We start from the raw sequence: 72089 nt of genomic DNA on the forward strand, positions 1-72089 counted from the left end.
AACAGCTTGAATGTAAAGTATGCCACTTCATCTATTAATAAAAGCAAACAAAATTTTATATTTCCAAAGAGTTTTGTTTATCCCAATAAAAATAAACATTCCTTTCAGTTACCAGGGATAACTCAATCAACTAATTGAGTTAGAATGATTTTTCTTTAAAGGTTGTTAGTTGAGTCTAAGAACACTTTTATTGTCACTGTAGCATTCTGTTCTATTTTGATTTATCTGTTCTAGTGATGGATAAACTGGTTTGTACAGTCTTTTGAAATCTTTATTCAAACAGAAATGGCAGGAAAGAGTTAAGAAAAATGGGAAGTCATTTTACATTTTTCAGTCTTGCAGAATTTATATCTTAGACTTTTTAAATAAGCACAACAAATAATGACCATGTCCTTGAAGTAACAAAACAGGGACACTGGCATTTTTCATGATGAACTCTAACATGGACTTAAAACCCAAGTTAGGACAGTGATAGTGTAATTCCCAGGTGTCAGTTGGGAAAGGTTCCTGCAACTAAGAATTAAGCTTATTTTTAAATTTTTTACCCAAATGAACATTCTCAGCCTAATTTACACATCTTCTTTTGCTTCTGATTGGCTCTGGCAACAATGGACTTTAATAAGAAAAAGTTTTTTTTTGTTGTTGTTGTTAAAACTATTTAAATTAAACCACAATGTGGTATAGAAATATAAAAACCTGCATTTTTTTGTTTGAAAAATACCAGAAAAATATCTTTTTATCATTTAAGCAAACTTATAGATCAAGTGAATACATTTCAAGTTAATAACCAATAAATAAAAATGAACGGCAATTTTGAGGTATTTTTTTCCCTGTTAGTTTTTACCTAACATTTTGCAGAATCTTTTCCCTTGAAGTTATTCAGCTTTGACTCACATACAGTTATCAGCCTGGCACAGAAGCTCCCAAAGAATGATTCATTCATTTAGCAGCCTCTGTCTTCTTTCTAAGCAACTGAAGAGGAACAATTGTTTAGACTCCCTTCTATGCTATTCTTTGACTCAGTGGGAAGAAACTGGCCTCTGGTCCTCTCTTCCTGACCTGCCTCTTTCTAACCTTCCCAGTTCAGTGTGAGGAGCACAAAGAGATTGATGAGCCTGGGGTACACCTTCTTCCACTCAGCAGTGCACAGCTGGGAAGGAAGGCAGAAGAGTTCTGCTCACAGACCACACAAAGTACTCCCCACCAGGCCACAGCTGTGACCAGCCAACAATTCTTCCCCTGACACCTAAGACCCATATTTCATCGTCTAAGAATAGATGTGCTTATACTGATCAAGACTGGAGGAGGTTGACAGAGCTACCCTCAGATGGCTGGGGCTCAGATGCATAAAGATGTCAAGTGATCTGGTTTAAATTGAAATGCAAGCATTCGCCATGTGACATTTTATACACAGGGCCATTTTACCTTAAATGGGCAACAGTGTATATTTTGGCAATGTCACAAAACAAAACAAAACAAAACAGTGAGTATGAATTGGAACAAAAGCTTGTCAGGATCTGTAGAAAAGAATAATATCTCATAAATTAGTATGTAGAAACATGATATTTATATTTTTGACTCTTATACAACTTTAATATGTCAGTTTAAAAAATTATTCTACAACTGATTGCTATTTTATTCATTTGTAGTGAGGTGATACTCTTAGAGTTAAATTTTCTTGTGACAGGTTAACAATAAAAATTTTGTTTTGGTAATTTTTGTTACCTTTTGGCACTAGGATTTCTTCTTTGAGAAAGTCTGAATAGTAAAACAGAACTGCTACAATATTTTTATTATCATAATACCACTAGGTAAACATTGAGAACTGACTCACCGTTCAACTGATGTAGGAAGATCAAAGAAGACTCATATATTTTAACTTTAAGTGAAGGCTTGTGTGGAGATAAACATTAGAACATCAGATCAATCCTAAAATACAACTTATTTAGTTTATTTCTCCCTTTCAGGGTTTAAAGTAGAAAGCTTTCATTGCCAAATTAGTCCAGAGGTTGGTTGAGAAAAAAAAATCCAAGTTCCATTAGGAAGTGGTATTGGTTTTTAATTTCTAACAGATCTGTACCTTGTCTTGACAAAATGTGAGACCTTCATATTTGCAAATGTGCTGCTGGTGTATGGAGCAGGACTGAAACTTGATAGTTCTATTTTATGCAGTCTTTGTAGAAATGTTTTTTAGGTGAGCATATTGCAAGATAAAATACAAACACACTCTGGCTTCATTGTCTGTAGAGGAACAGTTGTGCCCTTGGATCTAGCTAATTATGTCTGTGCCTTTGACAAGAGGGGAATCTACTTTGAAGCAGTGTCCTTTTTTGTCCTACATGGATCAAATCTCACTTTACTGTGGCCATCCACTTTGCCTAGACATAAAGTAGGCTACAAAAACAGAGAAGGTAAGAGATATGACCAATAATTGTCTTACTTATCTGCATATTGTTGACTAATTGTTGAGTAATTAAAAGCTGTGTTCCATGATCACTGTGATCCAAGTCTGGATAAACTTGATATTCAGCTTCTGGGTGGTTGTGAGAACATGTTCTAGATCACTGTCACACCAGATACTGGGTGCTTCTCTGAGAGGCTTCACTGTTGACTCAACAGAATTCAGGCATCTTCAGAAACACTGTGTCACTTGTCAGTCTACAGTGGGGTTGAGGAGAAGAGGGATAGAGCTATAATTGCTACCCCCAAAGAATTAACTATATCTGGGCATGTTGACTCACACCTGTAATCCCCGCACTTTGGGAGGCCAAGGCAGGTGGAACATGAGGTCAGGAGGTCGAGAGTAGTCTGGCCAATATGATGAAACTCGGTCTCTATTAAAAAATACAAAAATTAGCCGGTTGAGGTGGTGCTCACCTGTAGTCCCAGCTACTTGGGAGGCTGAGGCAGGAGAATTGCTTGAACCCAGTAGGCGGAGGTTGCAGTGAGCCAAGATGGCGCCACTGCATTCCAGCCTGGGTGACAGAGCAAGACTCCATCTCGAAAACAACAAAAGAATTAGTTATAAAATCTAAGTGTTCCTTAAACTTTCCCACTGATGTGATTTAGTTATAGTCACTTTTGCCTCATTTGTCCAGGGAAGAAGCAACAAATCTTAAGTGTATGAAGCTACCACAGACTAGAGCAAAGAGGGTCACCTGGGGTAAAGAGGCCAGCAAAGTCCAGCTACAGCCAAACCATCTTCCCTCATGGTTAGTGTCATGCTTTGGGATAGTGCTGCTTGCCCCATTTATCCTCTGATTATCTCATAAACTTCAGTACCATCTGCTTCCTCATGCTCACCCTGCTCTTAGATACCTGAATTCTGTTTCTGAAACCTAGTCCTGTTCAATGACTGGATTCTTGTCTGTAGAATTCACTCTCATAGTCATCAGTTCTCTGGCCTCAACTCCCTTCTGACCACCAGACTTCACCCTGGAATTCTATTGGATTCTTTTCTGATTACTTTCTCTAGCAAGATTCATTCCTTGCTGTCTGCCACCTAATCTAGAACTCAAAATATGGAGGTCAGTGTCTCCACAGGGAACTCTCATGTAGGTCCAGATCCCGACCGAGCCCTCAGTTGGGTGTTTACATCAGGTTTGAAACCTTGCATGGATCACATTGTTTCAACAAAAGGAATCTGAGTAGATGGGTTGGGCCTCTAGCTATAGGCCATGCTGGGAAGCTGTGGCTCTGGTGCTCCTGTACTTAGGTAAGTGTGAATGTGTTAGTATGATGGTGAAGGAGTGTGTAAGAGGAAGGATGAGTGTGTATGATGATGGGTGTGTTAGACTGTGTGTGAGTGTGTGCAAGTAGGAAGTAAATACACCAAGAAAGCCTTTGCTGCCAGCAAAGGCTGAGAGATGTAGTAGACCAGAAGGATCATTAGACTAAAGGATAAGTGACTCAGCTTCTATTCTGCTTCTGCTACCACCTCACTGTGGGGCTTAGAGCAAGCCACTTTCTGTTTCTTTGATCAGGATATGAAAAGTCCTATGAACTCAAGTTACTACAAAAAGTAATATAAAATCACTGCCATGATTCCATTTAGTCTGCCTAACTATATTTCAGAAGTTGAATAGAGAGCTGGCTATTTTAGAGCAGAACATAGAGAGGGGGCTAATGTTGAGAAACTCAAAGACAGGCTCAAGGCCCCTTGTCACACACTTTCTGGGTTATTGCTAAAATAGTACAGGAAGGGAGACTGAACAAACACCAGCCCCACCCTGGCTTAAAAGAGGATGTGTGTGGCTATGATGTCAAAAGGAACACAAACGCCCCAGTCTTCTTTTGTTGGTCCCTTGGCCTGGAATGTCCCTCTCTTAAATTTTCCTGAAATGCAGAGGTACCTGGATTCAATCCATCTCCCTCTCTTCTTGATTTAAAAAGTGCTTCAACTCTTTAATAAAAAGAATTGGGTGAACAGGAGACATTGCATGCCATCTTAATTTGAGCGCAAATGGAACATCACCCTGAGCAGCCTCCATCAATTATAACAAAGAAAACAGGCTTAGCACATTTCTCTTCTTCCATTGACTGTATTGATGGCATTCACAGACATCCACATAGAAGGCAGGCCCAAGAAACAACAAACATTAAGCATCTTCTTGTTCTTGGTTGCTGAAAATAAACAGCAGTTTAAGCTCAGTACTGTCTAAAGACGCAAAACCAGAGACAAATGTAAGTGTCCCCTCTTTTAATAAGAAGTCATTAATGAGTTCATATGTCTCCATTCTAACTCAGGCTGGGTAATGATCACTTTAAAGAAACTTAGATGAAAGAGAGAAGCATATTTGTAAAGCCAATATATCGGAGGATCATAACCTCCTGCCTCCATCAGTCGAACCTGAGACTATTAAAGCAAAAAGGGATTGTCGAGATGAACAAGAATAAATATGAGGAAGATCTAGAAGACTGGGGCTTAAGGTGTTAAAATGACAGCCACAGGATCACCAACAGATTTGGGCTATGATCTCCTGTCTTTCAGATTAAAGCCTTTGCCACTGTTGTCTGTTGTTTGCGATGTCATTATGCTTTAGAAAAGTCAAACCTTTTCCAGGGTTGTGTTTAAGTAGAAATTGCTGTGGCAGTTCGACGTTCCTTTTAAAAAGTTTCTTCCTTTGTTTGATATCTATTTTCCTTGTGGGATTTCCCACCTGTCCCTCTCCTCTCAACCTCAGGCTTTGCCAAAACCAAAACTGTCTAGCTCCTGCCTTCCTTTCCCTCAGAGACTCTGTCTCCTGGAGCATCTTCAGTTTCTGCCTTGGTGTCTGGATGCCCCCTTTTTTCTCTCCAGTCACATGGTAGCATCTCTAGTTCCTAAACTCTCCATGCACAGCTCAATTGCCCTGATTTCCAGAGAATCATTTACCTCTGTGGTTCCCAAAATGTGGTCCCCAGACCAGCAACACCACATCACCTGGAAACTTGTTAGAAATGCAAATTCTCAGGCCTCAGGCCAGACCTACTGTACTAAGAACTCTGCCAGGTAGTCTGGTAGTCTGTTTTGGTAAGCCCTCCAGGTGCTCTAATCCCTGCTCATGTCTGAGAACCACTGCTCTACATTATTTTCTGGTAGCATAAGCTCAAGCATGAGAGCTCTGTATAGGTTTCCTTGCGTTCAAATCCTACTTTCTGGCTGTGTGCTTTGGATAAATTACTTAACCTCTCTGTGCCTCATATTCCCCATCTGTGAAAGGAGGCTAATTATAGACTTTGCCTCAGAGATTTGTTGTTGTGAGGATACAATGATAACAGTTATGTACATAATGTACTTAGCACAGAGCAAGACCTAGGAAATGCTAAATATATTAGTGCTTGTTCTTTTATAAGATACTTCTGATTGCAGAATATGAAATGTAAGTCACTTTCCTTTCCATATCATACCTTTATGAAACTTGCAAACAAATATTAATTGTGATACCATGTTACTTAAGGATATAAATTGCATTCTGAATCAGGTCCTGATAAGATCAGTTGCTATGAAATTACATTCATGTTTGCATGTACATAGTTCTATAAATACTTAATCTGAATATTTCAACAGCCAAAAAAAAAATGATGACAAAAATTAGAAAGAATCAGCTTAGACAAAGCCATTTTACTGGCCTATAGGAGTAAACTCAGAAACAGGCTTATAAGTTTGTTCTTGTAGAAGCTGATACCTTTAATGGAAAACAAAAACAAATACACACAGGGTTTTTTTTTTTTTTTTTTGTAATAATAAAGCACCCTGGTCTTTTCTGGACTAGAATAACTGTAAATTTGCCTGTGCAGAATGTCCTTGAGGTATAAAAGCAAACTCAACAATTAGAGTGGGACTCCACAAACAACTCTTCAAATATGAATACCCTTCATTTTTCTTTAAGTGATACAAATTCGTATTAATTGATAATACTAAATATTCAATCACAATTGCTGCTATACTTGCAATTATCATAAAGAATGAGTTCATATTTCACATATAAATGATTTATATATATTTCAAAAAGTATAGTAAAGTTATAGAATTCCTTTATTAGACCATTTATATATAAGATCTCCTCACCCAATGCACTCAATACTACAATGTCGTTCTTTCCCTTCCATGCAAATTTAAAATTCGTTAAAATTTTATTTATTATACTTTCATTAAAAAATCTAAATGCATTATTATTCTCACAATGAAGAGAGCCATTAATTAGCAGAGAGCTTTCTATGTAATACCCAAATTTTAAATTAGATATTATTTTCTAGAATAGTAATTGTAGTTAATAGATATTACAATTTTAAAGCTCATGTTACCTGGAACATATGTACAGTGTATGGTCCCAGTGAAATGGCTCAGACCTGTAGTAAAAATAAAAAGCATGCCCAGAAAGAAACTTTTTAAAAGACAGGGCAAAAATTTTATGTGCATAGCATTATTTTTTTTTTTTTTGGAAGTCAGTGGTAAAGTCCTCAGCTGTGAATATGTTGGACATAAGGTTATGCAATTGTGGTTAAGGAAATATGGTGGTTGTTAATTCAATTCCTAGCTGACCCAATTTCCATTCACATAAAATACGCTTTGCAGCAGTCATCAGGAGACCACTTTGACTTTAGTTTAAATGGAATTTCCTTGCCTTTTATGACGTTTCAAATTTTCACTAAAAGATAGAAGCATTTGTTGAACTGTATAAAACATATGGTTTAAACAGGGAGAGAAGAGTGTAGGTAAAGTTTTACGCTGTATCAACAAAAGGTGATATGCAGCATAGTACAAGGAATTCTAGGACAAGAAAATACACATAATGGAGTGGAATCCATAGAAACACAAGCCTAAAAATCAGACATGTGAATGGGAGTTGTTCCATTTGGAGGACATAATTATAAGCATGGTTCTATGAGCTTTTTCTAAGGCATTGTAATTCTAGCCCTAAACCATTCTGTGTTTATTGCTAAAGAGGAAAACTGGAAATCAGAAATCCTCATTCCGATCACAGGACACTTGAAAAGATCTCAACAATTCTTTTTGGCCTGGTATGCCTCAATGGGGTTAATTGTTGTTAATTTTATTGGTAATCATCTTGGAATAAAGAATCTGTGTTTGAATTCATATTGTGAAATCATTTCTTTTAAAAAATAACAGAAACCGCTGTTAAGATTGAAACACAGAGGATAATGGAATCAAAAGAGCTAAAAGAGCTCTGCTATAAAAGAATAGATTTATAAAGACAAATAGTGCCAGACAGACTTGATAGCTTTTTCAATAGAATTAAAAACTTAGTGAGCACAATGAATGTACCTTAACACACATATATTTATATTTTTGTAGCCCATTTGATACAGTATCTCAATAAATCTTATTTGCCAACCTAATTAGCATTGGCTCTGCTGTGTGCTCTGTCACATGGACTGAGAACTGGCTGGAGGACAAATCCTAATGATGCAGGGCAATGTGTTGACTATAGGGTCAGCGTGAGGTCTGGTTTTGTTTAATGTCTTTATTAACGATTGGGAAGAAAGAGCATATAATTCTTGAATGAAATAATATTTTAAAGACAGGCACACAGGCTGACTGGAGAGCACAATGAAGTAGAAATGTATAAGCACCAGTTCCAGGCTTGCTGCTGATTTGAAGGAGGCCGGTCGCTTGATGTTTTCGGATCTGTTTCTCCATGTGGGAAATGGAGATAATGACATTCTTGTGAGAAAGTGAAGATAAGATTTTATGATTTCAAATAAAGCGTGGAAATAACACTCCCTCTGATAATATTTGGCTCTTATCTACTGCTTACAATACTTGTTACAAATCACTTTAATATGGCAGAACACAGGGTAGGGTTAGTCTCAGAAAGGAACAGAACAACATTGTCCAGGGACAACACATTTGGAGGACAAATGGCCCAACCACCCTGAAAAAGCCTTTGCAAGTAGATGGAGTCTGCTTAGCATAGGAAGCTGAATACCAACAGAATCTTTTGTGGTGTGGAAAATTAGGTGGAAGGGTAAAGGATGATGTGGAAGAGGATGAAGCTCTTTTATCTGCTAAGTTTGGGGGTGGAGAAAGGACTCCATGGAGACCTTCCTCATCTTACTACTTGGTTTTCTTCTGGTCTTCGGAAATTGTGTACATAGAAGATGTGCTCATGCCAAAGTATTCTTTAATTGCTGTTCAGTTTTTATATCAGAAACTTAAGTTGTTTAAATTCAAAGGTAGAAGCCAGTAGACTGTTTCCAGCAAAGCCGTACAAGCAATGGTCATGGTGGAGCCACTTTTAGCCTGATGTCGTTGCAGTGTTAGTGACAGCTTTCTCAGTTTATACAGGGGTAACTAGCTGAGATATGGGTGCTGATTTATAGAAACGAAACTAAAACTAATTTACAGACAGAATTTGTTTTTCCATTGAGAAATATGATTACAAACAGACTAACATACTTGTGACAGCTGGAGAGCCTCTATCCTTTTTAGAAGGAAAGAATCTCAGGAAACAAATTAACCTGAGAAGACAGCTCTTGCACTATAAAGCAGGAAGCTCAAACTGATCTGATCCTGAGTATTTCCAGGGTGCTTCTGACAAATATAATCTATGTCTCAGCTCAGACCTATCAAAAAAGAACCTCCAAAAAAGCCAAAGTAATTGCAATGATCAGGCAAGTGTGAGAAACTCCAAGGATGAATAAAGGGAATCGGATTTTCTTAAGGGGTAGTCTCATCTACCTACTGTGCAGCCATAGCTACTAAAGTGTAATCCTTCTAAGCTGATCCAGAATATTTATATTGACTTATGCAGAAAGGCTCCTCCCCACCCCCAGCATAGACTCAAAGATTGCATAGAATATAGACTAGCTATTGTTTTTTTACTTATTTTTTCTTACCAATCAGCAAAGGGTAAGATTAATATTTAAGAATCTCATTTTGTAATTTCTAGGAGTACAGCTTATTTTTCATGAGTTATTTTCAATTTACTTATAATTTATGCCCCATTTTCAAAAAACCAATTTTAAGATTATATTTCAAATTGCCTTTCTATTGAAGGTTGAGGAAAATAAACCTGAGTTCCTGCTGTGACTAGAGGGGTCCCATCAACATTCTTATGGAATTGAGACTAAAATCCACCCCTGTCTCCTGTAAGACATTGTTCTTTATACTATGCCATAAACATCTGTTTTTTGTGGAAGGCAGGTATAGCCATGCAAAATGAGGTACAAATTTGAGGAAATATTTCCTGTATGTTTGCAGTATTGTAAAAACGGCAGAAATGTTAGTGAAGGACTGAGCAGGCATTAGTGATCAGGCATAAAGATATTCTCATATATCTTTATGCCCTAGGGGAGAATATCTTTATGCCCTAGGGGAGCCTCAGAGAAGAGCAAGGACCTCTGCCGGACTAGGACTTACCTCTTTGCCAGGGCTGCCATCAGCTCAGCACAGTCCCTGTGTGTGGAGGGGCTTTGAGGGTAGAAGTTATTTTCTCATAATATGTTTTTGTTTCTACTTCTTTAAAAGTCAAGTCATCTGTCTTAGTGTTTGCATGCTCCTATAACAATATACCTGAGACTAGATAATTTATATAAAACAGAAATTTTTTTCTCACAGTCCTGGAGGCTGAGAGTCCATGATCAAGGTGTGATCAGATTCATTGGCTAATGAGGGCCTGGTCTCTGCTTCCAAGACGGTTCCTTGAATATTCTGTCCTCACATGGTGGAAGTGACAGAAGAACAAAAAGAGCCTAGCTAGTTCCCTCCAACCCTTTTATAAAGTCGCTAACCCCATTTATGAGGGTTCCATCTTCAAGATTTAATCACCTTCTAAAGGACCTACTTCTTAATAAACACTATCAGATCAGGATTTAAGTTTCAATATATGAATTTTTGAGTGATACATACTTTAAACATTATAACACCCTTTAATAAAACATACATTTCTTCTAAATATGCCTATTTAGAAAAAATCATACTGAATATTCTAATCTTCCAATTTTAACGCTTCTACTTTCTAGCAGTGTCGATTGCTGGTAGCTTCTGAGTCCTAGTTTCATCATCTGTAAAATGAAAATATTACCCAGGATTTCTTGTGGAAAGAGGAGTTAATATGTTGCCAGGCACATGATAGGTGCTGAATAAATGGAAACTATTATTATGACAGTAGAAATTCTTATTTTTATTTAATATATATATATTTTTGCCACAATTCTAAAGTTTTATATTTTCTTTCTCTCATTATTATTATTTTTTTTAATTTTGAAGCAGGATTTTGTTCTGTTGTCCAGGCTGGAATGCAGTGGTGTGATCATGACTCACTGCAGCTTCAACCTCCCAGGCTCAATGACCCTCCCACCTCAGCCCCTCGGTGGCTGGGACTGTAGGTGTATGCCACCACATCTGGATAATTTTTGTATTTTTTTTTTATAGAGATGGAGTTTCCCCATGTTGCCCAGGCTTGTCTTGAACTCATGAGCTGAAGTAATCCATCCACCTTGGCCTCCCAAATTTCTGGGACGATAGGCATGAACCGCCACGCTCAACCTCCTTTCAAGTTTTAAAAAGTTTTAATCTCTTTATTTTGGTGACTAAAGTTTTTTGTGACTTTTAAAAGAAATTCAAACATGTTTAAGCTCTTTTTGTTTTTAAATTCTTACAGTCATCTCATTAGGTTTTAAAATATTTTATTAATTTCCTTTGAAGTGTTATTTTATTATTCTACTTTCTTTTTTATTTTCTTTCATTTCTTCTTCTATTTATGTGTGTATATATGCATATATACATTTATTTATTTTATAATTTTTGTTTTGTAATAGAGGCTCACATGAAAGCAAGGATGCAGGAGTGGTGATGGATTATCTTATCACAAAGGGGAGGTAGCAGCCTTCTCTCCAGCTTACTCCAGCTAAGCTTGACAGAGCTTCTAGTAAGTATAAGGAAAGAAACACAATCTTGAGAGCCTTAGGACAGCCCTGAGATAATTCTCTGCATGATTGAAGTTCGCTTTATGCATAGGCAACATTTATTTTTACCACAACAGCACTGATATGGTTTGGCTTTTTGCCCCCACCCAAATGTCATCTTGAATTATGATCCCATAATTCCCATGTGTTGTGGGAGGGACCTGGTAGGAGATAATTTGAATAATGGGGGCAGTTTTCCCCATACTGTTCTTGCAGTAGTGAATAAGTCTCATGAAATCTGATGGTTTTATCAGGGATTTTTGCTTTTGCATCTTCCTCATTTTCTCTTGCAGCTATTGTGTAAGAAGTGCGTTTCACCTCCCACTATGGTTCCAAGGCCTCCCTGGTATATGAAACTGTAAATCTAATTAAACTTCTTTTTCTTCCCAGTCTTGGATATGTCTGTCAGCAGCATGAAAACCGACTAACACAAGTATGATCTCAAGACATTCACTAATCTTACCAGTATTTTTACTTTCTAGTGCTGTTTTTGTTTTATTAATGCCAATTCCCAATGCCAGTAATTAAACCCATATTTGTATAAACAATGTAAATAATTCATTTATGTTTTCTCATTTGTTGATTAAAAAGTAAAGAGCGTCCTATTCATTAATTTACCTACCTAACAAATTACTGAACGGTTTGAAGTACTTGAAGGTACAATTCCTGCACCAGTGTGTCTATCATTTAATCAGATAGTATAAGTGCCTACTAGCCATACATGGTTAGTTGTGCACTTGAAGTATGGCTAGTGTGACTAAGGAATTGAATTTTTAAATTTTGTTTAATTTTAACTACTTTATTAAAATTAATAAAGGGTGTGATATGAACAGAGTTCTTGCTATTTTGTCAGAAATAGATTGTAGTGGAGAAAACACTTCTCCAACATCCATTACAAAATAATTTTCCATTAAACAACTTTAGGTAAAATATGTCATTAACAATTTTTATAGATTATGTGTTGCAATGATAATATTTTAGACACATTAGGTTAAATTGAAATACATTACTAAAAATAATTTCAGCTTGTTTCTTTTTTTTGAGATGGAGTTTTGCTCTTGTTACCCAGGCTGGAGTGCAATGGAGCGATCTTGGCTCACCGCAACCTCTGCCTCCTGGGTTCTGGCAGTTCTCCTGCCTCAGCCTCCTGAGTAGCTGGGATTACAGGCACACATCACCATGCCCAGCTAATTTTTTTTTTTGCATTAGTAGAGATGGGGTTTCACCATGTTGACCAGGATGGTCTTGATCTCTTGACCTCGTGATCCACCTGCCTCGGCCTCCCAAAGTGCTGGGATTACAGGCTTGAGCCACTGCGCCCAGCCTCCAGCTAGTTTTTTTTTTTTTAAACACTTTTTAATGTGGCTACTAGAAAATTACAAATGTGGCTTGCATTGTTTCATTGAATAGAGCCAACTTAGGCAATATTATATCTCTATCAAACAAAAGCAAGTAGAAAATAATATCAAAATGACTTACAAAAAAGTATGACTTATTAGAAAAGAAGTTTGTAATTTATAAAAAGAAAAGTTAATCATGATTCAGAAAGAATTAAGAAAGAATCACCTAAGGATACCTCTTCCTTTGAGCCTGAAAGTTGGAGAGTGTGTCTATAGAACAGGAGAAAAGCAATGACCAGAATTCTAGAGATGATCAAATGGGGTGACCTGGCTAAGAGCCATTATCATGAGACTTATCACACTGAGACTCATATCACAAAATATGAGTTCAAAAGAGTTAAAAAATCTTGGTCCTTGCCTAAACTCCTTTCCTGTGCAAAAAACTCTTCATTTAGTCAACCTTTAACAAATATTTATTGACTGCTTATTATGTGTTCTAATCTAGATGTTGGAAAAACAGCAGCAAATAAGACCTACAAATTCTTACTCTTGTTAGGTTGCAGTTGATAGACACAGATGACAGGGAAGTTACAAATAATTGAAGAGAAAGGACAATATAAGATCTTGTTAGTACTAGGGAGAAAATAAAATGGTGATAACTCTAGAGAGATGGGGGATAAAGGAAGAAACCCTCAGTTACTTGAGATAGGGTGGTCCAGGATGACCTGATGGAGGAAATGGCATGAAAGATGAAAACCAAAAAATAAGAAATCACTAACCACACCAAGATCTGTGATTGAAGCATTCAGCAGATGAGCTGGTGACAAATGGAAAGGTCTTAGAAGGAATGAACTGGGTGTGTTACAGAAACAGAAAGACTAATGTGGTAGGTGCATGCAACTGGGATTGTAGGCAGAAGCTGGATTACATTTGATTTTAGAAGCCAATACAATGAAAACAGTTCTGTTATTTATTCTATGTGTCACAAAAAACTGTTGAAGAGTTTGAACAGGGGTGTGATATGAACGGAGTTTTTTGCTATTCTGTCGGGAATAGATTGTAGTGGAGAAAACACTTCTCCAACATCCATGAACTGAAAGTCATGCTTCCTCCTCTGCATTCCTATACCGCTTTAGCTGTACATCTCTAAGGACACCTTTTCTTCTACCTTGTATTCTGATTATTTAGTTCAAGTCTCACCTCCACTATCTTGGAATAATTTAGTCTGATTTATCTCTACTACTCCCATAGTCTTAGCACAGTGCCTTGGACATAATATGTCCTTCATAAATATTTATTTAATAAATAAGTCATGCGATAGAGATAATTCAGACTCTGCTTGAATACCTTCAATGAAAAAAAGAGTGTAGCTTCATAAAGCTACACATTTCATTGTTGGAAAGTTCTAGATGGTTAAAAGATGTTTTGAAAATTGATCTAAAATGTATATTTCTTTTTATTTTCACATATTTATCTTTGTTCTTTATTGGTCTGCAGAGGAATGGAGAAAATAATTAACTTCCTCTTTCACAAAATCATCTTTTATTTGCTGATTGCTATTATTATTCACAAATGTTTCATCTTTGCCATTCCCAGTATATTCAACTTTTTTAGATCCATTTTAAATTTACTAACCCTCCTCTGCACTTTCTTTGGTGTACAGTTTAGTTTACGTTATAACTCCCTTAAAATGTATTGCCCCAAATTGAATGCATTATATTGCATGGATCTGAAGAGTTAAAATAACATGGAGGCTAATTAACTTTTGTGGAGAGTCATACATGGCTGGGTGCTAAAATGTTAATATTTTTAATAGCTCCATCAAAATATTGGTGCATATTGAAATGTTTAATCAGATTATTAAGATGTCTCAAATGACTGTAAGTGAATGGGTATTTACTTATGACCCATTGCCCTGGGTTTATTAGCAGTTCACTGAAGCAACTGAAATTGGTAGGCAAGAGTCCAGAACCATCTCATAAAGCCGTCTGATGGTATGATTTGAGTTAAAGTTAATAAATAGGAATGCTAAATTGGTAATAGGTATTATCTTTGTAAACCACAGATATGTGTTTACTAGGGATCTTAATTTTCATTATCCTCTACTTCTCAACTAGCCTTTGTGAATTGCCAGATACTTCGGACACTAAACTGCAAGTTTGAGAGGGTTCTCAAAACCACCTCAGTTTCAGTAATTCAAAGAAGGGCTTGAAGAACTCATTAAAAGTTGTCATAGTGACTGTTACTGCTTGTTACAGGAAAGGATACAGATTAAAATTGACCAAAGAAAGATACACATAGTGGAGAGACTGGGAGGATTCCAAATGTGAAGCTTCTGTTTTCCTCTCCTATGGAGTCTGGGTGACTTATTCTCCTGGAATTGCTGGGTGGTCATATGCATCAAGTATTGCCAAACAGGGACACTCACATAAGCTTCAAAGTTTAGAGTTTTTATTGAGGCTTCACTACATAGATATGATTGATTGATTGCCCACACAGTAAAACTCAGTATCCAGGCTGACTGAGAATGTGTGACCCAAAGCCCCCAGCCTAAATCGCATGGTTGGTCTTCTGTTCTGGAGAGTCCCCACCCAAGCAAAGACATTTCTAACGAGATATGACATAAGCTACCTCCTGGAAGCTGAGAGGAAAGGCCAGCCCTTTCTTTGGGCAAGGCCAAAGATTTTACTACACCAGTAGCAAACATTTTAGTTTATAATTTGAAAAAACTTGAAATATCCGTATACTATCATTGAATTTTATTATTATAAAGTAGAACGCACAATTATAACGGCTTTTAAGAATAGAATACAAGGTATTAAAGACATTTTGAGATAGGCTTTGCTTGGAGTACTGAGGAACATTTTGTGAAACACGATCTTAGTTTAAAGCAGAGGTTGGCAAACAATGCCTGTGGGCTAAATTCAGCCTTTGCCTGCTTTTGTAAACAAAGTTGTATTTATTATGAAGTACAGTCACCCTCTTTTTTTAATGTATCATCCATAGTTGTTTTTGATACAATGGCAGAGTTGAGTAATTCTGGCAAGACCATATTCCCCCTGGAGTCCAAAATATTCACTATTGGGCCTTTACAGAAAATGTTCCCCAACCCCTAGTATAATAGGTTGTACAATGTAGAAAATGTCTGGGGGAAAGGAAATTTTGCAGTAGAAGAAATCCATATGGGACAGAAAGTCCTTCACAGCAAATCTCACAGGTGTTAATTCCACTTGCCTTTAGAATTGGCCTGAGCCATAATATCATGATGTTGGAGGTAATCACAAAGACCACCTCCCAATTTATTTAGGAATCTGGTTTTTCAAACCCAGTGAAATGATTCATCTTATATATTTCAATTGTTTGGTTGAGCAATACCTTGATAAAGGAGACAAACAAAATGATTAAATTCTTTATTTGTCTAAATGAAGCATGGCAATTAATATATTGCATGGCTCACTTACATTGACCCTAATTGTGAATATTACTTTATCCCTAGCTTTATCAATTATTTTCTTTTTGTTTTTTTTTTCTTTTCCCTAATAACTTCCACTCTTTATAATGCAATTTTAAATTTATTTTTGTAAGTCATCTTGAATCTTTTTTGAAACAAGTCACAATAGGTGTTCAATAGGTCAAAAGACCCAAGACTGTCTTAAGCTTTGCCTTTTTCTTGACAGAAGAAGATGTATGCAGCTGTGATCCATTGCCCTGGAAACTTCTAAATGGTCTAGAATCCTACCATTTCCTTCACCTGTCTGAGAGGAATAGCTCGGTAGTGCTGATATAAAAACAAGAATTACTAGCAGTGTGCTAATTTTGTCTCAATTCTACCATGAGTAACAATCAATTTGTCCTTGTGTTTGTTAAATGTTTTTTGATTGGCATGTTTTGTGATGAATTATATTTTATTATGGTCTCATTGAGTAGATTCTGGAATGTAAAATGCATCACGCAAGTCAATATCTTTAGCCACACTTTATTAAAAAACAGATTCCTATGCAAAATGAGTAAAATTTAGACAGCAAAGTCAGTATTCTCAGATATTTCTAAGTGTTTTGGTCTATTCACATTTAAAAATAGAATCTGTTATTGAGAAGACATTCCAATAAAAAACTACTTTTAAATCAAAAGGCTGCTTTGATCCCCTTGTATCTAGAACTAACAGATGGTATACTTATTTTTTTTTTAAAGAAAAAGTATTTTCTCAGTGAAAATAAAATAAAATTACAAGCTTCTAGGTAGGATAGAATGGCTATGACACACCAATGGAGAATAGACATAGACCAAATATGAAACAAAAACTAGAATAAATTAATCAAATATAAAAATAATTTATTAAAGGCTTATATCTAGAACTGCTGAAGCAACAAAAACTAGAAGAGTTAATATTCCAGAGAAGGGAAAATCATGGAGAGGTAGTCTGACATTCTGCAGCTAGTTTTTCCCTGCATTTATGTAATAATTCTTGGTATAGGTAAGAAGACGAACACAGTGGTTTTATACCAAACAGAAAATTGTTGTCAGAGAAAAGAGCAGGGCTTATGATAGACTCAAAGAAACAAAATTAGAAAATTGGAGATTAAAGGAGAACAGGGCTGTTTTACCCTCAGATTATTTGTCAAATTTTGAAACTATACAGTGATAAAAGCTAAAAATATAAGCAAAGAAATCTGAAAAGTAGAACTGAATTTTTGTTAGTCTCCAAGTGCTGAGGAGATAATGATTAGACTTTAAGACTTACTAGGGAGAGGGGTCACAACAAATGTACCATGCTCTCAGATGAAACCTCTGGAGAACTTGTCCTATGAACAGAGGAAGATTGAGCCTTTTCAAAGCTGAAACCCAGCTTCAACTCAATTCAGCCAAGGCAAACATTAATATTATGAATTATAATCAAGAGAAACAACAGAAAATGAAAACAGGTCCAAACATCAACTTGAGAAGAGATACAATAGAAGAAAAGATTTTTAAAAATCTGCTTAGATTTAAACTCTACAGAAAGAATCAACTGGAAACTGAAAAGTACAATGAGAGAATTAAGAACCCAGATCAATATGGTGACAGATTAGAAGAGTAGAAGATAGGATTGAGAAGCTACCTATCAGCTAAGAAAATATATAAGCTAAAATAAACAGAAAGAATGGAAGTACACAAATAATCATTAGGTCTATATGGAGCACAACTGGAAGTTCTAAAACCTGTGTATTTATTTGGAATACCAAAAAGAGAAGAGAGAAAAGAGACAGAAGCAGCATCAAAAGAGACATTGGCATTTTTTCCCCCTCCAAATTGATGAAAAACGTTAACTCGCAGATTCAAGAAGACTTGTGAACTCCAAAGAGGTCACAAAAATTAACTAGACATATAGTAATACAAATGCCAAAAACTAAAGAGAAGAAGAAAAGCAGCTTGAGACAAAAGACACTTGACCTTCAAAGGTGCCACAATGAACAGAAACAGGAGAGAATGGAGTGACAACTTTAAAACAAACAAACAAACACACTCCCAAGTTAGAGTTCTATCTCAAGAAAAATATATTTAAAAAATATTTTTTAGAAACATCAAACTTGAGAGAATGCTGTAAGAAGCATGGCTTAAGATAAAAATTAACAGAAGTTTTTTATGCAAAAGGCAAGTGATCCCAGACAGAAACTTGGAAATGAAGGGTATTTGCTAAATTTCGAACACAGAAACAGCATAGATAGGTAATATAATTGAATATGGATTATATAAAATGATAATACCATCTTTGGGATTTAAAAATGATGTCCAATTAAAATGCATGAGAGTGATAACACACAAAAAATGGGAGGAGGAAATTTAAAGTGTTTTAAGATAACGTTATTAGGAAAAATGTAGAAAAACATTTGTAATAGCTTGAAATCAGTCAGTGATACCTGATGCATTTTATAGTGTAATCACTCAATGAATTTTAAAATAATGCATAACTAATGACTGAAGAATATATAATAGTTGAAATATTTGATCAATGCAAAAGATGGTGAGAAAAGAGAAGAAAGTGATAAAGAGTTGTATTAAATGGAAACAAATAAGGTAGTAGATATAAACTATCTACTATATAAGGTAGTAGTAATTTCTTTACATGTAATTTTATTACCTATATAGGAATTTCATTACATGTAAATGGAGTCAATGCTTCAAGTAAAAAAACTGAGATTATCAAACTTACTCAAAAAATATTTAATGACTATATATGTTTCTTATAATATTAAAACCATAAATATAAGGAACAGATTAACTTTAAAGGAAATCATATACTTTGCAGTCATTTACAAAAAATGGAGTAGCTTTATCAATATAAGACAAACATTAATAGAAATGCATTTTTAGAGATGAAATGGGACATTTACTATTGGCAAAAGGATCAAATTAGCAGAAAAGTATAAGGCTCTAAATATGTGCTCAATATCACAGCACACACTGATACAAATAAAGGGAGAAACAGAAAAATCCACAATTATATTAGGAGACTAAAGCAACTCTTTAAATACTTAATTAGATAAGCAAAAATAAAATCAATAAAGTTATAAAAGACCTGAAAAGCCAATGAGCAAAATTGACTTATTTGACATACAAAGAAAACTGTATCTAATAAGACCAGAATAAAAATCCTTTTCAAACAAAAATATAACATTTACAAAAGTTTACCATGTGGTGAGTCAAAGCAAATATCAACAAATTTCAAAATACTGAAATAACTAGAAATAAGTAATTTTGTCATGGTGGAATTAGCCTGGATATCAGTAAAAAATTAAACCAGAAAATTCCAAACTTCTTGAAATTTAAGCCACATACTAAAAAATAAACAAGTCCAAAATGAAAACTGGTGGAAAGTAGAAGATATTTCAAGGTAAATAATAACAAAGGTGCTACACTTCACAATAAATTATAATATCATGAAAGAATGCTGATAAATTTCACAAGCATTATGTTGAAAAAAGGCAGATACGTACAAAGGTACACCTTGTTATTCCATATATATAAAGATAAAACTTCATAAACAGGCTAAGCTAATCTCTGATGTTAGAATTCAGAATGATTCTTTCCTGGAAAGCGGGTAGTGGGCAAGATTGGAAGAAAATATATGGAGGCTACTGGTGTCCTAGTAACATTCTATTTCTCGATTTAGGTGTAGGATGTGTTCCTTTTGTAAAAACTTCATCTGTACATTTAGAATATTTCAACATTCCAAAAAATTCCCACTCTATAATGTACCATTACCAGAAATGGGTTCACAGAAGACTTTCAAAGGAGTGTTTGTTTTGTTGTTTAAAAGATTATGCTGTAATAACTTTGGGACATATTAAATTAAAAGTAATCAAACAGGTTTATCACTTAAGGAAATTTTCACAAATTCAGACTTCAGGGCTTATTGCTTGACCATTCTCAAGTCAAGAGAGGATTGAGGAGAATCCTTCTTGCCCATTCTAGATATATTTTTAAAAATATGTATTTTTAGTTGAGATAGGGTTTCACCATGTTGGCCAGGATGGTCTCCATCTCTTGACCTTTTGATCTGCCCACCTCAGCCTCCCAAAGTGCAGGGTTTACAGGCTTGAGCCACCATGTCCAGCTGCTTCTTTCTTTAGCAACCAAAACATGCTTACCCATGGTTAATCAGAATTTGCTTCAAAAAATAAAACTTAAAGATAAGCATGGCATTTAGGGCTTTAGACCCATACTCCTGCTGGATTGGCTGCTCGATGATTGCCCTCATTCTTTTGTAATTTCCATCTCAATTTTGGCGTTGATTTTCTCCCAATCTATTTGGAGGCCTTCTGCAAAATTCAAGTATCATTTATTAGTTTCCTGTTTACCAGATGTCTCCAAAAACTTTTGACAGTAAGCAAGAACCGTATCAACATGTGTTTTGTATTTTATAGCCAGTTCCAGAGCCCTTTCCCAGTTGTAGAGATTAATATTGATCTGGATTGCTTGATAAACAAGGCCAGCCTGAAGAAGTACTATTTCAGTCTCCTGTATGTTCCCACTAAACAGTAGTATGTGGGCCATTCCTGATTATTTAGACGGAAGACATTTTATAGAATTGATGTGCTGAACTTTATTAATTTCACGAATTGCTCCATAGGCTATTTCTACAGTAGTCATATCTCAATTAGCAACTGCCATAGCAGCTAGACAAGCCCACATGGTTTGCTCCTGGATCTAGGCATGTTCTAAATGGCAGCTCCATCTTCTCTTTTTGGCAGCCATGTGTACAGTTGCATTCTTTTATTTAAATATCATCAATGTTTTTGGTTAGGTTTGAAGGAAAGGAGCTAAAAATGCCACAGCCAGCAGAAATTAGGCCTCAGATTAAAATCGTTTCAATTATTTCCCTAAATAAAGGCATATAATTGTAGATACTCCCTCAGAAAGCAGTTATTCAATTTTTTTTTTAAAAAACCCTCTAAAATATATCTTTATCCTCAAATAGAACAGATGCAAGCATACATATTGAATTAGCATGATTTTCACTGAAGCACAAATACTGAAAAACTCTGTTTTTATCACAAAACATTTAAAAATGTATTTCCTTAAACTTATACAAAGGAAGTTTAAACAACTGATGAGACAAACAATGTTATATCTCATTTAGACTTATTGATTACATAAAACTGGCCATAAAGTAGAATACTGCTGTCATACTTCCAGCAAAAATATCAAAATTGACTTTTACTGTCCTGTAATTTGCAGTGACATGGATGGAACTAGATGTCATTATGTGAAGTGAAATAAGCCAGGCACAGAAAGACTAATATTGCATATTCTCACACATATGTGGGAGCTAAAGTCGGTGATGTCATGAAGGTGGAGAGTAGAGTGCTAGCTGCCAGAGTCTGGGAAGAGTGTGTGGGTAGGGTGTGGAGCTATGAAGAGAAGTTGGTTAATGGGTACAAACATACAGTTAGATAGAAAGAATAAGTTCAAATGTTTGATAGCACAGCAGGGTGATAACAGTTGTATATTTTGAAAGAGTTAGAAAAGAAACTCTGGAATAATCCCAACACAAACAAATAATAATTGTTTGAGGTGATGACTACTTCAGTTACCCTTACTTCATCAATGTATGCAGTTATCAAATTATCATATGATCCCCATAAATATGTATAATTATTATGTATCAATAAAATGAATAATCTGTAATAAAAATTAACTTTTACTTGAGATTAACAATATATTTTGTTAGAAATTTTTTATAGCTTTATAATTAAATTTTAAATATATTTATTGACATAATTGACAAAAATTATATGTACTTAATGTATATAACATGATATTTTGATATACATACATTGTGAAATGGTTGCCACATTCAAGCTAATTAACATGTCTGTCACCTCACATAATTACCATTTGTGTATGTGTGTGTAGTGAGAACCTTTAAGATCGACTCTTAGAAAGTTTCAAGTATGCAATATAGTATTATTAACTATATTCATCATCAATATAGTATTGTTGTCTATACTCCACTACCATTCTACTCTGTTATGAGTCCTAGAACTCATGGAATCCCCTAGATTCCATACCTAAGGGAGATTGTGCAGCATTTGTCTTTTGTGTCTGGCTTATTTCACCTAGCATAATGTTGTCCAAATTCATCCATATTTGAAAAAATGAGAGGATTATTTTCTTTTTAAAGGCTGAATGATACGTTGTTGCATTCATCTACCACATTTTTTAATCCATTGATTTGTTGATAGACATCTAGAATAAATCTATATCTTGATTATTGCAAAGAATGCTGCAATAAACATGGGAGTGCAGGGGTCTTTTCAAGATACTGATTTTGTTTCCTTCGGGCATATACCCAGAAGTGGAATTGCTGAATCATATGGCAGTTCTATTTTAAAGTTTTTGAGACACCTCCAAACTACTTTTCATAATGGCTATACAAATTTACCTCACCACCAACCAAGTAAAAGCATTACCTCTTCTTTACATCCTCAATGATACTTAGCATATTTTTTCTTTTTGATAGCAACCATTCCAACAGGTTTGAGGTGATATCCTTTTATGGTTTTCATTTGCAATTCTCTGATAATTGGTGGTGTTGAGCAGTTTTTCATATATTCTCTGGCCATTTGGATGTCTTCTTTTGAAAAATGTCTATTCAAGTCTTTTGCCTTTTCTAAAATTAGCTTATTTCTTTTCTGACTTTTGAGTCATTCGATTTCCTAACATATTTTTGTGTATTCAGAAATATCTATTCGGGACTTTTGCTCATTTTAAAATATATATTCTTTTTCATTTCCAGCTTTTAAGTTCAGGGGTACATGTGCAGGATGTAGAGATTTGTTACATAGGTAAATGTGTACCATGGTGGCTTGCTGCATAGATCATCCCATCACCCAGGAAATAAGCCCAGCATTCACTGGCTCTTCTTAGTGCTCTCCCTCCTCCCACCCCACCCCCTACTCTGACAGGCCCCAGTATGTATTGTTCGCCCCTCATGTGTTCATTTATTCTCATATTTAATCTCCCATTTATAAGTGAGAACACAGGGTATTTGGTTTTCTGTTTCTGCATTAGTTTGTTAAGGGTAATGGTCTCCAATTCTATCCATGTCCCTGTAAAGGACGTGATCTTGTTCCTTTTTATGGCTGCATAGTATACTAAGGTGTATATTTTCTTATCCAGTCTATCACTGGTGAACATTTAGGTTGATTCCATGTCTTTGCTATAGTAAGTAGTGCTGCAATGAACATACACATGCATGTATCTTTATAATATAAGGATTTATATCCCTTTGGGTATATACCTAGTCATGGGATTGCTGGGTCGAATGGTATTTCTGCTTTTTAGGTCTTTAAGAAATCACCAGATTGTCTTCCACAAGGATTGAACTAATTTACACTCCCACCAACAGGGTATCAGTGTTCATTTTTCTCTACAACCTTGTCAGTATCTCTTATTTTTTGACTTTTTAATCACAGCTGTTCTGACTGTTGTTAGATAATAGCTCATTGTGGTTTTGATTTGCATTTCTCTAATGATCAGTGATGTTGGGCTTTTTTCTTCGTATGTATTTTGGCTATATGTACGTTTTCTTTTGAGAAATGTCTATTCATGTCTTTTGCCCACTTTTTAATGAGATTATTTGTTTTTTTTTTCCCTTATAAATTTGTTTAAGTTCCTTATAGATGCTGGGTATTAGACCTTTGTCAGCTGGATTGATTGCAAAAATTTTCTCCTATCCTGTAGGTTGTTTGTTTACTCTGTTGATAGTTTCTTTTACTGTGCAGAGCTCTTTTGTTTGATTAGACCCCATTTGCCAATTTTTGCTTTTGTTGGAATTGCTTTTGGTGCTTTTGTCATAAAATCTCAGATCATACCTATGTCTTGAATGGTATTGCCTAGGTTTTTTTCTAGGTTTTTTATAGTTTCAAGTTTTATATTTAAGGCTTTAATCTATCTTGAGTTGAGTTTTGTATATGGTATAAGGAAGGGGTCCAGTTTCAATGTTCCACATATGGCTAGCCAGTTCTCCTAGCATCATTTATTAAATAGGGAATCCTTTCCCCATTTCTTTTCTTTTTCTTTTTTTTGGTCAGGTTTGTTGAAGATCAGATGGTTGTAAATATGCAGTCCTATTTCTGGGTTCTCTATTCTGTTCCATTGGTGTATGTGTCTGTTCTTGTACCAATACCATGCTGTTTGGGTTACTGTAGCCTTGTAGTGTAGTTTGAAATTGGGTAGTGTGATATCTCCAGTTTTGTTCTTTTGGCTTATGATTTCCTTGGCTATTCAGGTTCTTTGTGGTTTCATGTAAATTTAAAATAGTTTGTTTTTAATTCTGTGAAGAATGTCCCTGATAGTTTAATGGGAATAGCATTGAATCTATAAATTACTTTAGGCAGTATGTCCATTTTCACAATATTGATTCTTTCTATCCATGAGCATGGAATGTTTTTCATTTGCTTATATCATCTGTATTTCTTTGAACAGTGTTTTATAGTTCTCCTTGAAGAGCTCCTTCACTCTCTTGTTAACTCTATTCCTAGGTAATGGATTCTTTTTGTGGCAATTGTGAATGGGAGTTCCTTCATGATTTGGCTCTCAGCTTGCCTGTTGTTGGTGTATAGGAAGGCTAGCTATTTTGCACACTGATTTTATATCCTGAGACTTTGTTGAAGTTGCTTGTCAGCTTAAGAAGCTTTTGCCCATTTGGTATGATATTGGTTGTGGGTTTGTCATACATGACTCATTATTTTGAAGTAAGTTCCTTCAATACCTAGTTTATTGGGAGTTTTTAACATGAAGTTACGCTAAATTTTATCAAAGATCTTTTCTCCATCTATTAAAATAATCATGTGGTTTTTGTCTTTAGCTCTGTTTATGTGATGAACTGCATTTATTGATTTGTGTATGTTGAAATAGCCTTGTCTCCTGGGCACAAAGCCTACTTGATCATGGTGAATAAGTTTTTTGATGTGCTGCTGGATTTTGTTTGCTAGCATTTTGTTGATGATTTTTGCATCAATGTTCATCAAGGATATTGACCAGAAGTTTTCTTTTTCTGTTGTGTCTCTGCCAGGTTTTGGTATCAGGATGATGCTGGCCTGATAGAATGATTAGGGAGGAGACCTGTCTTTTCAAGTTTTTGGAATAGTTTCAGTAGGAGTGCTACTATCAATTTGTACTTCTGGTAGAATTCCACCATAAATCTGCCTGGTCCTGGGCTTTTTTTTTTTGGTTCATAGGCTATTTATTACTACCTCAATTTTAGAACTCATTATTGGTCTATTCAGGGCTTCTATTTCTTACTCATTCAGTCTTGGGAGGGTATATGTGTACAGAAATTTATTCATTTCTTCTAAGTTTTCTAGTTTATGTGCATAGAGATGTTCATAATATTCCCTGTGGTTATTTGTATTTCTGTAGGATCAGTGACAATATCCCCCTTATTATTTCTGATTGTGTTAATTTGAATCTCTTTTCTTCTTTGTTGGTCTAGCTAGTGGTCTATTTTATTAATTTAAAAAAAAATCAGCTCCTGGATTCATTGATCTTTTGAATTTTTTTCCACATCTCTATCTCCTTCTGATTTTGGTATTTCTTGTCTTCTGCTGGCATTGGTATTGGTTTGCTCTTGGTTCTCTAGTTCTTTTAATTGTGATGTTAGGTGGCTAAATTGAGATTTTTCTAATTTAATGATGTGGGCATTTTAGTGCTGTAAATTTTTCTCTTAACACTGCTTTAGCTGTGTCCCAGAGATTCTGTAATGTTGTATCTTTTTTCTCTTTCATTTCAATGATTGATTTCATTATTTACTCAAAAGTTATTCAGGAGAAGGTTATTCAATTTTCATGTAGTTGTATGTTTTTAAGTGAATTTTGTAGTCTTGAGTTCTAATTTGATTGTGCTCTAGTCTGAGAGGCTGTTTGTTATTTCAGCTCTTTTGCATTTGCTGAGGAATGTTTTCTGATTATGTTATCGATTTTAATGTAGGTGCCATGTGGTGATGAGAATAATGTATATTCTGTTGTTTTTGGGTGGAGAGTTCTGTAGATATCTATCAGGTCCACTTGATGCAGAGCCAAGTTGAGGTCCTGAATATCTTTATTAATTTTCTGTCTTGATGATCTCTCTAATATTGTCAGTGCGGTGTTAAAATTTTCACTATCATTTTGTTGGTGTTTAAGTCTCTTTGAAGGTCTCTAAGAACTTTCTTTATAAATTGTATTTTGTATTGGGTACATATATATTTAGGATAGTTATTTTTTCTTGTTGAATTGCACTCTTTACCATTACATAATGCCTTTCTTTGTGTTTTTTGGTCTTTGTTGGCTTAAAGTCTGTTTTGTCAGAAACTAGGATTGCCACTCCTGCTTTTTTTCTGTATTCCATTTGCTTGGTAAATTTTCCTCCATCCCTTTATTTTGAGCCTATGTATGTCTGCACATGAGATAGGTCTCTTGAAGACAGCATACCAATGAGTGTTGGTTCTTTATTCAGCTTGCCATTCTGTTCCATTTAATTGGGGGCATTTAGCCCATTTACATTAAATATTAGTGTTGTCGGCCAAGTGCAGTGGCTCACGCCTGTAATCCCAGCACTTTGGGAGGCTGAGAAGGGTGGATGATGAGGTCAAGAGATTGAGACCATCCTGGTCAACATGGTGAAATGCTGTCTCTACTAAAAATACAAAAAAATTAGCTGGGCACGGTGGCGCATGCCTGTAATCCCAGCTACTCAGGAGGCTGAGGCAGGAGAATTGCCTGAACCCAGGGGGTGGAGGTTGCAGTGATCCAAGATCGCACCATTGCACTCCAGACTGGGTAACAAGAGCGAAACTCCATCTCAAAAAACAACAAACAAACAAACAAAGATTAGTGTTGTCATATGGTGATTTGACCCTGCCATCATCATGCTAGCTGTTTATTTTGCAGACTTATCGATTTAGTTGCTTCATAGTGTCATTAGTCTTTGCACTCCAATGTCATTTTGCAGTGGCTGGTAATAGTTTTTCCTTTCCACATTTAATGATTTCTTCAGGAGCTTTCACAAGGCAGACCTGGTGGTGATGAATTCCCTCAGCATTTGCTTGTCTGAAAGCATAAGCAATTTTATTTTTCCTTTGCTTATGAAGCTTAGTTTGGCTGGATATGAAACTGGATTGGAAATTATTTTCTTTAAGAATGTTGAATATTGGCTCTCAATTTCTTCTGGCTTTAGGGTTTCTGCTGAGAGGTCTGATATTAGTTTGATGGGCTTCCTTTTGTAGGTAAACTAGCCTTTCTCTCTGGCTGACCTTAACATTTTTTCATTCATTTTGACCTTGTATACTCTGACAGTTATGTGTCCTGGGGATGATTTTCTTGTGGAGTATCTTTCTGGGGTTCTCTTGATTTCTTGAGTTTGAATGTTGGCCCATCTTGCTAGATTGGGGAAGTTCTCCTGGATGATATCCTGAAGTATGTTTTCCCAATTGGTTTTATTATCCTTGTCTCTTTCAGGTACCTCAATCAGTCATAGATTTGGTGTCTTTACTTAATCCCATATTTTCCAGAGGTTCTGTTCATTCTTTTTTATTCTTTTTTCTCTATTCTTGCCTGCCTGTCTTATTTCAGAAAGATAGTCTTCCAGGTCTGAGAATCTTTTCTCCACTCAGTTTAGTCTGCTATTAATAGTTGTGATTGCATTGTGAAGTCCTTGTAGTGTATTTGTCAGCTCTATCAGGTTGGTTATGTTCCTCTATAAAATGACTATTTTGTCTGTCAGCTCCTGAATTGTTTTATCATGATTCTTAGTTCCTTTGCATAGGATTACAACATGCTCCTTTAGCTCAGTGAATTCCTTTTTATCCATATTCTGAAGCCTACTTCTTTCATTTCAGCCATCTCTACCTCAGCCCAGGTCTGAGCCCTTGCTGGAGTGTTGCAATCATTTGGTGGAAAAGGGGAACTCTGGCTTTTTGAGTTTTAAGTGCTTTTCTGTTGATTTATTCTCATCTTTGTGGGCTTATTTACCTTCAGTCTTTCAGGTTACTGACCTTTGGATCAGGTTTCTGTGTGTTTTTGTTTTTGTTGTTTTCTCTTTGTTTTACTTTTCACAGTACCCCATGAATATATACAATTACTTGCCCATTAAATTAATTTATTTTGTAATTCAAAATGTTCTTATAAATTGGAAATCTAAAAAAGAGCATATGCTTAATAATGTATTGTTGACCTTTGCTGTTCAGGCATCTCAGTTGGTCTGACCTGTGGGCTTTGGAGAGCCCAAACTAATCAGGGCTTAAAAGGATTCCCAACAGAGCACACCTTCTCTACCAAAAGCCAAGGGTTTTGCTATGTTTCCCAGGCTGGACTTGAACTCCTGGCCTCAGGCAATACTTCCACATAGCTGGGATTACAAATGAGAGCCACTACCCCACAAGATTGACTTTTAGATTCCACATATAAGTGAGATCCTATGGTATTTGTCTGACTAAAATATTCTTAAGCAGGTCTTCTTAGACTGTAGTAATCATATCCACATTTATTTGGTGATGCCAAATAGTTAGCTGTATCACTTAATGTAGCTGTAATCATTTTATCACTCTTTAGTAAAATGGCTATTTTATTTGATGTCCTCTTTTCTGTATTAAATCAATACGTGTCAATTAATTAATTAAATTTGTGATGATGTTTGTGTGCCATGCTGTATTTGGTGCTGAAGATAAAGTAAAAAATGAGATAGACACAGCTCTATTCCTCATAAAAGTCACAATCCACTCTGGCAGATACTCAAGCATTTATATGTATTGAGAAATAGAAAATTTTGTTTATGGGATGTTACATCCCTACCCTCAGGTTTGTGCTCTCTCTTGTAGGTGAGAACTGTTGTCCTCTCTCCCTCTCTCTCGTTTCAACTTTATTTTTAAAGATGTGGCCTTGCTGTGTTACTCAGGCTGACTCAAATTCCCAGGTTCAAGGGACTTTCCCACCTTATCCTCCTGAGTAGCTGAACTATAGGTGCACACTGCCATGCCTGCTCTTGTTAAATAAAATATTCATGCTTTAAACACTGATGAAGGGTTTGCCAAAGAACTAAAAATAGAGTTATCATTCAACGCAGTAGTCTGATTACTGGGTGTACACATGTGGGAAAATAAATCATTCTACCATAAAGACACCTGCACTCATATGTTTATCTCAGTACAATTCACAATAGTAAAAACTTGAAATCAACCCAGGTGCCCATCAATGGTGGATTGGATAAAGACAATGTGGTACGTATATGCCACGGAATACTATGCAGTTGTAGAAATAACAAAATCCTGTCCTTGGCAGCAACATGGGTGCAGCTGGAGGCCATTATCCTGAATGAATTAACTCAGAAACAGAAAGCCAAATACAGCATGTTGTCACTTGTAAGTGGGAACTAAACATTGGGACACATAGACACAAAGATGGAAGCAATAGACTGAGGATTTTAAAGGGGGACAGGGAGAGAAGGGGTTTAGCATTTAAAAACTACCTATCAAGTACTGTGTTTGTTGCTTGGGCTACGCTATCATTAGAAGCCTAAACTTCGGCATCACACAATATACCTATGTGACAAACTTGCACATATACCTCCTGAATCATTTAAAAAAATTTAAAAAAACCCACTTCACTAAGGCTCTTACTATGAGCAGAGTACTAGGATTTCTAGAAGGACTCCTAGTAAGCAGTGAATGTGAGCTATTGATAATTAAATAAGCTCTGTTAAATAGTTAATTACTCTTTAAAAATTATATTTTTACTTTTATCATAGTTTTATATATGCATAGTTTAAAGGTGAATAGTTCTACATAGCTTGTTATGAAAAATGTTCCCCTGTCTCCTGCACCCCACCATTCTTGCTGCCCTTTGGCAGCCATTTTCAATTATTTTAGTTGTTTATGTTGTTTTTAATTTTCATATTTCTAAATAATATTCCCATATTGCTTTCTTCATTTAGATATGTAGTGTTTTTATTTTACTTTGGAATTTGAGGATTGAGCAACCTTACCCATTGTCTCCATGACATATAACTTTCCTCATCATTTTTGGTTACATTAAATATTCAAGGATTATATTTCTATGATTATATAATACACTAATGGTGTTATACTCTACAATTAGTTTTTTTCCCAGTAAGAAGGATTTTTTTTTAAGTCTTACTAATCTCCTCTCTCTCCTCGTTTGCTTATGTTTTTACCCCACGGAAGGATAAATCTCCTTTCAGTCAATTCAAACGTTAAATTCATCTTTGCAGAGTTACCTCTTTGGAGACGTCAGTCCTCTTGCTCCAGTCTGAGCTGGTTGCTCTTATATGTCCTTCACAACTGTTCTCCTAAAATTCCTTTTCCCATCATCCTGAGATTTTTTTTTTTTACTTCTAACAGGTATTGGGTTTCTAGTTTTCTGGATCCTTCTTTCTTATTTTAGTAGGTCACCTTTTTCATTAGCTTCCTGCGAAGTTGTGCACGGGAGGTAAATTTCCTGAGATCAAATCTCCAATGATAGTTTGGTTGGGTAGAATTCCAGGTTAGAAAGCATTGCTACTGAGAGGTTTTTTTTTTTTTAATTTTTTATTGCATTTTAGGTTTTGGGGTACATGAGCAGAACATGCAAGACAGTTGTGTAGGTACACACATGGCAGTGTGTTTTGCTTCCTTTCTCCCCTTCACCCACATTTGGCATTTCTCCCCAGGCTATCCCTCCCCACCTCCCCCTCCCACTGGCCCTCCCCTTTTCCCCCCAATAGACCCCAGTCTTTAGTACTCCCCTCCCTGTGTCCATGTGTTCTCATTCTTCATCACCCGCCTATGAGTGAAAATATGCGGTGTTTCATTTTCTGTTCTTGTGTCAGTTTGCTGAGGATGATGTTCTCCAGATTCATCCATGTCCCACTGAGATTTTTTAAAGCATCCTTCCACTGTCTTTTCAGTTTACGTATTATTGACAAGTTTGACTTGCATTTTCATTACATTCCTGTCATTCCTCAGCCTTTCCTGGTTTTCTGGGTCCAGACTTCCTGCAGCTCAATCCCTCCTGAGGAGAAATTTCTAGTGTTCTGCTAGAATGGATGAATGGGGCGGTGGAGGGCATCTGGGGTCTAACTTCTTACATAGGTTTCAATCATTCCTCCAATTTTCAGTCTTCTCTTTTACCCCACCCTCTGCAACCTTTTGCCTCTCTTTCAGAGATAACTGATAGTGCCTGTTCCTCCACTGTTTTAGAACTGTTCAATGCAAGTAAACAGCTTGCTTTTCTGTCTTCTATCAGATTTCTCAGACATACACACTGAAATTCAACTCATCTTTCTGCTTTCCAGCTTTCAAAATTTCGTTCCTGCCCAGTCTTCTCCCATTCTCTTTAACCCTGTAGATTTATGCATAAAATATATTTTAGTAAAGATTTGGCAGTCAGAAGAGGTAAAACAGTTAACTGAAGGTCAGCACTGGTTTTTATAGCAATACTTACATCCAATGGTAATTTTGTATGAATCCAAATACAAATAATGTGCAGTTTGAATGATTTTTTATACTTAGAAAAAAGGTCTTGTCTGAGTATTTCTCCCCTGTAGTATCCTTTCCTGAGTTTCCCTCCTTACCAGACAACTGCTAACCAGTTCTCATTGCAGGACATGAATGGAACAAGTTGGTCATTCTCTTAATTTGTCAGCACTCTGGTGCACTTTGTCTTATTAGATGTCTTTGAACTATGCAGAATATTTCTTTTCACCTGATAGAAATATTGGGGTAGAAATTGGCAATATCTCTTGCACAACAGGGTGGCTATGATCAATAATAATATGTTGTATATTTTAAAATAAGACAGTAAGTTTCAAATATTTCAACACAAAAAATGTCAAGTAAGTGAGGTGATAAATATGCTAATTAGCTTGATTTACTTGTATACAATTATTAAATCATCGGCTATATTTAGTAAAACATCACATCATATACCATAAGTGTAATATAATTATGCTTTGTCAATTAAAAATAATATAAAGTAAAAAATTGACAAACTCTCTGTTCAGGGATCATACAGAGAGTACCAGATATGTGAAGGAAATCTATGCTGAGAAAATACTGTTTTAACTTACTTTGTTACCTGCTTTCTCTAGTTGGTAGACAAATGGACTTTCCTTTTTGCTGATTTTGTACACCTTTAGATTTATATACAGATTCTGTTTAGACAGTGTAATTATAACAACTTTCTCATTATAAGTAAATATAGTCACTCCCAATAACATAATATTCTTTAGTACAAAATACACCCAGGTGCATTTTTTTAAATGTGCTAGTTGTAATGGAGTCAAATCTCTCCCATATGCCAGTTGACAAAAAAAGATAGAGAACAATAGGCTAGACTAACATTCTGTAAAAAGAAGTGTTTATGTCTGTAACATCGTGAGTTGTTAATTGAGGGAAGATAAAAAAGAGCCTGAATTTTAAATGCTTCCTTCATTACATTTGCCTTTATGGAAGACAGCTTGATTTTTTTTTCATGTAAATTACTTGTATAAATGGGAATAAATGAAAGTTTTTCCAGGATAATATCATATATTTTGGCTACTGATATCGCAAATACCAATCCTTGCACAAAGTGGTTATCATGATTCATGTTTTGCTTTGCTGTCAGACATTTTCCACCGATTCTAAAAGGGAAGAAGCCTGGAAACAACTGCAGACTATCCTATATATTATACGAATGCTGCTAATAATGGTGAGAATGCAAAGCTAATTGAGCTGTGAAGACATGGTTCTTGCCTTTTATGGTCAATGTGTAAAACTTTGTGAGGCTTTGCCAGATGAACATTAAGCCCATTATTGCACACATTAAAGATAAGAAATTTCTTCCTGCCAGAACATGAGCACCTGCAAAGGCTCGGCAAAGGCTTTGTGTTGGTTATCAGCATGAGACCCTCTCTTCATGGAACAGCTGCCTGATACACAGCCCAAATGTGGCTCTTTTGTGTTTTAAACACGGTGGTGTCTCCACTGGAAGGGCTGGCATACAGTAATGGAAGTTTTGGCTTGGAGTTGCACTGGTTAAATGATAGATCTTCACTAGTGAAAAATAGAACTATACCCTGCTCTGTGTGACAAGCTCAGAAAATTGTGTTTGCAACACACAGTTGACACCCAGCCTAGTTCTAATTTCAGCTTCAATGGAAAATATGACACTCAAGGCAGTAGTTTTTATTGATGAATTTTTTGAGGTTTTTCCCTGCTGCTGTCCTTTCTCTCCTGCCCATTTTCCTCCAATGATGCATTTGTTTCTTTTTCAGTTATCTATATTGCCACATGATCTACAATACGGCTATACAGAGATATTTCTAGGATAAAATACAGAATGTCCAGTTCAATTTGAATTTCACGTGTACAATGAATGTTTTTTAGTATAAGTATGTCCCAAGTGCTATATTTTAATCTTTGAAATCTAGCAAACCTACTCTCTGACACCATTTTAACAGAAGTATTTTGGGTGGCAGTAGCTACAATACTTAATATCATAACTTAAAAATGAGAAAGTTTCATATGTATGTGATAAGATTTATTTACTTCGCTTTTAAGACACATAAGAAACTACAGTTATTTATGTATCTTCAGAGAAACTTTAACCTTTGGTTAGTTTTTCATTTTATTTGTCTTGCACTTTACTGCTCAATCTATGTTTTTTTCCAGCATCTTGCACTAGTAGTTGATGAAACCATCATAAAGAAAAATACGTGCAGTTGTTTACAGGAAATTTGTTCCAAGATCCAATTATTTAATATCTATAGATTAAATAATATATAAAAAATATATGAAGTTACATAGTTGATGAAATCAGCTCCTATGTTAGCATACACCTTCTCCCATACAGTAATGATAACAATAGCAATAATAAACAGATTATTATTATTCTTATATAGAAGATAATCTTGGGTGCAAATTTTAGAACCAGCGAGTCTGGGGTTGAATCTCAGCTCTAAAACATTGTAATGGTATAGAACTGAAGTAGTTACTTGACCTCTCTGAGTCTCCCTTTCATCTTCTATTAAACAGAGATAATAATGGTACTCATGTCATACGTTTGCTGTGAGCATTTGATATGTTAATGTATACAAAGCTCATAGACCACTGTGTTGACATATAGTCAGTGCGATGTGAGTGCTGTTACATTGATTATTTTTTGTTCTATGTGCAATTATTGTAACAAGGTTTTTACGAATAATACCACCTTTAATCTTCATAGCAACCCTCTAATGTTAATTTTATTAATATACATAATAATGTAATATAAATTGCCTGATTAATAGAGCTACAATTCAAACCCAGTGGTTTTAATTCACAATCCATATATCCTATTACCACCTCTAATACACACAAACACATATGCCTCTATGATGTAGATGGTTTGTTCTGGGGGACATGTTCTATTAGCAGGCTAGCTAAATCTATACATGGAAATGCTTATTATTATTTTTTTTTTATTGAGATGAGGTTTTGCTATGTTGCCCAGGCTAGTCTTGAACTCCTGTCCTCAAAGCAGTCCTCCTGCCTCAGCCTCCCAAAGTGTTGAGATTATAAGTGTTGAGTCACCATGTCTGGCCTTGAGGCCCATTTTAATAGTAAAGAGTGTTCACTAATTCTGCTGCCTTTTTCATCCTTGCATCAAGGCTAGGGTTCATAAAATCCTAGTACCCCATAACCTAATTTTTACTGGGCTTTTTGCTTTTGCTTATTGTATTCGTTAAGTAATCACACTGACAATTGTGCTACTTTAAAAAGTGCTGAAACTTCTCTTGATTATCAATGATCCTTAACGCTTCTTCACTCTGACTGGGGCTTCTTTTGGCTATGTGCCAATCTATTTTTCTATCCACGATACACACCCCTGGGCATGAGTACACAAGTGAACACACCCATGTATGTTAAATTTATTGTTCAATTTAGTGAGAAACTGATTACAAATTATCTGATGATATCCTAGGTTTCTAGAGAACAGAAAAGGAGAAATGCTCATTCAGATACTGAATGGTGAAGTGATGGCACATTCAGAGAAAACATCTGAGGATATTTGATAAACAGAGAGCTAATTAGGCAAAGTCAAATGAAAATAAGGAAGTTATGAAAATTGGGTAACCACATCTAAGCCATTATCAATTTTAGAGGGATGTTCTGGCCAAAGAAACACATTCCAACAACTTAGGCAGATTTGAAAGCAAAATGATGTTTTAAAAAATTGAGTTTCTTAAAATATGAAGAAGTCATGTAATTCTTAGTAACATTAGAAAACCATTTTTGGCAGGCTGCAGCGGCTCATGCCTGTAATCCTGGAACTTTAGGAGGCTGAGGTGGGCGGATCATCAGGTCAGGAGTTCAAGACCAGCCTGGCCAACATGGCAAAACCCTGTCTCTACTAAAAATACAAAAATTATCCTGGCATGTTGGTGCGTGCCTGTAACCCCAGCTACTCAGGAGGCTGAAGCAGGAGAAACTGCTTGAACCCGGGAGGTGGAGGTTGCAGTGAGCCGAGATCACATCACTGCACTCCAGCCTGGGTGACGGAGCGAGATTCCATTTCAAAAAACAAACTAACAAACAAAACAAAAAACCCAAAACCAATTGAACAAGAAAAGCCCCCCAAAAACCATTTCTTCTTATTCCCACTTCCTTAACCTCTAAAGACATTTCCTTTCCTCTTCTCTGCTTCTAACCAACAGGATTCAGTCCTCCTCACTTGGGATAAAACTCCACCCTAAATTTTTTCCCTGTCTTTCTAACTCATTTTCCCCTCGCTTATTGGTAGTCTCTATTCTTTCTTCTGTACCCATCCTCCGGATTCTGCACACCACCAATAATCTTCATCACCTCCAGCCTTCAGAGGGCCAAAGAATCAGAAACTTTGTAGGCAAATGGAGGACTCTCTTGAGGAAGGGGAGAGAAAAACAGAAAATAACATTCAAATACAAAATAACATTTTTTTATGCTGTCACATTGGAAACACTTTGAAGTTACCTACAAGGCAAAATGGTTTTAAGCACCATTGCTGATTACAGAAATGAAGTAAATACCATTTATACTTACTTACTCTATAATTGACACATTTATTGAATCTACCCCCAAAATGTGAGCTATTTATGGTGCTGATTTCTTTTTCAAGTCATCCCCACATCCCACCCCTACCCCACAGCCACACACACACTCTGTTCTCCTCTGGTTTCCATTTGTGGCTAACCAATGCTCCCAACTCATTTTGGACTGTTGAGCACAAGCAAATGATTTTCCAGCCAGTTCTAATCCTTCATTCATAGACTTGCTGCTATCTGAAGAGTAGTGTTAAATTACCAAATGAAACTGAGACATGTGATAAAAGGGCAAATATGAGATTTAGAATGTAGTATTTTTAAAATACTTTTTAGTGATTCCTTGAAAGAAAGATGTGCAATATGAACAAGAATTTAGCTTCTATGCTCTAGTAGTAGACAAAATGTTGATCCCAGTAAAGTAAAATAAAGATTTAATTTTTTTGTGTGTGTGACAAAGCAAGTGAGAAATTCTGATGCACACAGGGTTATACAATATTAATATTAATCACAACTACTATTTATTGAGTACTGACTTCCTGCTAGAAATTGTGGAAAACTTTAGGCATACATCATCTAATTTAAACCCTGCATCAAACTGATAGAGATGTTGTTATCCCCATTCATAGATGGAAACCTGAGGTTTATACTCATTAAGTTACTACCTATAGTCTATCACATGACTTAGAAGTTGAAGAGTTGGGATTCAAATTCATTGCTACCTTATTTAATGCTACATGTTAAGCTTTGTGATAAATATGTATGTGTGTGCATATATGTATTATTATATATAGAGCTACACACATGCTTATAGATATATGGATGTATCTAAAAATCACCTCTGTAGGCAGTAGGTGATTTCAAATAGATAAAAACTATTTAGGAGGTAGGGCCATTTTCTTCAACCATTTATAGCAATGAGGTAACTGGCCATAGTACAATTAGTTACATAACTGTGTGTTTGAAGGCTGGAAGATATAAAGGATTAAAGAGTAGAAATGGGCAACTTCACAGCAGATTCTTTCAGGTGTTGTAAATCACCATTACCTTTCCTATCTTTTCCCGGGTGCCTTCTCTCAGTTTCACTGTGTATTTCCTGCAAGTGTGTTATTTTCTTTCTTATTGAGTCATGTTTGAGTGAAGTTTTCTTGCTTCAGAATTATTGAATTTTTTCTTCTCTTGACATCTGCCTCCAAAATTGAGTGTTCCCATTAACTACTGCATCTGGCCATCAGTAGCTAGTGCTCAAACAGACAGACATGGGCAGGAACTGGACGTTGTTTCACATATGTTTTCAAGAAGGGTTTGTGAAGAGTATCACGAAATTCTCAGGCAGTAAGGAATGGTGCCTGTGGTTTATGGGTGGCCTAAGAGAACCTCGTTCCTGAAATGGGAGGACAGGGAGTCAGCCTGGTCATGCTTTAATACAAACCTTATACAACACTATTTGGTATGAGGAATAGTGTATGATTTTAGTTAGTCGTGGACACCTCTAATATCAATATCAAATAGTTAAATGTGTCTCTAAATCTCCAGCATGAGGATGGGACTATAATTCTATATACCACATTTTTTTTTGCTGGTAGTAAGTCCAGGGGACAAAGCACTGCATGGAAAGTTGGACATTTTCGGTTAGGTTTCTAGTTTGGTGCACTAGAAAATGATGGTGTTTTATACATATAGAATCATGTCATCTGCAAAAAGAGGAAATCTGACTTCCTCTCTTTTTATTTGAATACCCTTTATTTCTTTCTCTTGCCTGACTGCTATGGCCAGAACTATGTTGAATAGGAGTGGTGAGAGAAGGCATCCTTGTCTTGTGCTGGTTATCACAAAGAAATGCTTTCAGCTTTTGCCCATTCAGTATGATATTGGCTATGGGTTTGTCATAAATAGCTCTTATTATTTTGAGATATGTTCCTTCATTGTCTCAGCCCCCAAACTCCTTAAGCTGATAAGCAATTTCAGCAGTCTTAGGATACAAAATCAATGTGCAAGAATCACAAGCATTCCTATACACCAACAATAGATAAGCAGAGAGCCAAATCAGGAGTGAACTGTCATTCACAATTGCTACAAAGAGAATAAAATACCTAGGAACACAACTTGCAAGGGATGTGAAGGACCTCTTCAAGAAGAACTACAAAACACTGCTCAAAAATATGAGAGGACACAAACAAATGGAAAAAAATTCCATGCTTATGTATAGGAGGAATCAATATCGTGAAAATGGTCATATTGCCCAAAGTAATTTATAGATTCAATGATATTCCCATCAAGCTACCATTGAATTGTTTTCAAAATTAGAAAAAGCTACTTTAAATTTCATATGAATCCAAAAAAGAGCCCTATAACCAAGACAATCCTAAGCAAAAAGAATAAAGCTGGAGGCATCATGTTACCTAACCTCAAACTATACTATAGGCTACAGTAACCAAAACAGCATGGTACTGGTACCAAAACAGATATATAGACCAATGGAACAGAACAGAGACCACAGAAATAACATCACACATCTACAACCATCTGATCTTTGACAAACCTGACAAAAACAAGCAATGGAGAAAGGATTCCATTTTAATAAATGGTGCTGGGAAAACTGGCTAGCCCTAAGCAGAAAACTGAAACTGGACCCCTTCCTTATACCTTATACAAAAATTAACTTAAGTTGGATTTAAGACTTAAATGTAAAACCCAAAACCATAAAAACCCTGGAAGAAAACCTAGGCAATAATATGCAGGACATAGACACAGGCAAAAACTTAATGACTAAAACACCAAAAACAAATACAACCAAAAGCCAAAATTGACAAATGGGATCTAATTAAACTAAAGAGCTTCTGCACAGCAAAAGAAACTATCATCAGAGTGAACAGGCAACCTACAGAAAGGGAGAACATTTTTACAATCTATCCATCTGATAAAGGGCTAATATCCAGAATCTACAAAGAACTTAAACAAATTTACAAGAAAAAAAAACATCAAAAAGTGGGTAAAGGATATAAACAGATATTTCTCAAAAGAAGATATTTATGTGGCCAAGCAACATATGAAAAAAAGCTCATCATCATTGATCATTAGAGAAATGCAAAAAAAAAAAAAAAACTGCAATGAGATACCACTTAATGCCAGTCAGAATGGCAATTATTAAAAAGCCAAGAAACAAGAGATACTGGCAAGGCTGTGGAGAAATAGAAATGCTGTTATGCTCTTGGTGGGAATGTAAATTAGTTCAACCATTGTGGAAGACAGTTTGGTAATTCCTCAAGGATCTAGAATCAGAAATACCATTTGACTCAGCCATCCCATTACTGGGTATATACCCAAAGGATTATAAATCATTCTACTATAAAGAAGACACATGCACGCATATGTTTATTGCAGCACTACTTACAATAGCAAAGACATGAAAACACAAAAATGCCCATCATTGACAGACTGGATAAAGAAAATGTGACACATTTAAACCATGGCATACTGTGCAGCCATAAAAAAGAATGAGATCATGTCCTTTGTAGGAACCTGGATGAAGCTGGAAGCCATCACTTTCAGCAAACTAAAATAGGAACAGAAAACTAAACACCATATGTTCTCACTGATAAGTGATAGTTAAACAATGAGAACACACGTACACAGGGAGGGGAACAACACATAATGGGGCCTGTATAGGGTTAAGGGCCAAGGGGAGAGATAGCAGATAGGAGAAATACCTAATGCATGCGGGCTTAAAACCTAGATGATGTTGATAGGTGCAGCAAACCACTATGGCACATGTATACCTATATAATAAACCTGCATAATCTGCAAATGTATCCCAGAACTTGAAGTAAAATAAAAAAAAGAATATGATGGCATTGTGGAACCTCTCAGGATTCTGACTTGCCACTAATATTAGGAAAGTATCAGCATTGCAGAATCTCATATTTACTGAGTGCTTAGAGCATATGGGATGCAGTGTGTTTTGTAGCATTTAGGCATGGTTACCAGTCTTCAAAGATACTATTTCTTGGGGAGGCAAGGCAAACCACTAGAGAATCGGAACACTGTGAGTGAGTATGCTAGAAGTTCCCATTAGTTAAAATTCTGTGAAGTGTTTGAAGACAGGCATCATTCAAATTGCTTCACAAACTCTAGCTCATAAAATGGATCTATTTCATCTTGCAGTAGAGAGTAGAAGGTTCTCCTGGAGTCTGGGAAGTATAACAGTGACTACATGGAACAAGTTGATTGTTTTCAATAATGTCTAAAGTATTGTTTTGTAACCATAATGCAATGTCAAATATAACAAATATTGTTTACTCATTTCATGGCTAAAAGCTTAGATAGAAAATGATAAAAATTATGCATCAATTCTACAATTTGGAATCTTACTTTATTTTATCTCTAGTTTGCAGGGAACTTAGCAGTGATGAGGTGGATTACCGCGGGAGAAATGGGAGCTCGCTACAACAACCAGTCAAACCTAAGTGTGCATCAGCATCACCTGGAGGGTGGAACACACAAAGCTGGTTGGGCTCCACCCCCACAGCTTCTGATTGGCTGGGCCTGGAGCAGAATGTGCCTTTTTAGTACAGTCTTAGGCAGTGCTGATGCTGCTTCTCCAAGGACCACACTTTGACAACCACTGTCTTAGAATATAGAAAGGAAGAGAATGGAAACAATGCTTAACTGAAGTGTTCTGACTTATTTCTGAAAAACAGTGAATAAAGAAGAGAGACTAAATGTCCTATTTATGAAAAGAATTTATCACTCTTTTAAGGCAATATTAAAAGTGCAGAAGACATTCAGATTTTTAGGGAAGTTGTTGGCCAGAACTGTGTCATCTGAGGATGTCATCTGCTGCTTGCATTTGCTTATTCTGAAGAAAGTATTTCATTTTTGTTTTATTTCTTTTCAACTCATTTTTTTACAATACTTATGTATTTTAAGGAAAAATTATAGACATCATAGTATGATACTTCATAAATACCTTATTACGTGTCTGTAAAAAATGAGAACATTTTTTATAACCAAAATGGAATTATTATACCTAACAAAATTGACAATAATCACTGAATATAATCTAATACTTATTCCATATTTAAATTCCTTAAAATTTTCCCTAAAATGTTTTTTTCAGCTGGTTTATTTATACCAGAATCTAATTAGGACAACAAATTGCATTTGTTTGTTGTATCATTTAAACATTTTTTAGCTTAAAATAGTTCTGACTTGCTGAAAAAAGAGGATAATTTGTCCTGTAAAATATTTCATTTTTTTGGATATGTCTTGCATCCTTCTGACAAAGCTTGATTAGGTTATGGTTAATATTCTGGTAAGAGTACGTACTAACATAATATCTGGATTTCCCACCATTTATGTCACTATGACTGCGAATGTTAATGACTTCTTAATTGTCCACTATTATGTTGCGTTTTCCCCTTGCTGCCAGGAAGTAGTCCCTGTGGTGTTATCTTGGCACTACAGAATGTCTGATCCAGCCATACCTTTTTACCCATGGTTTTAATACCATGTGATATTTCTTGCCTAAATCAATAATTTTGTTAAAGTTTACAAAGTGATAACTTACTAATTCTGTCGTTCCTTCTACATATATTAGCTGACATTCTTTTTAATTTTAGAGCTGTTGCTCACAACTGAGCCTATGTGGTCATCTTTAAAATGTATTTTTACTGGGAAGCTCACTATTTCTATAAGTTACCAGTATTAAAAGTAATTCATGTAACCAATGTCTCAAATGTTGACAAATAAGATATTCCAGCTTTCTCTATTGAAGTATCATTAAGGACACGTTGATTTTCACAGATTAAAAGTGGTTCAGTAGCCTACTACCATTATTTGAAAATGTCATAAGACAGGAGTAAGCTGTCAAGAAGCAATGGGCTGAAGAGCAAAGAGACACTAATTATGATAGGGAACAGGTGACTGCACTTCGAAGAAAACTCAAGACCTCAGATTTTCTCATTAACTGTTTCTTGGTAAAGCATTCAAGGATGACATACCCAACAAGTGACATACTGATAAGAGAGAAGAAACACTCCATTAGCTTTGTCATTCCCTTCCAAGATGGCTAAATAAAGTCAATCCAGATTGGGGAAGGATGGCTACTAGTTTTCATTAATAGAAATAAAATGTATATATCCATATACACATTTATATATGTATACATATACATGGATAATATATATTACAAATAAACAAATGTACAATATATATTACAAATATATATGTGTTATATATTGTATATATATATAGATAATATGACAGCTTTAAGGCGAATATAATCTTTGCAATGTGTTTTATTTGAAGCCTATTTTGGGACTAGTGATGGTAGAAGACATGCTGTGCTTTATTGTATTTATAACCATGCTGAGCTTGCAAAGAGAAAACAGACTAAACTCATTAGATGAATGTAGCAAGGCAGTTAAATGTAAACATAAGGGAAATGATTTATATGAAAGTCTTCAGCATTTATTCTCTCTCCTGGAGTTTCCTTGAAAACAAAATAAAACAAAGCAAAAACCCAACACTACATATTTAGAAACCATTTCCTTTTACCTCAGATTGAAGTAAAAGTGCCAAATTATTTTGGTAAGGCAACTGGTGATAGTTACAGTCCTGAGTTTTAACCATGTAGGTCCATGTGGTTGAACTTTTAATAAGTGTTTTAGATTCATCTCTCTTAGATGTTATCAATCCTTCCTTTTGTACAAGTCTCAGCCAAAGGAACAAAAAATGTCCTTGATTGCAGTGCTCTGACTATCTGAAGAATGTTTCCATGGTGGCTTTGTTGATATGAAGGATAGAGTCCTCACTCCTCCCTACTCTCTTTGCTAGAGAGCCAGATACCACTCCTTGGAAAGCCACACAGAGCTCTGGTTAAGATTTCATCAGCAAATGCCTTCAGCTTGGGCCACATGCACCTTTCTTAAGACCTTTGCTTCCAGATTTTGCCTGGTGCGTTGACTTTAAGCTCAAGTTATGAAGACATCGTTTATCTCTGCTAGTATTGTCATGTCCATTCACTTGTTCTGAAATGAGATACTTTTTTCGGAAATATGTGCAAAAGTAACATCTTGAATTTTTTAGGATGCACTTTCTGAACACATAAGATTGGTCAGTATAGAAAGCTGAGAGAAAATAGCATTTTCTTTCTTGCAAAAGAAAAACAGTATAGAGAGTATCATTTTGAAATACAGAAATAGTAAATACTACGTATGATAAGGAAATAGCTCTCTTCAATAATTAAGTATGGTGTCTGTTTTCTACCAGTTGTCTTACTTACAGACCCTGACTCTTCAAAGCAAGTAAGTCTATAAACAAGGACGGGAGAGTGTCTTTGCCATTGTAGGTAATGTCTTCAATTTAACCTTTACCACTTTCACTTTCAAATAATAAGAAAGCAGAGAATTAAAAATGCTTCCAAGTCTCAGCTTGTCTGTTATATAGGTCCTCTAAGTGTTTATTTTATTCATATTTTAAAGCTTATTTATTTATGACAAGAAGCTTATAATATTGAATAACTTTATAATAATCCAGTGCTTCATATAGTTCCTTAAGAGATTCAGTTCTACGTTTACACTTTATCTTTCATCCAGGATTCAAATTTGCCTTTGAAATAATTTATCTTTGGTTTAAGGACAAGAGAAAAAGAAAATACGAAATATTTTACACCTTTGTGGATCCCGTGGGTGCAATAAACAGTGTAATTAAATTGGTAACTTGAAGAACCATGCAGTTGTTTTAAGAACAGTTTTTTTTCCAGGCCTATAAAAATAAAAATGCAATTCCTAGTAAGGCTTCTGAAATCAATTAGTTGTATCTCACAGCCAATAAAGTCTTTCGTTGGAGGTTTTGATGTGTGAGTTATGTTGGCTTCAAAAGGGAACTTCTGCAGTGTGGGATGAAATATAATTTTAAGAATTTTAATTCTGTTTCAGTTCAGTACCAGAGGGCAATTGTACTTAATATTCATTGCACTGGCAAAAGCCTTTGAATTTAGAGAACCATGACTGTTAAAAATGAGAACGTTTAATTGGCAGTTGGAGAAATATAGGGTTTCTTGGGCAAAGGTTGTGATCTTACTGTTTTCTTGTTCTTTAACTTAAAAAAAGTTTCAATGTTTTCTAAACCTTGGGTAAATGACAACATATTGTAAGTGAAAGCACCATTTTTCTGATTGTATATGTATAGAAAATTTGAGATTATTTATGAAGTACTAGATACGGGGAAGAATTATCTGCATCTTCCAGAAACTTCTAAGGATTGTATGCACTTCTAAAGTATCTCCTAGAAAGTTCTGCTCACATACCTGCAGAGACAAGGAAACCAGTCATATCTGCCATAAAAGGCAACTGCGTTGTCCTGATGCCTTGCTTACAGCCCTCTCAAAAGACTCCCTCTGGCTCCTGACTTTCTTCATGCCCTAGCACCTGGGACACAATGGGATATTTATTCACTCATCTCTGAACTTAGGCTCATGCTTGGAGAAGCCAATCCCTGCTTCTTATAAACAGATGGTACTGTACCCTGTATCTGCTGGAGCATAGCTCAGAGAATCCAGCCAGAGAAAATGTTATGAGCTTGGGATGTGAGGTCAGCCCAAGGTAGAGTAAGTCTGACAATTACAGAATTCCAGACTTAGGAAGGCCTTTTAAGTTTAGGAATTTAACACTTCCCCTTTCTCCCACATTGATTCCCCTGTGTGGTTGTGCAGTCCATTTTGACTTCACCTAGCTCTGTTATATTTTTGAAGTCATTGTAAAAAAACAAAATCTCTGTATCTTCCTTTAGTGACTCTCCACTGGTCTTATTTGGAGAATTAGATGATCCTTAGGCACTTTTAAGCTTTGATATTCTGTGTTCCCATAATATTAAGGGTCCTAGCTTAGTGATATATCTCTTCAAGCCAGACTGGCTCAGTGGGATCCCATGGTCTTGTGGCATGGTAATTTCTTCAACAGACGTTTATGGACGGCCAGGTAGGTACAAGACACTGTTTTTGTTGCTAGACAGACAGAATGTAAACAAATAGGAAAAAAAATCAACAACCATGCTTTCATAGAAGTCATATTGTACTAGGAGAAAAAAAGACAGCTAAAAAGCAAAAATTGAGAAAAAAATATGGTTTGTTAGATGGTAACAAATGCTATGGAAAAAAAGCTGGGTAGGCAGGTTGCAACTTAAAATCGAGTGGTCAGGAAAGCCTCAGTGAGATGGTAACACTTTAATAACGTTCTGAAGGAGGTGGAAGTGAGGTGAGCTATGAAGTTGTTTCAGGAAAGAGCATTCCAGCAAGAGGATGCAGAAAGTGCCAAGGCCCCAAGCCAGGGTATTTGAGGAGGAGCAAGGAGACAGGAAAAAAACAGCACCCAGATTGGGTAGGGTCTTATACAGTCAATTGAAATAATGACTTTGGCTTTTATTCATGTTAAGCTAGGATGTCATTGGATACTTTGGAATAGAGGAGATAAACTCTTAGTTTTTTAAGGATGACCCTAGCTGCTGTGTTAAACATAGACCATCGGGGGCTGTGGGTAGAAGCCGGGAGGGCATTAGGAGGAAGCTATGTGATAAGTAACATGGATGTGATGTACTGTGTAACAGACAACATGGATGGGTTCAGAACAGGCTAGGAACTGTGGAGGTGGTGGGAATTACCCAGATTATGAATATATTTTGAGGGTAGACCAGATGTAATCTGCTGAAGGATTAGCTCTAGGATGTGAAAGGACTCGGGTGTCTCCTGAGCAACTGGAAAGGTGGAATTGTGCTTACTGAGGTGGAGAGAGACCGAGATTGGAATATCTGTGTGAGCAGCTTAAGCATGTTGTGTACACCCTGTGTACCACTCTCCCCCTTTATTCACTTATTAAATGGGAAAAACTTATCTACTTTGTAGTTCATATAAAAATTAGAGAAAATATATTAAAAGCAATTGCATGATGCCCGATACTGGTGGGTACTCAACAATAAATAGAACACTTATCATTACTGTTCCTTGGGAACAAAAGACCAAGTTTTGATAGGCTTTCAGGTATTTGGGGATAGTTCACATGCTTCCTAAAAGTCTTCTCAGATTGGTTTTCATAGTCTTTCCTCTTGGAAGCTGGCTGGCTCCTACGACTCTCCTTGGTGCTTGTACGTTTGTACCACTCTCCTGGTTTATAAAAAGAAATGGAAAAATGCTACAAAAGGACTTTATATATTTTTCAATGGCAGGCTAAATGATCAGAAATCCAGTGGTGAGTAGCCTGCATTTCCCCCCCATAACAACTGTGCATGGAAAAACTTCACTTTTGACTCAGTCATGTGAGTGTGAGACAAACACGAATGAGGATACTGAGACGTTATTATTCACATGTATTTTATCTTCATCAGTAATCTTTTATTATAGCCCAGTGCCATCATGCAATTTTTGTGGAACTAATCTTTAACACCTCCAAGTTTTAAAACCAATTTCCACTGGCTACAATTAGGATTACTTGTGGCTCTGAGCCTGGATGTGATCCCTGATGGTTGTTGATTACTAAAAGGCTGGTGGCTGCTCTAGCTTTACTCATCTCCCACTTCTATGAACTGGATATGTAGGCAAAAAATTCTAAAAAGGAACATGAGGTGAGGTGAATTTTATTTGGCTGGAAAACCACATGTTGATAGCCAGATGGTTGAAGGAAAAGCCTGAATACAAAAGGAAATATAGGAGATAATAAAAAAATCAGACTATGTTTGGCCCTCATTTTAAATTAAAAATTAAGGAATGATACTAAATATTTTTTTAAAATTCTATACAACACTACTACTTTGTGTTCTATTTCTTTCCTTCTGGTTCTCCCCCAAGGCCAAAAGTAAAATAAAGTAAAAATAAATAATATTAACATTCCACCTGCCATGGAGATTATAGCTTCTGAAATATTTTCATGGTTAATCAAACCTCATGGGTCACACTGTACTCAGCAGACAACATGCCCCAAATTTTAAGCTTCATTTGCAAAGCAAACAATAAATTGAAGTCAATATGTGGGGAAGCAACGTAGAGCATCTCTTTGATACAGATTGGATCCTCAGTATCAACTATAATTTCTCAATGTTCTTTATCCAGAAGAAAATTTTACTAATTTATCTGAAAATTTTAATAAACATCAGAATTCATCAGAATCAGAGTCTCTGGAATATAGTATATTCCCAACAGGTGCTGTTTGTAATAGTAATAACAATAGGTAGTATTTTCATTTTTTGTGTCTTCCCAGTGCAGTGCTATTTTATATTCATGGAGATTGGCCAGTCTATTAGGCCCCTCAAAATGCACAGCAACACTGACTTAACTTGCTAATAAACTGGAACTTCACACCTGCTCCCAGCTGTCCCCAAGAGGCTCTGTGAAGTACAAACACAGCTGAAATGGCCCAGGGACTGCTGGCTGATTTGAAAATCCTCAGCTTTTGTGCTGGGCACACATATACTCACACTCTCAAATGAAATATGTCTGTGCAAGAGTAAAGCGGGGGAGTGAAGCTGGCAGCGTGGCTCACAGATGCTCATATGATTTTCATCCCCCTTTGCCCATTTAATTTCTATTTAAATCTAGAAAGGCATTTGATTGTGACTCTCTCTATATAGTGGTAGTAAAAGGCTGAGTGTGGACCTCACAATTTCAAGAGATTTTGGAGGCAACTTGGTAGGGAATACTTGGCTTGAAGGTAGGGGGAGCAGAAACCTTTACACATCCAACCTATAGCTACACTCAGGGTACATGCCCTGCTGCCTGTTAGCCAACAGACACAATTTCTCTTGGTATTGCTTTTCTGATGGGGAGGGTTAATGTTTATGTTCTTCACTAAGAGTTCATCTCTCACAGCTCAGTATTTAAAATTTTTGTCTAAGAACAAAATATATTTTAGTAGGAAAAAGCCTTCAAAATAATATTCTAAAAAGATTCTAAAAGAATATAAAATAATATCCCAAAGTAATTCCTGAAACAAAAACTAAATATTCTGGTTATTTTTTTCCATTTTATGTTTTCTTATTTTATAGCAGTATTAAAATACACAGAAAAATATATGCATAAATATACTGTGTATATGTATGAACGTTTGTTCTTCATGAAATAGCTGGAACTCTTCATTAATTTTCATTTTATTTTCTTGCAGTGATGATCACAAATCTCTTTCCCCCAGAAGAATTTAAGATTTATGAGTAAGAAACTTGTCTATTCATTCTCTGCTATATCTCCAGTGCCTACAAGAGCATATATTCAGTACTGTATCAAGGATAGAAGAAACTTAGATTTTAGACACTCAACAAACACAGGATAAAGAATAACTGGATAATAGAGGGAGACAGGTGTGCAATGACTCTTAAATATACATTAAATGAAGAACTGGACTTTGTAAAAAAAAAAAAAAAAAAACCTCAGCTTTCTAGTAGATCCTCAGAGATTTTGGCTGTCAATCTGGGGTAGAGCCCAGGAACCTGCATTTTGTCTAGCAACCTCTTATGACACCCTCAATCTTTCCTTTTCACAAATGATTCTGAGGCAGGTGGTTTATTTAACAGCACTTTGAGAAACACTTCCCTAGCATCTACTTTTTATTTATATGTACTGAGTAACTAATAGATTGAACTTAGTGACTTTTGTTCCACTTTGTGCTAACTTTCCTCACCAAAAGTACATTAATGGAAGGCACTTTAGGTTCACCTCTTTATCCTTTAATATAGAAACACAAGGTTTGAGCCACCAAGTATAAAAAAAAGCCTTCCACTTATCAACGTAAGATTAAGAGTTGGAATTGACTGACAGCAGGAAATGGGACAAGAATACAGCACGATTGTCCAGGTTGGGAAGCAAAAGAGAACTAATGAATCTGCCTGGGAACAGCAAAGACAGAGGAAATGAGATTTGAATTAAGAGCAGAAGGGGACAAAAATTGATGGAAACATACCCCGTCTATGTGCCTAAGACAGGCCATCAGGAGGTCCAGTGATTGCAACCAGGAAAGGAGAAGCCACCAGCTTAGGGGCTTTGGGTGAATGCCAAGGAATGAAGCTGTGCCTTGAATTTAGGATGTTGTGCCTGGGATTTAGCCAGAAAGTATCTGGCATCCCCAAGGAATTGGAAATAAGGGAAATGGCTGAGCTAGCCTGAGTATGAAATAGGTTGGAATTAAAACACAGGCTTGCGCTCTGTAATTTGCCAAGTTGGACTCTGTAACTAAAATGTGTAGTTATAAGCAATCTTCTTGTGTGCACTTAAGGCTCTGAAAAATTTTACCCTCTAGAAGAGAACAGTTTCAATTTTATTTTAATTATTTTATTTTTATTTTTAAATGGGTGGCTGACACAGAAGAAAGTATGGACTGGGAGTGTGGAGGTTAGACTGGTTGAAAGGTTGCCTTATACAAATAAATAAATCTCCTTTGAGCTTGGAAGTGACCCTGATAAGTAGTAAACAGGATAATCGTGTGTGTGTGCTTTAGGTGGTTTAGCACATGGCTCTCAAGGAGTGCTAATTGAGCATCTGAATAGATAATTGAAGACTTCAGGAAACTATTGCCCAAAATCAGTGCATGGATATATAAGACTGGTTTTCAAAATAATCTAGATGATTCCAGAAACTAGCTATGTGAAATTGGATACTAAATTTAACTGCTCTGTATATCCTTTTGCTTTTCTTTTTTCATTTTAGAGAAAAACATATTGCCTTTTTAATGAGTAGAAGTGAACACATACATTCATACCAAAATCACAGGGATGCATTTTAGCTCTAGTTTAATGTTCAAATTAGTTCTAAATATATATCAGAGGCACTTGTGAATAGAACATCTATTTGACAGTATAAGGCATGATAGGGAGATTTCCTGCTCTTCATGGGCTTGCTGTCAAGATACAGTCCAAATCTTGTTGTGGCTTGACTCTGGAATCAAGAATATTTTGTGCAATCTAGAATATTTTGTGGAATATTCTGAATGGAAGAAAAGAGAAAGTATCTTGGACTACATTATGGCTAAGAAATTATCAAAATGCATGGAATGAATGAGCATGTTCCCACCAGGCACATGTATGGGAACAGAAAATATAGGGAATACTAGGTCAAGCAAATAAAAAATAATTCCCTAAACAAATCTATATCAGTGTGGCTTGAGCATTGAAAACAGCTACTAGTATCCTTGAGGAGTTCAAATACATTCAGCACCCCCTATTCCCTTTACTACTTATTTTAAGTAGACTCTCTCTTCATTTATTGTGGAAATGCTCAGTATTCTCTGCCAGGTACTGTGCTAATCAGATATAGAAGATACGTTAGACAGGATTCAGCCTTCCAGAAACTAAAATGTAGAGAGCTATGTTGTGGGGTACAAAGCTAACAGGCCTGACAAAGGTTCAGATAAGATGGCATGAGAGCTCACAGGGAGGTTATGCCACATCTGGCTAGGGAAGTCAGGAATGGATTTGTGGAAAAGGTGTAGGATTTGAGCTGGACATGAGGATAGATGGAATTAGACAGTCAGAATTTGGAGAGCTGGGATGAATTCTAGACAGAGATTCTAGTAAGATTAAAGTCAATGAAAAAGAAGGTAGCAGGTTATATTTTGTGCTGACCAATGACTAACTTGTTTGCTTAGACTAAATGGATCTGAGAAATGGAACAGTTGGAAAGGGAAGTTGAGGAGACATTTGAATAAATAAACAGAGAAGCAACATGTGATTACCTAGTGTAGACACATGAAGAGCAGCAGAATAAGGGGAAGGAACACGTTGAAGAGGATTTGGTAAAAGAATTGCCTAACCTTTCTCTGTAGAGTGGGAATTGCAAACTAAACTGTCTAAGAGGCATATATGCAAGCAACATAGATGAGTACACTGAGCCAGGTGTAAGAAAAACAGCAACTTGAAATGGTCAATACCAGCAGACCCTTGGCCTGCACAGCATCAAAGTGATAAGAACTGGGCTTAAACATGGTGAAGCAGAGGAAACATCTGACTTTGGAAGAGGGCAGCTGCTGTGCAGCTCCAGCCACTTGTTGCCCTGTGAAATCTGAGGTTCATTGTGGCCAAATATTCAAGGGAAACTGGGAGTTCATATTTTACATTGGCAACAAATTCAAATTAAAAAAAGAAATAAGTGGACTTCAGCATTGTGTGGGCCAAACAAAATAGGTCTGCAGGCAGTCCGTTTGAGACCTCCGATGCTTAGGAGTCCTTAAAAAAAGGCAGAATAGGTAAAGGGCTCACATTTTAAAAGAAACGAAAGCACAGTGTTGCCAGACATAGCAAAGACTCATGTGGAAAACCCACAGCTTGTTTGGCTATTTGTTCAGTGTCTGTCTCGGCAGACTGTAAATACCTGGAGAGTGGAGACCCTCCCTGTTTTGCTCCCTAGCACCTAGCTTGGTGCCTAACATAACATGGACATGCAGTACTTACTTACTGAATGAACATTGTTATTAGAAATTTACTCTTGAGGCTAACGAGAAGTGCCATATTCAGCTTTTATTCTTACTTTGGAAGAGGGAGGAACATATTGATGTGAGTCATTAATGACATAATTTCATCACATCAATATGTCCTTAGCACATATCCCTTTTATTTTTAGCAGAATCCTTTTATATACAGTATCACAAAGTCTTCAGTTTATAGCCTAAACTATGTGGAATCTATGAATTATTATTATTATTTTTTGAGACAGAGTTTTGCTCTCGTTACCCAGGCTGGAGTGCAATGGCGCGATCTCGGCTCACCGCAACCTCCACCTCCTGGGTTCAAGCAATTTTCCTGCCTCAGCCTCCTGAGTAGCTGGGACTATAGGCACGCACCACCATGCCCAGTTAATTTTAGTATTTTTAGTAGAGACTGGGTTTCACCTTGTTGACCAGGATGGTTTCAATCTCTTGACCTCATGATCCACCCACCTCAGCCTCCCAAAGTGCTGGGATTATAGGCGTGAGCCACTGCACCCGGCGGAATCTATGAACTATTGCGATCATGATGCGTCACTATTCAAAATGCTTCAGTGACTTCTAGCCTGCTGAATAAAGTCTGAATTCGACATGTTTCAAAATTACTTCTATGATCTGGCTCTTGAATATTTCCTCACATCTATCTTTTTTTTTTTTTTTTTTTCCTGTTTTCCAGTCTTGGAATAAGTGAGTAGATGTGTGACTGTTGGTTGCTGGGAGCTGTTTCAGAGAATATTTCCTAGGGGACACATGTTCCTAATTGATAGTGGTCACAGAAAGACACCTGAGACTAATATATAGGGTAGGCTACCAGGCTCATGGTAGGGTTTAAATCTACCAACCTCAGCTATGTATGTTTTATTGCTATTCTAAAACTGAGTTGCAATTAGTTGCCCAGTGTAGGTGTAGGATCTGATAGATAAAGACATAAATTATTGTTTAAAAGTTTGTTAATGCTCAGTATTTGCTTGGTTAAATACCTATGTCTGGTTTTATGGTTAAATATTTTATTTGTGATGCTGTGGGCAGTAGTCACATAATAGGGAGGATTGCTACAAACTTTGTAGGAGAGAACTTACTTTTATTTTCTAAATTTTTTTTTTACCCATTTTGCTCTATGAGTTAGGATAGCGTTTCTTGAAGTGTGGACTAAAGAACACTTACATTAGAATAACCTAGAATGTTTGTCGAAAATAGATTTTTGGAGTATGCCATAGTATATTGAATATAAATCTCTTGGAGAAGATGCTCAAGATTCTGCATTTCATAGTTTCCCAAGTGGTTCTGATGCATATCAAATTTAAGAATCAATCTTTGCAGGCATGTGGTCAACCTAGCAGTGGCATTATTTATTATCAGTGGGTGGTCCCTCTCTTTTGCTTTCCCTGTACTAGTGAGAAGCCAGTTTTACAAAAATGCTACCTCCTGGAAGTTTGGCTGGAGAATATCTGTACAAACACCTGCATACCAGATGGGCACATCTGTACAGCTTGTGCTGCTGATCCAGCTTCAGCACATGTTATGCACCACTTGCTTAATTCAGAGTGAGTTGAAAGGATGATGAGGATTTCACACTGAAGTCTTTAGCACATGAGTCATTTTCTCTTTTTTTGTTCTTTCCTTTTTTTCTTCTCTACTTACCTTGATTTGCAGTAATTTTCTTTTTCATGACCAAGAATGGCAGGGATATTGAAACCAATGAGTAAACAACTCATCTAACTAAAGGCATTGCTTTGTAAGGACTGGACACTTCAAACAGCAATCCATAAGAAGATGGTATTGCTATTTTCAGGGATAGTTAGACCTTTTTGTAAAAAAAAATAAATTCAGCTTTCTATTAAAACCATTTAATAATTTGAGGTTTATCAACTTCTGAATAAAAGTATGCATATGAATCTGTATAAAAGGGTATGCACAAAGGTATGCATAGCTGCACAAAAATAAGGTCAGAACATAAAAAAATTGTATTTATTTTACTTTTTTCTAGTGCAAGTGACCTACATATTAAAAAGATGGTTAATTCAACCACTAAAAGAAGATATCAGAAAAAGATCATGTGAATCCTCCAGTTAAGCAAGCATGAAATACAACTAGTGTTCCTTTCTTTTTGTTTTCAATGGTACTTTCCTTCCTTATATTCTTTTTTTCCACTACTAGATCTAGAGGAAGGTACACTGCATTTCAGGATAGAAGGAAATAGTAACAGCCTATTGCTCGAATCCAAGGGAGCCAGGAAGCCCATTATTATGGGTCAGGAGTCACAGATGGGTAAAAGGGAGGAGAGCTGGGTGCATGTTGTTTAGCTGTAAAGAAAATGTTGGACTATTTTTAAAAGGGGGGAATTAAGAAGTTTCCATAAGATTTTCTAAAAGGATAACACATTTCAATAGTTAGAATCAATGAGTGAAATATGTATATATATAAGAGAGAGAGAGACAGGGATATATAAATAGAGCTTTTCTTATACTATTTGAGGCACTCTTCTAAGTGCCTTGACTGTATTAGCTCCTTCAACTTCACAAAAACCCTACAAGGCAGGGTTTCCCCATTTTACAGATGAGTAAACTGAGGCTTATTAAGATTAATTAACTTTCCCAAGGTTACAATGAGTCAGAGCTCAGTCTGGCTCCAGATTTCATGCTCTTCACCAATACCTTGTAACTGCTGGAAGAAGCAGTGTAGAGAAGCATTGATTGTTAGATATTAGTGAATTCTGCTAAAGGAAAGAAGAGCTGGAAACATTCTAATGAGAAGGAAATTTAACTGCTAATGTGGTTTGACCAATCTGGATTGGCAAACGGAAAATAAAAGCTCCCTATTAAACCATTATATTGTTAAATCTGCCCTTTGCTGGAAAGTGTGGTGTTAGGAAAAAGCAAGAGCAGTCAACTATTTGTGTGAAATCTGTGCTGGTTTTGTCCAATTGTGTTGCATTAAAGCTCAGTTGGCAGAAGAATGTGCTGAATAAAGCTGAATAAACTTGATTGATATCCACCAACTCTGTCTGCCACTAAAACTCAGTGTAATATGGTTGCAGTTCATCTCCCTTCTTGCTAAATAGGGATGAAAATGCTGAGCATTTGTCAGTCACTTGGAAAATGCCCTGAAAAAGGCAGAGACTGTCATTGAACTCTTATCCTCTCGAGTAGCCTGTCGTCAAAGTCTTCATTATTGTTTGTTCCTGCTTATTTTTTTGTTCCCCAGCAATGTTGTTCTTTAAGGCAAGTTGAGCTGTGGATTTGGAACTGCGGCACATGCAAATGAGCAGTTGGTCACTATACAATGCTGTGTTGCCTAAGCTGACTTTGCAGTTTTCACAGCAGACCCAGCTATAGAGTCCCAGCAGGAATTTCCTATTTGAAATCCTTTTATTCTTGCCACAGCAAAACCTCTGAGACAGTCCTGTGTGTTCCAGGTATGGTGTGATTAAATAATGCCAGGCTGCCGCCGTGTTCATTGAAGTTCTCATCAAAGGGTTTTATTATCGTCTCAACATGGCCACGGAAGGGATTGTGGAATATATATCTGTTCACACCTGGCACACACATGGTTTCATCTGGTTCCTTACATAGGAGTGGGAATATCTTTTGGGAATATGCTTTAACAGTAATTGCTAGGATGAAAATAATACCCATTTCCCTTCCCCAGATCTTCATGTTTTGCTCTCTTTCCCAATATTCTCTTTAGATCTTTCCTTTTCTTCTTTTCTCTGCCTCCTACTTCTTTCTCTTCTGATATTAGAATTTTATAATAAGTTTAAAAACCCACAGAAAACCTATGAATTGCACAACAATATAGGAATTATCCTCTGTAAAAACAATCCTTAAGGATTAAAATGAGGTTTCACTAGTCAGTTTAGTTATCGGGGTTGTGAGCAATTAATTGTCTGTTGGGTCCATTTGTGTCAGGAAACTCTCAATAAAATGAATAGGATAATTTCTATGTCACAGAATGTTATCAGGAATAAATAAAGTTGTGCATGAGAAAGCATAAGGCTATTAATTCTCTACTCCCATTTTCTGTTGTGTCTTTAAAACTCCTGAAGGAATTATTTTGATTTAGTCCTTTTTAAAGATAGCAAACAATATGTTGAGCCCAGAATGCTTTCAAACAAATTATATGGAGTTTATCAGAGTGGCCTTAAGTATGAACATATGTAGCAGCTCACACTGTAGATTAATGACAGTGTCGTGCTGTGTTAACTGACATACCTTCTTATCAGAGCAGTACTGAACATTGTGGGCAGGTCATGTGCAGGAATGGCAAACAGGCTTAGCATGGTGTTTGACCATATAACTCACCTGAGAATAGTTTCCTCTGTCTTAGAAAAAGCCTTGCAGGATATATAAAATTCATACCTGGCACTGTTTGTTCTGGCCAAGATATGGATTCAACCTAAATGTTCATCAATAAATGAATGGATAAGGAAAATATGCACAATGAAGTACTATTCAGCCATAAAAAGAATGAAATCCAGGCATTAGGGGCAACATGTATGAACCTAGGGGATATTATGTTAAGTGAAATAAGTCAAGACAAGAATAGAAGTACTGTATGTTCTCACTCATGTGGGAGCTAAAAAAAATACACTTCTAAGAAGCAGCTTATAGAAGTAGCGAGTAGAATTGTGGTTGCTAGAGGCTGGGAAGGGTAAAGAGAAGGGGAGAATGGGGAGAGTTTCATTAACAGACACAAAATTACAGCTGGATAGGAGGAATAAGTTCTAGTGTTCCACAGCCCTGTAGGGTGAGGATAGTTAACAGTAATTTGTTATATATGTTCAAAAGCTGGAGGAGAGGATTTTAAATATTCCCAACACAAAGAAATAATGTGTGTTTGAGGTGATGGATATACATGTATCAAAATACCACTTGGTACCACACAAATATATAAAAGTATTATGTGATAACTAAATATAAAAGGGGGAAAAAGCCATCCTGGATCTTTATGCCAGAGGAAAAGCTGATGGTAGGGGAGAGAAATGGGAAGAGAAGGGAAAAGAACTCTTGGTTTGTATTGCATTTCATATCTGTTTTCAGAGGAGGGAACATGCTTCTATGCTTCTCAAGAACACAAGTGCCATTGAGAACTTTAAGCTGATCATAGGCTCTTATTTTGTTCTTTGTCGTGTTATGGAAAGTTCTGTAGCTTTCGGAAGCCAAACCAGAATCCAAAGTTCTGGAATACGTGTCATTATTGAATGAAGATAAAAAATCCTACTGAAGCTAGCCTGTTTAGTTATTGGCTAAATATATAATCTAAAGCAGGGAAATGGTCACGAACAATACATTAGCAAATGGGTGTGGTATTGTTCCAATAAACCTCTATTTAAAAAAGCAGTTGGCAGGCCAGATTTGTCCCACAGGCTATGGTTCATGACCCCCACTCCAGTCACATGGTATGGGGGGTTCATTTACACTGGACCGTTCTCTCTCTATCCAATATAAAATTCAGGTAGTTTTTACTGCATTTGCAATAGCCAGGTGATTCTATTATAATCTAACACAGAAATAGTGGATGAGCTTTATTTTATCTGTCCCTCCAAACAATTGGTAGAAAAATGCCCGTATATATCTGTGTTCAGAAAATTCTGAGACTGTGTCAAGCTAAACAGAAAAATATGTTATTATGAATTAATAATGTTTAAAATAGGCATAGAAGTGGATGTAGTAGTGTATACATATTGTTTTTGTCATTTCTGCTTTAGAATGTAGGACCGACATGGGCTTATCTTCCTTCAAGTACAGATTTCCCCACTCTAGGGCCTCAAAAGATTTTTATAATTTGATTCTTCTCAAGAGCCTAACAACAATCCAGTGATGGCTAAGGTGTGACCTAATGCAATTGCTCATTTTTCTAATTTTGTGTTTTTTAATTGAGACAGAGCATTTCTCTGTTGCTGAAGTCAGCGGTACAATTTCAGCTCACTGTAACCTCCACCTCTGGGGTTCAAGCAATTCTTGTGCCTCAGCCTCCCAAGTAACTGGGACTACAGGCGCATGCCACCATGCCTGGCTAATTTTAATATTTCTAGTGGAGACAGGGTTTCGCCACATTGGCCAGGCTGGTCTCAAACTCCTGAGCTTACGTGATCTGCCCGCCTTGGCCTCCCAAAGTGCTGGGATTACAGGCATGAGCCACCATGCCTGGCCTCTAATTTTTTTTTAAGTTTAGTGCAAAAGTAAGAAGATCACTTAAAAATTCTATCAGATGGAATTAATCAGGATTTCAGAGCTAATTCATGTTATGAAATACTTAAATGTCACACTGTACTTATTAATTTTTGGAATATGAAATGGCTGGTAGTACTACACTATATATATTTTTAAAGTCTTCTCTTAGTTCTGAATGATTTTACATATACTGTTTATTTATCTGTACTATACCCTCACTAACCTTTCTAACTAAATTTTTCCCCTTTTCTTTAGAAGACCAGAACAATTTTGAAAGCCACCAGGAGGAGAGAGGACACCAAGTAAACTGTTTTAGAGTCATGTCTATAGATGAGCAAGCACCACCTGCAGCTGTGCTAAAAAGCAAATGGTGTTTCTTAAAAACATCATCAGTGGGAGATAGCCGGCAGCTGGTAAAATTGGACAACTATGGCTCAGAGTCCAAGGAGAAGGAAATTGTAACTATTAGTCTCTCCAACTTGATACTTAATTACCTTGAAAAAGAAGAAAAATATGAAATTTCTCTTCAAAATTCCTTATGAGTCATGCCCAAGGTTTCATAAAACAAATTTATTACAGTTGTCTCAACACTAGTTCTGTGAGCAGGGGGTGCAGTCAGCCACGTCTCCTTTCAGTTGGGAGTTTGGCTTTCACTGGTGCAGCAATCAGTTATTTTATTCTTTCCTAAAGAAATAAATAAAATTTTAAAAAAATTATTACAAATATTAAGATCACTTTTAAAACACTTCTTTATGAATTAGATTGGAAAGCTTTTACTTACTGAAAAATGTGATGTGATATATGGGAAAAAAGATGGGGTTAAAAAAGAAAGAAAGAAGAGAAAAGGAGGTTGAGGTTGAAATGAGTTCTTAATCTAGGCTGACTTTAGGGAAAATTTTGTAAGTTACATGAAATTATATGCGAAATTGTGTGTGTGTGTGTGCGCGCATGTGAGAGATACTTAGGGGTTAAGTATTAGCCTTTCAATTGAGAATCACTGACTGAATTCTTATCCAACGTGGGTAGCCTAAACATGTTCTGGAATTGCTGGATCCAGTATGTGGACTGGGAAAGAGTAGAGGCAAAGGGAAAATGGATATTAACTAAGGAAAATATTTTGTACTTCATAAGTTTGCCCGGGGCAGCTCTGATCATGGCTATGTGATTTTAGGTTCTGGAACCAAAGAGGAACAGTGGCAGCTGAGGCAGGCTTTTCTTGGAAATCGGTGACTTACGACTGCTTCCCTCCTTCTCTGTTGTTAAGCAAACAGTTGGCACACCCTGGAGAGGCCCTGACAGTGAACGATAGCCCAAGGACAAGGCACCAGCTGAAAGCCAGCTTGGCTGCAAATTAGAGTTTAATGGCAGAGTGGCTTCTGCTGTGAAGCGATTTGCATCAGAGCCCACCAACAATGCACGTTCTGTAAGGCAGGCATTTGTAGGAGAAGGAAACCAGAAATACATATTTCCTAAATAATTTACATAAGGATTTGCCAAAGGAAGGGAGCTGAGAAGATGGGGGACTTATCTGTGTTTGGGTTATGCTACCTGGAATACTCAAAATGCGCCCAAGGACGATTTACATTTAACCTTCATTGGATCTATGTCAAATTCACCTCGGTATGCTTGCTCGTTGCCCCTGCTTCTGTCCTCTGTTAGTGACTTGCTCATAACTCCATTACAGAGCTGTAAAATGCAGTGCTTAGGCATATATTTTGTTAAGTCATGTATTTATAGTGCTTAGGTATGTTTTCCCAAAGATCAAGTCACTATGGTTTCCACAACACTCCAGCATCCTAAGAATCCTATATAAATACATAATCAAATCTTTAAATGTTTTAACAAATGTACCAATATGTGAACCTTGTGGAAGAACTCTGATCACAAATGCACAAGATCAGAGAAGAGATCCAGTATAGGCCAAATGAAATTCTGTGGTAATAGAGACAGAAAATCCTGAAGGATTAAAATAGCAATTGGAAAGAAGCAATTGAAAAGGGGAAGAAAGAACCATGGTGTAATTTATCACATAGTACTAATGATCAACATAAAGGAGCATGGCACAGGAACATGTGTGCAACAATCAGCAAGATAATACATTATATTGGGTATAAGATAAACATATAAATAAACAATACTATTTGATTAATGTAAGTATAAAGTTCTGCTAGAATGGCTTATAGATACATACATAGTAACTTTGGGTGCTCGATATGAACAATTTGTCTTTTTCATCTGATAGTGAGTTTCATGGAGGTAGAGACTGTGTCTTCTTTCCTTTGTATCTCCAGTGGTTAGGTCAAGAGTTATCATACAGAACATACCGGATAAATATATTTTTAAAAATGTCTGGCATTAAAATTCTTAGTAATCAAGGCTGATCCTATCCACAGTTCTTCATTTTCCATTCTCCCTATGCCTACGTCACACTTTATCTATAACTGCCTCATGAATCCATGTTGCAATGCTTTGTCTCTGCTCTTTGCCTTCCCACATCTGTTCTATACCCATTATATTTCAGCACAGTTAAGTCCCACATACTCTGTGAGGTCTCATCTTTCTGCTCTTTGTGTCTGGATTTCCTTTTCCTCTGTGTAGGTTAGAACTCCAAATGTTAATTTTTCACTGACTATTTCATTTATTCATTTGTTTTTTTGCCCAGATTACCAGCTCTTTGCCAGTAGGAACCATGCTTCAAAGAGGTAAAAAAAAATTTTTTTTTTTTTTGAGACAGAGTCTCACTCTGTTGTCCAGGCTGGAGTGCAGTGGCGTGATCTTGGCTCACTGCAACCTCCACCTCCCAGGTTCTAGCAATTCTCCTGCCTCAGCCTCCCCAGTAGCTGGGACTACAGGCACCCACTACCATGCCCCACTGATTTTTGTATTTTTGGTGGAGATGGGGGTTTCACTATGTTGGCCAGGCTTGTCTCAAACTCCTGAACTCAAGTGATCTGCTCATCTCAGCCTCCCAAAGTGCTGGGATTACAGATGTGGGCCACCTTTCTGCATTTGCCAGGCAGCCAAGCACAGATTGAACACTTGATAGGCCGATATATGCCTGTAAAATAGGGAGCATGGCTAGAAATGAGGAGGAATCTATTGCCGTGGCCGAAGTGATGCCTAAAGGGTCTGAGAGCATGACATGTGGGTGGGGATCTAGACTCAGAGATTTTCCCAGAGTTCGTGGTAATTTCACCATTTTCAGGGAACTTATGTCTATGGAGATGATAAAGCAGGAGGCTGGGTCTCTGGCTATAGTATCCTTAGTGGGGAATAACACGTTTTGTTAGGCTTTTCATTTATTTCCCATTTCAGCAGCTACAGAAACAGAGTCTAAATATTGAAATTATTTGATTTGTGTGTGTGTGTGTGTGTGTGTGTTGTTACAATCTTCAGCTTTTCTTTCTCTTTAGAGCACTAATTGGTAGCAAGTAGGTTAATGGTAGCTTAGAGGTTTAGTCAGTCAGGTTTCTATCATTGTAAAACTCCTTTTTTACTCTCACCTTTTAGGTTGAGAACTTAAAATAATAATAAAATTGTTTCTATGTTTTCACTTACTGCTTTAACAGCATTTTTAGTATACTGAATACAAACAATACTAAATTTGATGTATGCATTATACTAGCTTTTCATCTTCTCTATGGGTTTTCAAAGGAATTCGGTGTATAAATCCATAGATTAGAATTCATGAAAAAGAAACAGTGAATTTATTCTTATCTTTGTCAATTAAAATAAAAAAACAAACAAAAACCTGCTGTATTAATTCTAACTTTTCTGTCCTGTAAACTCTGCTTTGGGAATAGCAAAGACTTTACCTTCCTGAAATTGTAGAATAATTCTCTATAGTTAAGCAATGATGTAGTATTCTTTAACCTTGTTTTCCATGAAAACATCTAATAGTCTATTGGAAGAGTAAAGAATGGCAAGATTCAAGATCTACTCCCAGTTTGATAGTATTGTTCTATGTGGTGGTGTCTTACTAATAGCTTTATTATTAAACCATGTAAGCAAAAGAAAGCACTGCAGATTAGAGGGAACTCAGACGGATCTGCTTTCAGCGTGTAACTAAACCAGTGTGTAGAAACAAGTAATTAAAAGGACACAAAGCCCGTAATCAATTGTGCACCAGTTATCTTTGATTGCTCTTGCAAAGGACAAATTACACACAAGCCTCTTGCAAGCCTGAAGGAAAAGAGGTTCTATTATCTTCTTTTTGAAATCATTTCTCTGCACAGACAAGGGCATCCCTATTCCAGATCTCTTGGTTTAATTAAAAGGATGCAAACATCAGATGATGTGGCAGCGTATCGAATGTTTCCCTATCAGTGCAATGGGTGAAAGAGGGAGGGGGGAGAGATGGAGTGGGGCACAGGGGTGGGGGTTGGTTGGAAGAATTTCTTTTCCATAAAGACTGGCCTTTTTCCCTCTGACCATCTGTTTTCTCATGGTGAAAAGCCACATTGCTGGTATCCTGGCATAGCTTTGCATGTCTTTGTGCTTGAGGGACATTCAATCTTGCATCTGATACACACTGATCTGTGACACTTTCTAACAAATGAGGCTTTGTTCAAACAAAGAGACTCCCTGATAGGAACTGTAAACTTGGAGCTTGATGTCCTATAGAAAAGGCAGGCTATGGCTGAGCTGGCACAGGAAATGCTCTCTGTAATGCAACAGAGCTGAAGGAGGTCACACCCTGTGCACACATACGCTCTTTCAGATCTTCCCAGGCCTCCTCTCATCTCTGTCTCCTCTTCAGACAGGGCAGCTCCAAGAGCACAGCTGCGTTTGGACCTGGGAGAATGCAACCCCTCTCCATTACAGGCTGAAACTTACTCTTCATAATCATGCATCTGTTTGTATAGCTTCTTCATTTTGTAAAGCATTCTTGAAATCATTATCCCTTGGATAACAGTAACTTCATAAGATCCCTTATGAAGTTACTGTTGTGATCGGATTCTCGCGATCACACTCAAGAGAATTATTTTGTGAACACTAATGCCAATTACCACTTATTTCTTGTCTCTTTCTTCTGTGTGTTCTCTCCATTTCTCTGTCTCTCTCCTCTCCCTTCTCTTCTCCTCAATTAATGATCTGAAATTTGGGGTTCTCAACTTCAAATTCATCTATCTTTTCACCATAAGATGTTTGCGTGGTCCCTTAGTATTTAGACTAAAGCTGTGAAATAGAAAATGTATAATTTGCTGCCGAGGCATAGACTGTGATTGGGCAAAGTGGCACAGAAGCCCTCAGTCAGAAAAATGCTACTTGATATTTCAAGTTACAATTTTAAATCCTATTGGAACGTAAGCTTCCTTCAAAAGAATGTCACCTAAAAAAATCTGCTGTTTTCTCTCGTTGGCAAACTCCTGCACACTGGAGACCTAGCTGAGCAGGGGCCTTCTAAGGCAGCCATTCTCTGCTTCCCTAGGCAGCGTTAATTGTTGCTTCCTTTGTGTTCCCACCCCAGTTAGCTCCTAACTCAGCGCCAGAATGTAGCATGTAGTAGTCTGAGCGATTTGTTTATGTATCTCTCTCCCCTACCAAGCTGTGAACCAGTGCACAGGAGTTGTGTATTTATTATTCATTCTTGTATATTTCCAGTATTTCACGAAGTGCCTGACCCATAATAGGCCCTCAGTAACAGTATGTTAAATAAACAAATTTTGTTGGTTAAACATTGATATGGTTGGGAGGAAGAAAAAGAGCAAAATAGGGAAAACTGACTTCACTCACAACTATAAACGTTTCCTTGGCCCTAACCTATTATTTGCTTCATGCATCTTACCACTTCAATAGTGCAAAGTAGTGTTTCATTCAAGAATTAGCTTAGATATCTTAGATATAGCTTCTCAGCTTTCTGGACTTGTACTTTAAAAAAAAAAAAAAAACCACAGAGCTACTTGAATTATAGAGTACTTAAGTAACATTTCAAAGTTATGTTTTTTTTCTTTATTACTTGGTAGAGCTATTACCAAACAAATATAAAGGTTTTGGGACTCAAAATAAGGTCCCGGAGATCAGGAAAGAACATTTCCAGTGGAGCAGTTTAACATGGAAATGTTATAGGGAGGGCAGTGAGCTGCCCAAAGGACAATGGCTACACAGACTTTCAATGTCACTTTTCAGCTGGCTTGCTCAACCACTTATACCATTATCTGAACCTCGATTTATGAAATGAGACTATTAGTGCTGGCATGCCTAAATGGGATTTTATGAGGATTAACAAAATGTGATTGTAAAATATTTGGGGAACATAAAGTACTGGATGAAACAATTAATATTCATAATTTTGAGATCAGATAGGATTTCATAGGGTAATGTGGTGTGGCAAGTTGCAATTGCATTGCATGTTTAAGGGAGGAGGCTCAAACTCACTTCATTGCATTTCTAATCATTTTTTGTAGAGCTGGTAAAAATAGGACTGAACAGTGATCAATTAAAGTTTGGTAGCACATTGGGATTTACTCAAAAACAGCTTCTAAGTAAGAGTGGTTTATGGTCAGTGGGTAGAGTGACTGTACTTGCCTTGTTACAGCCACTTTGAATGTCACCATGAAAATCCGGGAAAGGCTCACAGAGACAACAGGAATGAAACAACTTTGCTGTTGTCATTCTTGTTACTTGTTCAATCAAAGGTAACCAACAGTTGAATCTATAAGTGATTGTCAAAATATCCAGCTTTTGTTGATGCTGTTATTTACAGTGAGGTATCGAAAGAATTAATTCTGTGATCAGAGAAATGAGCACAACCAGTGGATCTAGAATTTCAGGTTCAACCTGTTGAAATGCCAGAAACAACTTCAAAAGGGGTTTTTATTTATTTTTACTTTTTTTTCAACTTTTATTTTAAGTTCCAGGGTACAAGTGCAGGATGTGCAGGTTTATTACATAGGTAAACATGTGCCATGGTGGTTTGCTGCACAGGTCAACCCATCACTTAGGTATTAAGTCCAGCATTCATTAGCTATTCTTCCTGATGATCTCCCTCCCCCAACACCCCCAGTAGGCCCCAGTGTGTGTTCCCCTCCATCTGTCCATGGGTTCTCATTGTTTAGCTCCTACTTATAAGTGAGAAATGTGGTGTTTGGTTTTCTGTTCCTGTACTAGTTTATTGAGGATAATGGCTTCCAGCCCCATCCATGTCCTTGACATGATCTCGTTCCTTTTTATGGCTGCATAGTATTCCATAGTATCTATGGATCACATTTGCTTTATCCAGTCTATCATTGATGGACATTTAGGCTGATTCCATGTCTTTGCTATTGTGAATAGTGCAGCAATTAACATACACGTTTATGTATCTTTATTTATTTTTTTTGAGATGGAGTTTCGCTCTTGTTATCCAGACTGGAGTGTAATGGCGTGATCTCAGCTCACCACAACCTCCGCCTCCTGGGTTCAGGCAATTCTCCTGCCTCAGCCTCCTGAGTAGCTGGGATTACAGGCATGCGCCACCATGCCCAGCTAATATTTTTGTATTTTGAGTAGAGACGGGGTTTCACCATGTTGACCAGGATGGTCTCGATCTCTTGACCTTGTGATACACCCGCCTCAGCCTCCCAAAGTGCTGGGATTACAGGCTTGAGCCACTGTGCCTGGCGTCACTTAGTTTTAATAACTGGCTCCTCCTTGGTCTTAGTACAATCTTACTAAAAGTACATCTCACCTTCATTTTTCTCCTTTTTATTTTCTATCTTAATATAGACATTTAATCTTAAATGTTTGGAAATAGGAGTAGAATAGATAATAAATGTAATGAAATTCCAGTGCTAGATACTTTCCCAACAGTGCTTTAATCATTTTACTCATTTAAAAATTCTTTAAACTTCTCTATTGCTAAGTTCTAAAACTCTTTGATGTAGCATTTAATATATTTGAAAAATTTTAAAGCTCATTTTATTTTTCAGACTTACCTATAGCACTGCTTCTCTTTCTGTATCCTGTACCTTACTGAAATGAACTACTTGCTCTTCCCTGCATGTGCCTTACAGTACCCTATCTCTGTGCCTCTGCTTTTACGTTTCCCTCTCCTGAGAATGCCTTGAACCAGTTCCAACTCTTTAAATATAAGCCATCCCTAATGTGCCAATTAATATGCCACCTTTCATCAAACTTTTCAGTTTTGATGAAAACGGAGGTACTTCCTCTTTTATTTCAACTCCTTGACACTCTTTCTTCTACATTTCATGCTTACTCTATGATGAGTTATCTATTTTATTCTTTTTCATTCTTTTCTTCCACTGTACAGAAAGCTCCTCAAGGGCCAAAACGAAGAATATCTCTTTTGGAGAAGGCTGTTTTAGAGTCAGGTAGCTTTGGTTCCTGTCCCGATTCTACTTTTACTAGATATGTGAATTATTTTTCTCTCTGGGCTTTGCTTTCTTGTATTTTAAATTGGGAATTAATATCACACTGTTCATAGAGTTATGGGGCAAATTAAATGAATTGTTACATGAAATGTATTTAGAACAGTGCCCTGCACAGAGTGATCACCTTCTAAATGTTAGCTGTTGTTGTTAGCTTGCTTTATCTTAGCAGAGGCTAGGGTAATATTTTGTATACTTTAAGGGCTTAAAATATTTGTTAAATGTAAAATTCTTTGGCACTAGAAGAGATTCCAAATGCCCAAACTATACATATTTGATAGCTTATAATCTTCAAATAATTTGTACACCTACTTGAAGGAGCATGTGGGCCAAAGAGACCTGATATTTTGTTAGAGAAAATGGAAAACAATTTCTGACAGGTTTAGTATTTTGTGTTGAAAATCTTCACTTCCAGTGTTAGTGCTAGGGATTCACCTCTGTGAAATGCCCAAACTGTCAATCATTGTGATATATTGTGTGTTGATCTTCACAGACATTAAAAAAATAGTTAAATATCCAAAAGTCATTAAAAAACAGGTATGTGCAAAGAAACGCAATAGGCAAATTATATATTCTGGAAACAGTACGTCTCTATATAGATTCCATTTAATAAGATACACTTCACAGGTCTTTAGAGATAAGACTATAAATATGACTGTTAGATTTAACCAATAAATATTTTAACACTAGCACATCTTAAACTCATATCCATTTATATCTCCAATGTCATAAAACTGAATTGACCTTTTGTTTTCCAAGACTAAAGAAAAGAATAAATAAAATGAAGTCACTAATGCTGTGTGATGGTACAACCAGTTTTTGGGGGTTTTCCCCCTCCTATGTTTACTTTTGAAGTGTTTGAAGTAACTTTTTTGAAATTAATAATTAATCTTTTCAAGGTGTTCTTTTTACAGTTGGTGAGGGTGGTCAATGGTAAGGGAAAACAGATAAGAACAGAGGACAAGTTCCGACTGACCAAGGAAGTATGTTTGTAGGGGAATAAAACATTCCATAGATTGGACTGCTTGCTACTTGCCTCCTGGTTGTAAATATGGTCTTGTCTTCAGCCATTTCCCAGGAAAACTTGTCAAGGAATTAACTAGGGAGATATTTATGCAAATTAAATATAATAGTGAGGGTTTGAAGTAACAGTTTACAGCTACTGATAATGAGAGAGACAATATTAAAATCATGAAAGACTCTTCGTCAGCACAACGCTGAAGATAGTTTATCTTCTAAGAGTCACATATAGAGAACAGCACTTGGGAATTTATTACATGTTTTCAGTTTTTACCTTTTTCACTTGTTTCTGGCTGTCCAAATTCCATTTGTTCACAAAACTTATGGAGGTTATTATACTCAAATCAATGGAAGATAAAGCATTTGTATTCTTGGAAGAAATTGTATTTCTTTATCATACCTTATGTAGAGCTCATTATGTGCCAGGCGATGTGCTCTAAATTTTACATGTAATTACCAATTTAATCCTCACAACAACCCTATGAAATAGATACTATTATTATCCCCATTTTATGCATGAAGTGATTGAAACCAGAAAGATTAAATACTTTGCTTAAGGCCACAGAACAGGTTAGGAATTGAAGTCACACTTTCTGCCTCTGGGGTCCAGGCTTATACCCAAGTTATGCTGCTTCAGAAGGAAAGACACAGCTATCACAATAGCAATCAGAGCATATTCTCACTGCAGTTTCAGCATTTTGCTTTTGTTGTAAAGAGAAGAGATAATGGTGCTAACCTGGCACAAGAGGAAAGGAATCAGTCAAAAAATGTGGCAAAAGAACACCAGGGGTTTGAATTGCCTTTAAAGTTAGAGCAAAAGCTTCCAAGGGTTCTGGACCTGGGCCTGCATTGATCTACTGAGTAGGAGCCGAAGGCTCAGAGAAAGGTGTACAGTGAGTTTTGAGTTTTGAGGTGCAGTTTAATAAAAAATTGGCAAAGGTATAATAAATAAAAGAAAGAGCACTAAGGGCCCTTGTGTTACAACAGGAAATGGTTTCTCAAAATACCGTTGTGTTTCTCTAGCCTTCTCTGAGCAGTGAAAATGTCCTAAGGGTATTCTACAGAAGCCAGCTGTTTGGATGCCTCAATTTAAATACTGATTCCACAACTAACTGACTTCACAGGTTTGGTCAGATATTGAATTTCTTTTAATCATAGTTTGCCCATTGGTGGGACAGAGTTAGTAATAGTATCTATCTCAGGGTTATTGTGAAAATGACATAAGATAATCTGCATGAAGTACTCCAGCGTAGTGAATGCTCAATAATGTTTTTGTCCTTTTTTTCTCTCCTGTGACATTTGATGGATCACAATTTTGTCTGCTACAATTATTTATTCAGTTTCCATTGGCTGGATGCTGGGATATACAAAATATACTCCTCGATCTGGGGAGCCTAAAAGATAAGCATGAATCAGTCACAATAACCCATAAATACAAATACTTTGTGATAAGATAGGCATAGTATATATTAGGACATATCAGTAAGTGAACCACAAGTATTTCAACAATTTATAATCAATTTCCTGGAGCAAAAAACATAGTTTTACAGATATATGACATAATTAGATGTACTAAGTATGCATATTTTTACATTTAATTATGTATCAGTTAATAAGATGCATTAATTAATGGGGAGATGTTGGCCAAAGAGTACAAAATTTCAGTTATTCTGGAGACCTAATGTACAGCATGGTGACTATGGTTAATAATAAAGTATTGTATTCTTGAAATCTGCTAAGAGAGTAGATCTTACGTATGCTCACCCTGCCCCACCACGTACAAAGGTAGCTCTGTGAAGTAACGGATATGTTAATTAGCTTGATCATGGTAATCATTTCACAAAATATACTTTTATCACAAAATCATGTTGCATACCCTAAACATATGTAATTTTTATTTGTCTATTATAGCAGGATAAAGCTGGGAAAAAAAGAGATACATTAACTGTTGTCTGCCCTGTATGTCTCTGTGACATGCCTGGCAGCTTGGCAAGTCTTGCTAGGCAGAAGATTCTGTGCCCACATTCAGTGCACTGGATACCTCACAGGCCAGGCATGGGAGGAGTTTGTCCAAGAGACCTGCAAAGGCCTTCATGATTTTGCCCAAAGGATATCAAATATCCAATGTAAAGGAGAGGCATGATGGAAAGAAAGATTTTAGACAGTTTTCTTAATTATAGAAACAGGATGGTGTTGAAAGTTTCTGAAAATAATAATTCCTGAAGTACTATGTCATACAATTTCTTTCAGTTGTACTTTTTAAAAAAAAGCTTTAGTTTGTATATGCCAATCTGTTATAATGTTTCACAAGAAAATATGACAAATGAATTTTAAATATTTAATATTAATACCAAATTTGTAGGGAAGAATATACTTCTGTTGCCTCTTGTCCCATCCTTTGGCCAACCTCTGATTTTAGCCACAGCTGCAGGGCACAGTTTTATGCACTCTTAGCCTCAGCTGAGAGCATCCTGTACTAAACCTCTTGATATGTCTTCTCATTTTTTACTGAGATCCTTTCCAGAGCCATAACTCCTGTTCAACCCATGGATATGCCCAGGCCAGGAATACACTGCACCAGTGGGGCTGGTGTGTGTCCATTTTTCTGATGAGTGATTATAGGACACATTCTCCATGCTTCTTTTTTTTTTTTAGTTACTACTATATTTTATTATTATTATTATTATTTTTTTTTTTTGCATATTTATTTATTTTTTATTGCATTTTAGGTTTTGGGGTACATGTGCAGAGCATGCAATACAGTTGCATAGGTACACACATTGCAGTGTGTTTTGTTTGCTTTCTCCCCTTCACCCACATTTGGTACTTCTCCCCTGGCAATCCCTCCCCACCTCCCCCTCCCACTGGCCCTCCCCGTTCCCCCCTATAGACCTCAGTGTTTAGTACTCCCCTCTCTGTGTCCATGTGTTCTCATTTTTCATCACCCGCCTATGAGTGAGAATATGCGGTGTTTCATTTTCTGTTCTTGTGTCAGTTTGCTGAGAATGATGTTCTCCAGATTCTTCCATGTCCCTACAAATGACACGAACTCATCATTTCTGATTGCTGCATAATATTCCATGGTGTATATGTGCCACATTTTCCCAATCCAGTCTATCATCGATGGGCATTTGGGTTGATTCCAAGTCTTTGCTATTGTAAACAGTCCTGCAATGAACATTCGTGTGCATGTGTCCTTGTAGTAGAATGATTTATAGACCTTTGGATATATGCCCAGTAATGGGATTGCTGGGTCAAATGGGATTTCTATTTCTAAGGCCTTGAGGAATCGCCACACCATCTTCCACAATGGTTGGACTAATTTACACTCCCACCAACAGTGTAAAAGTGTTCCTTTTTCTCCACATCCTCTCCAGCATCTGTTGTCTCCAGATTTTTTGATGATCGCCATTCTAACTGGCGTGAGATGGTATCTCAATGTGGTTTTGATTTGCATCTCTCTGATGACCAGTGACGATGAGCATTTTTTCATATGATTGTTGGCCTCATATATGTCTTCTTTCGTAAAGTGTCTGTTCATATCCTTTGACCACTTTTGAATGGGCTTGTTTGTTTTTTCCTGTAAATCTGTTTGAGTTCTTTGTAAATTCTGGATATCAGCTCTCCATGCTTCTTAAAAGTTTGGCTGAACTAAGTTTCCCTTGTACCTAACACATTTTTGTATTGATTTTTTGCCCCCTTCCCTGTTTTAATCTGCTTATTTCATCACTCACAGGAGTTTGGGGGGGTCACCCTAAAGAGTTTGGGGGTCACCCCTAAGTAGACAGTCTGCATTTAGTCTTAGGGTCTCCAGTGAGAGAACCCAGGGTAAGACATAAAAATTCAACAGCTAAGTTAATATACAGTCTCAAATTGGTTAAATAAACCAAGTAAAGAGAAATGGGCAAATTAGAAAATCTGTGTGTTTGACTCAGTTAGGGAGACTACAAAATTGGGATCATCACTGGAATCTCCATTTAGGCCAATTAATTACCCTCATAGAGATATGTATGATAGCAAACCTCTTACATAAGAAGACTAGTACAGAGCATTACAACTTCTAGGAAAAGGCTTTGAAGGAAACTTACCTTTCTAAGATGTGTTCAGTGACTATATCTTTCTATAATAACAACAGAGATATTTTCTTTTAAATACATGAGAAGAAAACTGAAACTTGTATTTTTCTTCTCAATAAACAATATTAAGTCATAACTGAAGTGGTGCTAAAAAAAACTTAAAGACATATGGAACACTTTCATTTAGTTTAAATCAATAAGACCAGCATAATAGCCTCATTCTTTTTTGGCTGGTTTACGACAGGGGCTTGTGTTAGAATGTCAATGAAAGCCTGCGCCAGCAATATAAAAGCTATGATATTGATTGTGACATAAGCTTTGAACTGATCAAAAGGAGAGTACACAGTGCAAAGTACCATTCTTATCATTTTATAATCATTATAAAAAGATCACAATGATTATCACTAGCAAAGGTGTTTACACCGTTGTGCATGAAACTGGCGAGTGTGTAATCCAAACCGCTGCAAAAAGCAGGCGTTAGAGATATTGAAAATACACCTTCTCAGAATTAAGAAAACAGTAAAATGCCAGGATCACTTCTGAAAAATGGTCTTATACTTCTGTATCTTTACATTTTAAGTTCTTAATGAGCATGATTATACTTGAGTTCTAAGTTAACATTGGTTAGCTAAAGGTTTTCACTTCAGATTCATTTGCTGATTTTCTTTTCTTTTCTTTATTTTTGAGA

General features: G+C 36.5%; 1 pseudogene; it reads right to left on the bottom strand.

Annotated features, from left to right (window-relative positions):
• Positions 1–20443: 20443 nt before the first annotated feature.
• LOC144581650 (intraflagellar transport protein 80 homolog) lies at positions 20444–58258 on the bottom strand (annotated as a pseudogene).
• Between the last annotated feature and the right edge of the window lie 13831 nt (positions 58259–72089).

Source organism: Callithrix jacchus, chromosome 2 (assembly GCF_049354715.1).
Source record: "Callithrix jacchus isolate 240 chromosome 2, calJac240_pri, whole genome shotgun sequence".
Lineage (NCBI taxonomy): Eukaryota > Metazoa > Chordata > Mammalia > Primates > Cebidae > Callithrix > Callithrix jacchus.